General features: G+C 39.6%; 2 protein-coding genes across 4 annotated transcripts; both read left to right on the top strand.

Annotated features, from left to right (window-relative positions):
- Positions 1 to 32,084: 32,084 nt before the first annotated feature.
- LOC110734513 (probable plastid-lipid-associated protein 13, chloroplastic) lies at positions 32,085 to 50,307 on the top strand. 3 transcript variants are annotated; one of them, XM_021914678.1, is made up of 8 exons: positions 32,085 to 32,574; positions 36,365 to 36,486; positions 36,567 to 36,644; positions 36,762 to 36,858; positions 40,946 to 41,162; positions 42,113 to 42,165; positions 43,457 to 43,565; positions 50,061 to 50,307. In XM_021914678.1, the coding sequence occupies exons 1-7, from the start codon at positions 32,296 to 32,298 to the stop codon at positions 43,550 to 43,552; spliced, it is 942 nt and encodes a 313-aa protein (XP_021770370.1). In that variant the 5' UTR covers positions 32,085 to 32,295; the 3' UTR covers positions 43,553 to 43,565; positions 50,061 to 50,307. The 3 variants fall into 3 exon arrangements, with proteins under 3 accessions (XP_021770370.1, XP_021770369.1, XP_021770371.1); XM_021914677.1 differs by lacking the exon at positions 50,061 to 50,307 and having other exon boundaries at positions 43,457 to 43,867; XM_021914679.1 differs by lacking the exons at positions 43,457 to 43,565; positions 50,061 to 50,307 and adding an exon at positions 42,403 to 42,706.
- Positions 50,308 to 51,786: 1,479 nt separating this feature from the next.
- Positions 51,787 to 52,839, top strand: LOC110734167 (RNA polymerase II C-terminal domain phosphatase-like 4). Its single transcript, XM_021914211.1, has one exon. The coding sequence runs from the start codon at positions 51,787 to 51,789 to the stop codon at positions 52,837 to 52,839; it is 1,053 nt and encodes a 350-aa protein (XP_021769903.1).
- The last annotated feature ends 19,250 nt before the right edge of the window (positions 52,840 to 72,089 follow it).

The following is a 72,089-nucleotide window of genomic DNA, read 5'->3' as shown; positions in this document are numbered from 1 at the left end:
TGGTACCCGATTGGTGATAACTCAACTAGGAAAGTATGTTCTTGAAGCTAAAATAATTTCAAGTCATAGTAACATCATTGGGCACAAAGTATTCATTCCTAGAATGGTCTTAAGTCCATTGGATACTACCACTTTGCCAATCAAGCTTCAACACAGGCAATTTGCATTGGTAGTTTGTTTTGCTATGACAGTAAATAATAGCCAAGGTCAATCACTCTCACATGTTGGTTTATATACTCCAAGACCGGTTTTTAGTCATGGTCAACTTTATGTTGCAATATTCGATCCAGAGTTACAAACAAGAAAGGTTTGAAAGTTTTAATATGCGACAAGGACAAAAATATTGTTAATACTACAAAAAAATGTAGTATACAAAGAAGTACTTCCTCCGTTTTTTATTATCTGCAACAAAGTACAAGTTCACGCATACCTAGGAAAAACTTTTAAGAGTTGTTTAGGTGAATAAAAGTAGGAAGTGGGGTATGTAATTAAAGAGTTAAAAAAGGAGGGAAAAAATCTGATTTTTTTAATGAAAGACAAAGTGGTCCAACACTACTAGAAAAAAGCTGATTTACGAGGGAAATATTCCGTCGGTAACCCTTAAAAATCCGTCGAAACACGCTGTCGGAGACCCTTTTGTAGGATATTTGGGTTATACCGAAAGATTTTCCATCGGAAACATACTTACCGACGGAATTTCCGACGGATTTAAGTTTATCGGAACCTTAGTTTGACCAGAATTGGAGGTCCGTCGCAACCTTCCGACGGAATAAAATCCCTCGGAATATTCCCCTGTTCCGACGGAAATTTCCGTCGGAAGGCCCCACCTTTCCGAGGGAATTTTCCATCGGAAGTGGGGAACGTTACGAGGGATTTTATTCCGTCGGAAGGTTCCCTTTTCCGAGGGATTATAATTCCGTCGGAAGTTCCCCTTTTCCGAGGGATTGTAATTCCGTCGGAAGGTCTCCTATTCCGAGGGATTATAATTCCGTTTTCTTCTTTGCGACAAAATAAATTTCTATTTTGGCTATATATTTTCCTCCGGGACAAACCTGTAATTCCTGCTTCTTATATTATATTACTCACTGAACAAATTTGTGCAAATATATATATATATATATATATATATATATATATATATATATATACTAATTCCAATGTTTAAAATAAACACTAAGTTAATATAAAATTACAACTAACAAATACTAAGTTCATCAATGCTATACAACAGCGTGAGAGCCTTGGCCAGCTCCACCAAAACCCGGGTCGTCGTCCCTGGGATCTCGAAATGGAGGTCGCACGTTGGAACATGGGTCATTGGCGTAACGACCCATCATCCTTTCTTCCAGCCTCTTCTCCATTTCTTCCATTTGGGCTTGTAGTTGGGCTTGAACTTGGGCTTGAACTCGTGCTTCCATGTCGGCTTCCATTTGTTCCCGAATAGCCTGGACCCTGGATTCCATCTGATCCTGCATCTGAGAAACAAAGGAGGGTGTGTACTGCATTGAATAGGTGGAAAGTCGGCGACCTATCTGGCTTCCATAGTACACGTCAGCACTTTCGCCTAGTCCCTTCATACGTCCTTTTTTTGTTCCGACCACCCACTGTCTACAAGTACAGCTCATTCGGACTCTTCTGAGTCCTTTGAGTGCTAGCCGCCTCAACCCTCTTTTGGTAGGCCTCCTACAAGATAAACATATAAAAGGGAACAAACGAGGTAGTAAGTTATACAAATAAGCTAAACCAAATTGAGCCAACTATGGCCTATATGACTTATTCTTTGCCCATTTTCTATGTTTTTTACCAAATGAACTATTTCTTTCTCTAAACATGCATATTTTAGGTATTTTAAGGGGTACAGGCCTTGAAATCACAAAAAAATACAACTCCCTAAGGTTTGGGACGCATTTTTGAGCCAAATTGAGCCAACTATGGCCTATATGACCTATTCGTTGCCCATTTTCTATGTTTTTGACAAAATGAACTATTTTTTTCTCTAAACATCTCTATTACAGGTAGTCTAAGGGTTACATGCCTTGAAATTCCAAAAAAATTCAACTCCCTAAGGTTTGGGACGCATTTTGGAGCCAAATTGAGCCAACTATGGCCTATATGACCTATTCGTTGCCCATTTTCTATGTTTTTGACCAAATGAATTTTTTTTTTCTCTAAAAATCTCTATTACAGGTATTATAAGGGGTAAATGCCTTGAAATGCCAAAAAATACAACTCCCTAAGGTTTGGGACGCATTTTGGAGCCAAATTGAGCCAACTATGGCCTATATTACCTATTCGTTGCCCATTTTCTATGTTTTTGACCAAATGAACTATTTTTTTTCTCTAAAAATCTCTATTAAAGGTAGTATAAGGGGTAAATGCCTTGAAATGCCAAAAAAATACAACTCCCTAAGGTTTGGGACGCATTTTTGAGCCAAATTGAGCCAACTATGGCCTATATGACCTATTCTTTGCCCATTTTCTATGTTTTTGACCAAATGAACTATTTTTTTTCTCTAAACATCTCTATTAAAGGTATTATAAGGGGTACATGCCTTGAAATTCCAAAAAAATACAACTCCCTAAGGTTTGGGACGCATTTTGGAGCCAAATTGAGCCAACTATGGCCTATATGACCTATTCTTTGCCCATTTTCTATGTTTTTGACCAAATGAACTATTTTTTTCTCTAAAAATCTCTATTACAGGTAGTCTAAGGGGTTAATGACTTGAAATTCCAAAAAAATACAACTCCTTAAGATTTGGGACGCACTTTGGAGCCAAATCGAGCCAACTATGGCCTATATGACCTATTATTTGCCCATTTTCTATGTTTTTGACCAAATGAACTATTTTTTTTCTCTAAACATCTCTATTTAAGGTATTATAAGGGTTACATGCCTTGAAATTCCAAAAAAATACAACTCCCTAAGGTTTGGGACGCATTTTGGAGCCAAATTGAGCCAACTATGGCCTATATGACCTATTCTTTGCCCATTTTCTATGTTTTTGACCAAATGAACTATTTTTTTCTCTAAAAATCTCTATTATAGGTAGTCTAAGGGGTTAATGACTTGAAATTCCAAAAAAATACAACTCCTTAAGATTTGGGACGCACTTTGGAGCCAAATCGAGCCAACTATGGCCTATATGACCTATTATTTGCCCATTTTCTATGTTTTTGACCAAATGAACTATTTTTTTCTCTAAATATCTCTATTAAAAGTATTATAAGGGGTTCATGACTTGAAATGCCAAAAAAATACAACTCCCTAAGGTTTGGGACGCACTTTGGAGCCAAATCGAGCCAACTATGGCCTATATGACCTATTATTTGCCCATTTTCTATGTTTTTGACCAAATGAACTATTTTTTTCTCTAAACATCTATATTACAGGTAGTATAAGGGGTTCATGACTTGAAATCACAAATAACTACAACTCTCTAAGGTTTGGGACGCATTTGGAGCCAAATTGACCCAACTATGGCCTATATGACCTATTCCTTGCCCATTTACTATGTTTTCGACCAAATGACCTATTTCTTTCTCATAACATGTCTATTATAGGTATTCTAAGGGGTTCATGACTTGAAATCACAAAAAACTACAATTCCCTACGTTTTGGGATGCATTTGGAGCCAAATTGAACCAACTATGAAGTATATGACTTATAATTTACCCATTTACTACGTTTTCGACCAAATGACCTATTTCTTTCTCTAAACATGCATATTTTAGGTATTGTAAGGGGTTCATGACTTGAAATCACAAATAACTACAACTCTCTAAGGTTTGGGACGCATTTGGAGCCAAATTGAACCAACTATGGCCTATATGACCTATTCCTTTCCCATTTACTACTTCTTCGACCAAATGAACTATTTCTTTATCTACACCTATTCATTAATAATGAACCAAGGAAAAAAGTTTAGGGAATTTGTTACCGCAATTTGCTGAGCTGTCGGGTTTACTGGCACTGTGCCTTTCCCAGGCAGCTCCTTGAAGTGTGTCTTCAGAAACAGCTCAGGAGCTGTTGGTAGCTGGCCCTTGTTCTTCACCGCCTTTGATACAAAAAAATAGGAATAATCGTTAACCATGTCAAACCCTTGTTACATTGAAATACACAAATATGTCTTGTAATATAAGATATTTTTAAATAAACTTACCATCCTTTTTGCATGTTGGGTAGCTGCCAACGAACCCTGAAAGTGGGTCCCTCGGACGGGATTTTCCATAGAACCGCACCTTCTGTTCTTCTGGTTCTGCGCCGACCTCTCCTTGTAAGTTGGATTGTTAGCAACAATGTCCATCATCTGCTTGTGGAGCTCCGCACTCAACCAACTTGGCCTGGCGCCTTTCATCTTGTGCGTGATGGTGTGGAACATGTCACGCAGGCGTGTGGCTACCCTCCTCCGAAATGTGATCTTCACTAGCTCGTCCATCTGAGGTGCCCATCTGTATTGTGCCTACAAATGATAAAATACAAAAGTTATACACAAAACTAAATCAACACAATAGCTAAAACATGTATTAACCAAGACCCAAAAATATCATACGCTGAACAAGTTCCACCAGTGTTCCTTCGTAGCTGGAGGCACTTCAGAGAAGTTCCTCCAAGGGGCTCGGTAGTATACAGTAATCGTACCGGATACTGCACTCCGAACCTTAGGATCATCAAACCTATAACAAACGGGAAACAACAATGTTAAACAAGTTCGAAATATGTAATATAAGCCTTGATCATCCATATCATGATATTTACTTACCACAGCGTAGTAGGGTCCAAAAACGGGAGCTGTGACTCATCCTGTGGCTCGTCCTCGGACTCATCCCGTGGCCCATCTTCTACAGGAGTGGATGGGCACTTCTGATCCTCACCCAAATCGGCTGCCTCCGCATCGAACATCTCCTCATCCTGGTCATCGGTGAACAGGGCGCGAGCGGTCTCTTTCTCTTTCCCCTTTGCTTTCTTCAACGACTGCCCACTTTTTCCACCCGCCATGACTACCTAAATCAGATGTTAGTAAAATGACAAGATATTATAAATAAGGAGTGCAGTGCAACGTAATATGGCTTTTATACAAACACTAAAAAGTTTTACATAAGCCTCATTAATATTTTGATTTTACAATAAGAAGCATACGTTTAAAGGAGATAAACATTTTCTCCTATTCAGTACTCTCATCACTACTTTCACTACTAGAGTCATCACTACTATCATCTAAAACTACATCGATGTCATCATCATCGTCACTATCACTAAAGCCGATACTAGATTCATCATCTTCATCGCTTGAGATCACAAAGCCATCGACATCGTCTTCATCATCATCATCCATAGTATAGTCTGGAATGTCACTCGGCGGGCAAAACGTTGCATGTAATGTTGGGGATGGTGATTGCAGAAACTCTAAGTCCACCGGAGCATCAACCACTGACCTTGCATGTGTTTTAAACACAGACCACCATTGAACTCGGTCCCGTTTCAGGCTATTGTATGATGCGTAGTACACTTGAGTCACTTGGTAAGATAAAACAAATGGATCATATTTGGGGTATTTCTTAGTATGATTTACTTCGATTAGCTTGTATTGTTCGTGTATGTTCATTCCCCTACCACAGTCCATCCAATTGCAGTTAAACAAATTGTCTTGTACTGTCTCTTGGGTCCCGTGTAGACAAGTTCAATTATGTCGTCTACGATGCCGAAGTACTCTCCGCCATCTTCACTTGATACACACACCCCATAATTCATGGTGGATTTGTGCTTGCCATGGGCATGTGTATGGAAATTAAATCCACCTACAAAAATCTGGCCCCAAGTACGAACTCACCTGAAGGGATGCATGCACAACGCTCGCAGGACATCCGAATTTGGCTTCTCTTCGACCACCTATAAAGTGGTTGAATATCAGCATCAAGGTTCTTGAATTCAAAGAATTGAAATGTAACATGTAAAATTCATTATTATTTCACGGTTACACCGCGTATATCACCTTGTGATGAAACCAATCAGAAAATTCAGTTTCAAAATTCTCCATGACATCTTCTCTACGCAGGAAAGGTCGAGTACTAAGAATGTAGTCCTCAAACTTCCTACGAGGCCAAACACACAATGTAAATCTACAAAGTCATCATTGTAAATGATCGTAAATACGAATACATTGAATACCTGGGCCTAATATACCTTTCGTATTCACCAAGAATGCCGGTGTTTCGTAACACGAACAAATGTGCACACTCGAGTTCTTTGTCATCTAAGAACCAAGTTCTACCCTCATTTGACACACGACCACTGTCCTCCTTGAACAACTCTGGTATTTTAGCGTCGTCCGATGTGGACTCAACGTCAGCATTCATATTTCGACCAAGATCTCGAGTTTTAGTGTCAACTGTCTACTGAAAGTAATTGGAGCAGAAGTTTGCTATCTCTTCAGTGAGATAAGCATTGCATATGGACCCTTCAACTCGAGCCTTGTTCCCAATTTTTCGTTTCAAATGATTGAGGAACCTGCAATTACAATTGTTATGTAACTTTATGAACAATTGATTAGGATGTAAAATAAAGGATGTGAAATAAGGGTATTTGATTTACCTTTCGAAGGGATACATCAACCTGTATTGTACAGGACCACATAACTTCCCCTCGTACGGCAAATGTGTAGGCAAATGCTGCATGGAGTTAAAGAATGTAGGAGGGAAGATCTTCTCAAGCTTGCAGAGGATCTCAGGTATGTTTTTCTCCAATCGCTCCATGTCACTAACTGATGTTGTATAGCAACACAAGTCGCGGAAGAATTGGCTGATCTCTGTAAGTGCATTCCAAATATGGCCAGGGAGCAATTCCCTCAAAGCTGTGGGCAACATCCTCTCCATGAACACGTGACAGTCATGGATTTTCATTCCATAGAGCTTACACGCTTACAAATCTACGCATCTGCTCAAATTGGAGGCGTAACCATCAGGGAACCGCAGCTGTTTAACCCACTCACACAAAACTTTTCTCGGAGCCTTGTCAAGAGCGAATGGAGCCTTTGGCATTACCTCTTTTCCTCTATCATCCTCTTGAAGATGAAGCTGGGGACGTTTACAATATTTAGCAATGTCATTCCGAGCTGAAGGGGTGTCACACGTAAGCTTTTTCACATCCATTACAGTGTGAATTAACTGATCAAAGAAGTTCTTCTCGATGTGCATGACATCTAAGTTGTGACGAATGAGGAGATGCTTCCAATATGGGAGCTCCCACAAGGTGCTTTGCTTGAACCACCCCTTCTTTTCATTTTTCAGCCTTTTAATTGAATCGGGTCCATCTGTAGCCTTCGGAAGGTCCTTAACACATTCCCACAGCTCCTCTCTTGACATGATGTGTGGAGGGGCTCCTTTCTCTACTTTGTTTCTACAGAATGTTGTTTTACTGTTCCGAAAAGGGTGATCTGTCGGCAGGAATTGTCGGTGGCAATCAAACCAAGAAACTTTACCACCATGTTCAATCCAAAATGCTTTGGTCTTATCCATGCAATGTGGACAAGCTTTCTTACCAGCCGTGGCCCAACCAGACAACATGCCATAAGCCGGAAAGTCACTAACGGTCCATAGGATGGCTGCTCGAAGATTGAAATTCTGTTTCTTCGAAATATCATAAGTAGCCACGCCGACTTCCCACAATAGTTTCAACTCCTCTATCAACGGTTGCATGTAAACATCCAAGTTTCCCTTAGGGTTTTTAGGACCAGGAACGAGCAACGAAAGGAACATGAATTGTCTTTTCATGCACATTGAGGGAGGCAAGTTATAAGGGGTCAAAATGACAGGCCAACGAGAATATTGACCCCTAAACTTACCATGAGGAGCAAAACCATCTGTACACAAGCCAAGTCTCACATTACAAGGCTCAGAAGAAAACTCGGGAAACCGACAATCGAGGTCCTTCCAAGCTGCGCTGTCACTAGGGTGTGCCATTGTGCCTTGAACTCTGGGATTTTTTGAATGCCATGTCATTTCCTCCGAAATGTTCTTTGTTGCAAACAGTCTTTGCAACCTGGGTGTGATCGGGAAATAAAATAGAACATTCAAAGGCACTAGGCTACCTTTGGAAGTCTGCTTGTATCGGTCGCTGCCACACACCCTGCATTCAGACAACTGAGCATCATCCTTCCAAAACAACATACACCCTTTCGGGCACGCATGAATCTTTTGATGGGACAGTTCCAACCCCTTCACAATCTTCTTCACCTCGTAGAAAGTGTCGGCCATATAATTGTTGTTCGGAATTGCCTCACTTAGCAAAGAAGAAAACCCATTAACACATCTGTGAGGCAAATTATACTCACATTTGAGACTAGTGATTCTAGCGGCCATCTCTAACACAGACAAAGAACTCCCTTCGTATAATGGCCTTTCAGAAGCCTTCAACACATCCAGAAAATGCTTAGCAGTTGCATTAGGCTCCTCCTCTGATGAAACACTAGCCTCCTCGGAATGCCCCTAATATTAACTATGACCAAAAGCATCCAAAACCATGTCATGATATTCATTGGACCGCCGTTCGAGAACTCCCGTATACCCCTCCCCTTGACACATCCACACGTAGTAGTTAGGTACGAAACCCTTGTCATACAGATGAATTTTAACCGTATCCGCATTCCAAAGGCGTTTGTTCTTACATTTAACACATGGACACCTAACCTCATCCGGATTACTACTCTCGGGATGATCTCTGACGTTCTGAATGAATTCATCAACTCCTTTCACGAAATCTAGATTAATACTTTGCCCAATTGTCCTTTTATACATCCAGCTACGTTCTCTTCGTTTCATGATTACAACTTCTACACAGCTCACGCATATGTACAATCACATTAGTCATGAACGGTATTTCGCAGTCATTATCCACCACAGCGTTATGGAAATGAAAATGAGATTTGAAATGCTTCCAAAGGGTCCTTATCACTCCAACCTAACCCATCCTTTTACGTTTATTCTCACTAGTGAATGTAACCCAGGTTTTCAATTCTATGGAAAATCCGCTAGCATTTCCCTACAGTTCTCCAAGTACACGATGTAGGCGATTATACACACCTACATATGTACCTAGAGAACACGGTAGAGAAGTGCATGAAAAGGTAGGATTTTCCCTAGAATAAAAAACAAGGCTTAGATTCACCACCTAAGTGAGAATAAGCGTACAAGGACAGTCCCAACCGGGGACTATTCAAGACATACTTCTAATGTGTATGCCTTGAATGGGTATCTAGGCATATGATTATGCAAATGATTCATTTATTATAATATATATATATATATATATATATATATATATATATATATATATATATATATATATATATATATATATATAAACTAACTTGCATTAAATTAAACCAACAAATATATCATAATTTATCTAAAGATAACTAACATATCATAATATCATAATATTCAAATAAACCAATCAAACAAAACCAAGCTACACTAAAATTTCATTATATTAAACCAAAATAGGATACATTATATAAATTAAACTAAACTAAGCTACAATATATTAAACTAAAGTAATGTAACATACATCATATTAAACTAAACCAAACCAACCTACATTATAACAAATTAAACAAAACTAAACAACATTATATTAAAATAAAGTAAGCTAACATACATCATATTAAGCTAAACTAAACTAAACCAACATACATTATTATATTTAACTAAACCAAACTAAACTAACCTATTATAATACAACTACACTAAACTAACATATTACCCTAAACTATACTTAAATTAACTACACTAATCTAACATATTATAACACAAACACATTCATTTAAAAAATTTCAACAAATTGAAATATAAATATAACAAATTGTAAATACAATAACTAAAAACAATAATAACCTACCACATATCTACACACCATTAGGATTTAACATGCCAAGTATGTACTAAATTTATAAATTTAGCTTTAAAATAATGTCTAACCTGTAGATCTGAGTTTGTAATTGCCAAAAAAACAATTCAACACACAAAACCTACAAATATTCAAATTTAACAAAAATAATTAACACCAAACAAAAGCATGAACTACATTTATGATTTAAGCTTGAATGATTAACTAAAAAAAAACAGAAAAGCAAAGAAAAAAGCAAACAACCTGCTGGTGGCGGCGGCGGCGGCGGTGGCTAGTCGTGGTTGACTCGCCGGCAACTTCACCACTAGGTGAACACTCCCGTACACCCTAGTTCAAAGGTGGTGGTTAGGGTTTGAAGGAAAAAAATTATAAACAATATAAAACAAACCCTTACCGGCGGCGGGGCGGCAGCGGAGGGGGCCTGCGGCGGCGGCGACGGCTGCTTTCTCACTCTTCCTCGTTCTCCTTCTTCCTTTCTCTTTCTCTTTCTCTTCCTCCTCCCTTTCTCTCTCTTCCGCTTCCTCTCTCTTCCCCTTTCTCCCTCTTCCTCTTTCTCCCTCTTCCTCCTTCTCCCTCTTCCTCTTTCTCTCTCTTCTTCTTCCTCTTCCTGTCGCCTTCTCTCTCTTCTTTCGTTTTTTTTATTTCGCTTCTGTGCAGACTGCAGAACGTTACTTCTTTTTTTAATTAATCGCAGCTTCCGAGGGAAATATTTCCGCCGGAAGATGCTCCGAGGGAATATTCCGTCGAAACATCAATATTCCGAGGGAATTCAAATCCGTCGCAACAATTTCGACGGAATATTCCGTCAGAAGGGAACAGTTCCGACGAATTATTCCTACAAAGTCAATTTCCCTCGGAATTTTTGAATTTTCCGAGGGAATTAAAGTCCGTCGGAAGCTTTCCCTCGGAAATAAGCCTATTTCTAGTAGTGCAACTTTTTAAAAAAGGTGGACCCTTTATCAATTTTTGGAACCACTTATTTTCCCTCTAAAATTTTTTCACCCAAATTTTGAAAAAAAATCAGCCAACCTTTTAAAACAACCCACCCATTTCCCACGAAATATTTCCCTCCCTTTTCCAAAAGAAAGCATTTCATCCAAATTTTCCCCCCCTTTGAAATTTTCATTTAAGGGGGGTATATAAATAACCTGCCCAACAGTGTATCAACATAAAAACAGAGTTTCCAAAAGATTACAGAAAATACTTGTTCCTTCCAAAAGATTACATCATTAGTAATGACTAAAACCTAAATTAGTCCTAAGTTAGTTGCAGCATCAGCTCCATAATTCTGGTTCAGCAACAGCACAGCAATAAAAAAACAGCCCCCCCCCCACTTCATTACCAGGCCTGAAATCTGGGGAACTCAACATCATCAGCATAAATATCATGGCAGCCAGTGAAGATGATGATTTTTTCAGCATTGAACAAATGCTTAATGATGAAAACAGAATGGGACACAGTGAAGCAAACAATATGCAAGGGACTGCAGAAAATCAGATTGATGGTGGCATGCAGCAACAGACAAGCAGAAAACAACTCATTATTGCCCAGAAAAGGGAACTAGTGGATGGTTATTTGTTGAAGCTAGGGGGGACCTCTGCCAAGAGGATATATAACACAGCAAGCCAACAAATTTAATGTTCATAGATCCACAATTCAGAGACTCTTTGAGGACATTAAATCCCAGATGGCAAAGGGGAATTTGATAGATGTCAGAAGTAAGAAGCTGGGGAAAACAGGACCAAAACCAAAGGTCTACACAGATGAGTTCCTGCAATCAGTCCCCCTGTATAAAAGGACAACTGAGAGAAGCTATGCAACAGCTCTCAAAGTACCACATGTCACAATCCACAAACTGAAGAAGCAAGGCAGACTCAAAACACATACAGCCACAAACCATCCATATCTGATAGACAATCACAAGGTAGCAAGATTGAAATGGGTGCTAAGTCATCTAATGCCTGCTGAAGTAAATGGGGACCCAAAGTTTATGGACATGCAACAAGTTGTCCATATTGATGAAAAATGGTTCTACTTGAACCCAGAAACCAGGAGGTTCTACCTCCTACCAAATGAAGCAAACCCATACATGTGCCAACAGTCCAAAAGGTTTAAAGTGAAGGGCATGTTCATGGCAGCCATTGAAAAGCCTATTTTTTACCAACAAGGAGCAGTCATTTATGATGGAAAGTATGGTATTTATCCATTTGTGTATGAAAGCACAGCAAAGAAAAAAAGCAAAAACAGGGAAGCTGGTGTGGTGGAAATCAAAGCAACACAGAATGTCAACAAAGAAGCCATAAGGGCAATGCTATTGAATCATGTAATTCCAGGCATCAAAGCTAAATGGCCTTCCAATCTACCCAAGGACATATGGATACTATGGGATAATGCCAGACCTCATTAAGTTCCAAGGGATGAGGAATTTGAGGCAGCCTGTCAGTCAAATGGATTCAACATTCAATTCATATACCAGCCCCCTCAGTCCCCAGATTTAAATGTGCTAGATCTAGGGTTGTTCAGTGTGATACAATCACTACAATACCAATCATTCCCAAAGAATTTAGTGGAACTCATAGATAGGGTTAAAGAAGCATATGAGTTATTCAACCCAGTGTTGAACAAATATTGTTGGATAACCCTACAATGCTGCATGGAAGAAATACTCAATCACCTAGGAGGGAATAACTCCACCCCACCACACAAAGGGAAGAAGAGGCTAGAAAGGATTGGGATGCTACCAGAAATTTTACAGGTGGACAGCAGGGTGGTTCAACAAGCTGTTGACTACCTCAACACCATTTTCATATCAACTGATCAAGGAAATGAAGAAGATGAAGGGATGCAAGTTGATGCAGACTAAACATAGCAACTGACACGTGTAGAAGTTTTAGTAAGACTGCCACACATAACCAATGGAAGTAAATGAAGCAGCAAGAATCATTGTATATAATGGATTCTGATTTTTTTTCTTGTTCATTACTGTAAGTTAATCATTGGTTATGTGTATTTTGTTGTAAGTCAGGCCCATGAATATTGTATGGCAGTCTAAGCTAGCTTCTTTTGGAGATTGTAAAATTTTTTGGTTTATTAATGATTAACATTGTGGAAGGTTTATGACCAACTAGGGACACAAACTAAGCATAAAAAATGCAAAACAGGGAAGCAAATAAATCCATCAGAGGGTTTTTAATTTTTTCACAAAAATTACATAATTGGTTCCCTCAACAACAACTGTTATATCAAGTTGTTGGAGCTAATCCAAGTTATGAATTGGTTGTATCAAATGAGTCCCTTCATCATATGGATTTCCCAACCACACAAAAAAAAAGCAAGGGACTCTAAACTGGCTAAGGGACAGATTGCTGTTTAGGGGACTCAAAAAGGTTAATCATCATTCACCAAATCAATACTAAATCAACTCAGGCAACCAACAACTTTGAACTCCAATGGCATAGGAACTCCTTATTAGTCCTACCTCCAAGTTATACTAAATGAACTCAGGAAAATAATTCAACACAGAGCATGATTATCTAAACCAACTTATCAACCCTCCAACAGGCTACAATAATTGTGAAGCACTGTAAACACAGCAAGCACAACATAAGTAGGGCAACCATCATGCAACTGAGGCTACTAATCACAGGACATTTGAGCCTTCCAAACATACACAACACAGCATAATAATTAGGCAACTATGAATTTGCACATCTATTAACAAACCCATCGCAACATAACTCAAACTAATAATCACAGAAAATGACATCAAAAGATGTTTAAACCCAACAATTGCAACAATTAGAACCAGCAACTGCCAATACACCAGACAAACCCAAGTAAGGCCAACAACAATCACAATAAGGCAACACAACACAAATCAGTACAACCACTCCACATTATTAGCCAATTACAGTCCACAATCACATGCACCAAATATGTATAGATCCAATCAAACCATTTCAACCATATAACCTCAACATAACTCACAGTCAGGAAAAAAAACCCTAAACCCTGGAAAAGATGAAAGAGTAAAAGAACAAGAAAACGATGAAACAATCAATTTGAGGGTAAGAAATGAGTTTCTGCTAGATTAGTAGGAGAATCAAGCTACGGTGCACAGCTTTCAGCGCTCTCAGCAGGAAGGGACTCAGATCTCTGCCTTTTTTTTGCCACAATCAACAGCCTTTGCCCTAGATATGACATCAGCTCAATAAATAGTCACCCCCTCTTCAACGGCTTTAGGAGGCGAAACGGCATGAACAGGGGGTTCATCATCATCGCTGTCCAGAATGATGACTTCTGGAAGAGTTTTGGTACAACCCTCACCAGCCTTACCCAGATCTGGGTTCTTAACAACACAAGGCTCATCATCGGACTCATATGGGGTCAGTTTCGCACCCCCCTGTCCTACGCTTCATATCCAAGTACATCACAGTACGGGTTCCAATCAAACGCATCTTCCTAGTGCGAGGTTCACACTTATAGGTAGCAATGACGCCGGAATCTGGGTTTTTTTTGTCTGAGGAACTCATTTTTCTGGGTTTCAAGTTGAAGAGGGAGAATCGCAAAGATTAGGGTTTCAAGTTGAACAGAGAGAAACAGGAAAAGGCAGAAACTTCGAAAATGAAAAAACGAAACATAATAAACGTTGGAAGATGTAACAGAAGAGGGATGAACACAGGCTTCATTAGTGGAGGTGGTTGGGAGCTGCATTGATGATGGTAGGTGAGGAGGTGAATAAGTTAGGTTCCTGAATTGTTGATGGAAAAAGGGGGAGGGGATTCTGATTTTTGGTGGGAATGATTAGATCAAGTTAGATTATAGGGTTTATTAATCATAGTTAGATTTTAGGTTAGTATGTAATCACTTTTTTTAAGGGTAATTTTGTAATTTTACATTGCCTAAACTTACTATAAAAGGAAAAAAAAACTTGTTGCAAATAATATGAAGCGCCCACTTTTAGTAATTGTTGCAGATAATAAAAAACGGAGGAAATATTTCAAAATTTACCATGAAAATAAAGATATTACTCAACACTAATTAATAAATTAATATTCAGCATTTGCTAAAGTCGTTTACAATCTATATTGTTAAACTCTCTAACTTTTTTTGTAATCAATTTTTACCTTGCAGTGTTATAATTCATGAACTTTATTCAACTACTACTAAAACTATCTAAAGATTCGAAAATTCGATGATCTGATCCGCATCCGATCCGAAAATTATAGATATCCGATCTTAATTTGATTTTGGATTGAATATCAGATATCCAAATTTTGGAAAATAAAAAACATTAAAAAGGAATCGGAATAGTAAACTTGATACTAGGCCCAAGCCCAACCGATCTCTTTTGAAAGCCCATAAATCCCAAACCTTAATAGGGTTTCACTATACATTATCACAAAACCCTCGTCACTTTCTTTTCCTACTGTATCTTCATTCTCTCTCATCAGCTGCTACATCCGTCGATTAGGGTTTAGAGGTTGCCGACTTTCTTCATCCTCTCACCATGAGGGCCAAGGTACTTAGAATTCTATCCTTGATTTCGTCGAATAACATACTTCTCCTCCTTAATTTCATTGAATTATCTATCACAAAATTTTGGGAAAATTGGGGGAAACTGAAAAATTTGGTTAAAGGAGGGTGGAAATACCCCAAGCTACGTCAGGATTCCATTGATTCGCTGGTTGATGCGGAAGAAGAAGAGGCGGCACCGATCAGCCGGTGGCCTGGTTGCTTAAAAATCTTACCTCAGCTTTAATGGAGGGGACAAAGGTTGGAGGAAAGCTAGCAATGGAGTGGCAAGAGAGATGGGAAAGCTGAGAAATCAGAACCAAATGAGTGAAAGAGACTGAAAACGGGAAAGATGAGCATCACCTTAGCTTGCTGACTCAACAAATGGAAACTAAATGAAACCAGAGAAATTTACATTGCATGCTAAAGCTTCTGAACAGTAGAAGAGGGGAAGCTTATGAACAAGGAATTATAGCCTATACTTCCCTACATTCTTTGATTTGATTAAAATATTTGTCCACTTGACACAATATGGGTATCAATGTCCAACAAATGGGCGGAGTAGGTAGGAATTGAAGTACTTCTATTAGATTTTTATGGTTAGAGTAGAATAATTAAACTTATATTCAAACATCTTGGGTGGAGCTGTCAAAAGCTGACCTGACTCGAAAAAATTACCCGAATTCGATTATTAAGCGACCCATTTAAATTCGGAAAAATGGTGACCCGAACCTGATATGATCCGATCTGAAACTAACTCTAGACCCGAGTTAACCCGAGTATTTGAGACTCGAACCCGAACATGAACCGTCCTGGAGATGACTCGACCTGAATATAACCCATAAATTATTGATCTAAATCGAACCCGACCTGAACCGAGATTGACCCAAACCTGTTTTAACCCGTTAAAACCCGAATTTAACCCACCTGAATTCAACCCGACTCGAATTTAACCTGACCTATTACTATCCCGACTCGAAATCCAACCCGATCCGTTACTAACCTGACCCAAAATCAACTCGACTTGTTATTTTATACATCTTTTATTATTATAGATATTGACTAGCTAAATAAAGATATATGCTATATATATTATAAGCTACTCGTAAAGTCGTAAGGCTAAAACTACTATATATTAATATTGATTAAAGTATTTTGTCTTGAATGCAGGGAGACCAAGTTGATCCAGCAAAAGAAAGAAGCATGATCCCCAAATTTAAGTATTAAATATAGTATATATTTGTTGTATGGTCAAAGACTGAAGATAATTAGCTAAACACATTTGTTCTTTGGGCATAAGTTTACTTTAACTCCACCTCTTGCTCTAAAATGCCTTAGTGTGATGAGAGTGGTGTGTAAAATTATTTGAACTTATTAGCTCGAATTTGAATTTATCTAAAATTATTTATCTTACAATAAATGAAGAAATTGATAATGATTAAAGGTGAACGTCATAACATGAACCGTTAACAAACCGACCCAAAAAAATGTACCCGAACCCGATATGACCCGACCTGAAATCAACCCGAAACCCAGATTAACCCAATATTTGAGACCCAACCCCGAACATGACCCGACTTGGAAATGACCCAACCTGATTATAACCCGCAAATTATTGACTTGAACCAAACTCGACTCAAACCCGAGAATGACCCGACCTAATTATAACTTGCAAATTATTGACTTGAACCGAACCCCGACTCGAACCCAAGAATGACCCTAACTCGTATTAACCCGTGAAAAATCGAATTAAACCCGACTTATTATTCATCCAACCCGAATGTAACCCGACCTGTTATTGACCCGACCTAAACCCGACCCAAACCCGATAAGATATACGGCCCGACGTGACCTGACTCAAGCATGACCCAACCCGAACCCGACCCGCATTGGTTACGACATTAACTCGAATTGACCCGACCTGAGTTAACTCAACCCACACTAACCTGACTCAAACCCGACCTATTCACCCGAATTAACAACTCTAATTGTATATGTTGGAGCTTAATAAGTTGATTGGTTTGTGTTATTTTTTTTCACAGTATAAGACAATTATTTATTGGATGATTACTTTTATGATTAGGGACCAAGAAGTTTTAATAGAGACATTTCTACTATTACATATCATTCACACAATATAGTTGTTGATAGTTTTGTTTCATATTTTTATTACTCATAAATTGGATTAATTTCGCATATTGCATATTTATCGTACTACCTCCGATTTTTATTAGTTGCAACTTTGGGGTATTATTTGTGAGTTATAAAATATTCTAAAGTTGCAACTAATAAAAATCGGAGGTAGTATTTATTATTATAAGCCATGCATCCTACGGGTATTATATTATACTAGTTAATGTTTATTCAAGCAGGGTTTATTGAAGAATTTTACAAACAAAAAAGACATTAGTGGGTTCTTTTAGGAAGGAGAGAGAAACTGAAAAATACTTCAATTTAATAAAAAAAAAAAAATTAAGTTTAGCAAAAATAATTTCAATTCAGTAAAAATAATTCCAGCTCAACAAATATAAGGTAAGTGAAACTTTTTTTTTCTTATCCTTTTACTGATAAAGTGTCATTTAAAGAAACTTTTAGGTACATATGTATATTTGTTTCTCTTTTTATATTAATCTTTATAAAAATATTTTACAAAATATATGTATATTCAATATTTTCAGGTTTTTTTGGCAATTCTTCAACTACATAATGTTATTTCCAAAATTATACTGCGCAATAATTGTAGATATTATACTACCTCCGTTTTTCTAAGTGTTAGCCCCTGTTCACTTCACCTTAAAAAAAAAAATTAAGCAAACTTAATTTCAGTTCAACAAAAATATGTTCAGTTCAGTAAAAATCAGTAGCTTTAAAGAAGGAATACAATAGAGAAACAACAAAAATAAATTCAGTTCAGCAAAAATGATTTAGTTGAGTAAAATTAATGTCACTTCAGTATTTAAGTTCAGCAAAATTAATTTCAGTTCAACAAAATTAATTTCAGTTCACAAAAAATAAGGTAAAGTGAACGAGGCCTTACTAAGTTATTGTAGTTGCGTACATTAAGAAAAAGTAGAAAAATGGATCATGCATGTGGGTACTTTTGTTTTAAAGAGGAGAGAAATAGAGAGTATGAGTTTTATACTTTTATTATATATATAATTGGGCTCCACAAAGTGGGGTTGTATATGATAAAAAACAAATAAAAGGTTGTCATAATAGAAATAAAGTAAAAGTGAGTAGAATTGTAAAAAATAAATGAAACGGAAAATGAGTAACACTTAGGAAAATGGATGAAGTATAATAAAAGTACGCCCTTAACTACTTTTTTTTTTTTTTTTCAAAAATTGTCAAAATCATCAATATATCTTCTATTATTATGCAAGTATTAAATTATTATACAAGTGTTAAATTAAATTTAAAACTTATGGCAATAAAAAAATCCAAAATTTTCCAACAAAATCTATTAACCATTACTAAAACAAAACATTGCTGACATTATCACTGTCTACATATCACTCACATAATAAAAATTTTCCCGCCTAAATGCAAGGATGATGTCACCTTTTTTTTTGGGAGCTACCATATTTAACAATTTTGAAATTTGAATATTAGAAGGTTCTACATTAAAACTACAACTGATTAGGGGATTTTGCTCCCACCAATTGGAATGCGCCACGTGGGCCAATCAGGTCCTGCCAAGTGTCCCCCAGTTGGAACTGTCAGGGCTTGCCACGTGGCACGCGCTTATTCGTCCACCTTGGACCTATTATGTCATGACACGTGGCATACTCCATGCCTAATGGAGAAACCGGCCACCTAGGCCCAACTTCCGAGGGAAGCCCAATCAGCCCTAGGTTAACCTAAACCTAGGATTGGCACGTTTCCCAAGGTTATAAATACCTCCCTTAATCCTCATTAAGGGGGGATTACGGAGAGATAACAGGCTGATCACGCTAACAAAGCAGATTACCTACATTAAACACTCTCACCTAGAGAGACCCAATCACTTTAATTTCCGCATTAATTACTCCTTAATCAAGTACTAACTTGACCGTTGGAGGCGGAGCTCCCACCACCAGGAGTCTCCGTTGTTTTGCAGGTACAGGCGTCCGGTTCCAGTCTCGGAATTGTAACTCTCCCGCAGGACATCAGAAAACCCCGAAACATTTGGCGCCGTCTGTGGGGAGAGTACTTCTGAGATGGCATCCAAGTCTGTACCGACTCCTGAAGAGAGGCGTCCCCTAGACGACCCTCAAGTTCAGTCGGACCACGATACTGAGAGTGAATTTGAAGTTGAAGCTCACACAGCTTCAGACGGGACCCTAAGGGCCCGGCGTACCCGTCATGCCGAAAGGAGGGAACGGGAACATCTTCAAACTGGAAGTGAGCCAGCAGGCGCACCGCCTGTTCGGCAGCAGCCGACTGATGGGTCTGCTCCCATCACAAGGAACGAACTCATGACCTTCATGAGGGACTTCAAGGGAGAGATTCAAGAGTTGATCAACAAGAAGCCGCCTGCTCTGGACAAGGAGCAGTCGGCTAAGAAACCTTCCACTTCACTGAAGAGGAAGCCAGTTCAAGGGCGAGAGGCGACTCCTCATCCTAAATCTAGGAAGAGGGAGCCGACTGCCCTTGATTTCACAAAATACCGTTTTCCTACTCCAGGAAATAGGAAACCTGTTCGTCATATTCAGGCGGACGGGTCGAGGAAATCATACACAGACGCTCGGCTACTGCTAGAGCAGAAGAAGAGTGACCGATTGTCAGAGTCGGCCTCTACTTCAAACTTCCAAGACAGTCTGCGAAATACCTCAATGAGGCATACGCAGTCGTATCATGAGAGTCATTCAGGCGGCACCTCCCGTCAGTCCGGCTTTCATAGCGACCAGGCGGTACCAAACTTACCGTTTGTGCCGCAACAACAGTATTTTTTACAGCCACCCCCATTTGGTGGACATGCAGCAAAAAACGTCCAACCTATGGACTGGCAGCTACGGTTGCTTAGACTTGGTGAACAGCCGTCGACCTTCTCCAAGGAAATTACTAAAGCCGCTCAGTCGGCCAAAGTGAAAAATGTATTAGTAGGCGCCTATGACGGCACTACTAACCCAGAAGACCATCTGATGGCATTCACCAAATTGATGTACCTTCAAGGGTTGGATGATCCCACTTGGTGCAAGTGTTTCCCATCGACTCTCAAAGGAATCGCACAACAATGGTTCGGCAACCTGCCGACTGGTTGTGTAAATAGCTTCAGGACGCTTGCTTACTTATTCACCTCCAACTTCGCCATGAACATCCCTGCGAAGAAGACGACCCATGATTTAGGAACAATTCAGCAGGGCGAGAAGGAGGGGCTTCGTTCTTACATCAGGCGGTTTAACCTGATGAGAATACAGATTCAAGGGTTACCGGATGAAGTAGCCTATACTGACTTTTTCAGAGGTCTCAAGGACGGGTCGACCTTCAAATTTGATTTGGTCCGAAAGAGGGTGGCGACTCTTCAAGAGGCCTTGATTGAAGCGGAAGCCTATATACAGGCGAATGATCTTTGTACGGTAAAACAGTCGGACGGGAAAAGGTCCGACAAAAGAGAAGGACGACAGAAACAGTCGTCAAACAAAGATGAGAAGAGAAAAGAGGTCTGGGCGGCTGATTCCTCTAAACAGCCGGCCCAGAAAAAGAAAAAAGAATTCAAACCATACTCCCCAAAGTATGCGTTTAACAAGGATAACTAGTTTATCCTAAAAGAAATCAAGGGACGGATCTCAATTGAGAAGCCGGTCCCCATGAAGGGTTCTGCAAACAACCGGAACCAAGAAAAATTTTGTGCTTATCATGAAGATGTTGGTCATCACACCAATGACTGCATCAGTCTCATGCGGTATCTGGACCGCCTGGCTGAGCAAGGTGATCTTGACACTTATGTCAAGAAATCTACGGGGAACACTTCCTCAAAAAAGCAGTCGGCCAAAAAGAATCAACAGGCCGACAGCTCCGATACAGATGATGCAGTCGTCTACACCATTGCAGGCGGCTTCTCAGGAGGCGGCCCCACTATTAGGGGCAACAAAGACAATATCATGCGGTTAGATGTAAATTCCGTTCACCAAGAACGACCCTCCAAATATTCATTTCCTGAGATTGTCATCACTGAAGAAGATCTAGGAGGGGTAAGAGGGCCGCATGACGACCCTATCGTTATTGAATGTAAAGTGGCCAACCAGAGAGTTGGCCGAATCCTCATAGATACCGGAAGCTCCTCAGATCTCATCAGTAGCAAATGTCTGTCGAAACTAAAATATCAGACTGATTGCATACATCCGGCCTCCCACCCTTTAGTAGGGTTTGGAGGAGGAGTCGTCCACCCAGTGGGACGAGTGGATTTACCCATCCGCCTGGGCGAAAAAGGGGAAGGACGACACATGGTAGTCCGGTTCCTGGTAGTAGAAGAACTCTCGGCCTACAACATGATTCTGGGACGACCAACCCTGAATAATTCCAAGGCTGTTATAATCCCATCTCTTATGTTGCTCAAGTTTGAGAGGGATAATGGGACAGTCGGGTCCCTAAGGGGAGATCAGAGGATGGCCCGAGAGTGCTATCTCTCGGATGTCAAGCCCACTGTTAAAGCCACTGGGTCGAGTGGTGGAAAAATAAACCTTGACAATGTCAAGGAGAGTGCGCCTGATCAAAAAGCAGGCGGCAAGAAGAGAAAGGCATCCCAGACAGGGGCCGCAAGAAAAGACAGAAAATAGCAATCATTGGCAGAGGAGCGGTCGGATGAATTCCGCCCTCAGCCGGCTGGTGAGCATACGGACCTGATCCTAGACGACTCACGTCCTGACCGAACAGTCAAAGTTGGGACGACTGCTCTGAGAGTCCTAGGTGACGACTTTCACAAACTATTGAAAGAATACAAAGACATCTTTGCATTCGAAGTCCATGAAATGCCAGGCATTAGTCCTGATCTGGCGGTACATAAACTGGCCGTGGATCCGAAAAAGAAGCCGGTACGGCAGAAGAAGCGGAACCATGGCGAAGAAAGAAGTCAGGCGGCAGCCGCCGAAGTTAAAAAATTACTTGACGCAGGGTTCATTCGGCAATGTTACTTCCCAGACTGGGTTGCAAATGTGGTGCTTGTTAAAAAGCCGAATGGCACCTGGCGAATGTGTGTAGACTACACAGACTTAAACAAGGCGTGCCCCAAAGACAGTTACCCTCTGCCTAAAATTGATAACCTGGTCGACTCAACAGCCGGCCATGCTTTGATGAGCTTTATGGACGCCTACTCTGTTTTCCATCAAATTCCTTTATGGAAGAAAGATCAAGAGAAGACGGCCTTCGTCACTGATCAGGGATTATACTATTACACGGTCATGCCGTTTGGTCTTAAGAATGCCCCGGCTACCTTCCAGCGAATGATAAACACTGTGTTCTTTGATCAGATTGGGAGAAACGTCGAGGCATACATTGATGATATGATTGTCAAGACTAAACTTCAAAAATATCATCTGTCGGACCTCCGAGAAACTTTCGCCACACTCAGGCGGCACCATGTCATGCTAAATCCCAAGAAATGTGTCTTTGGAGTTGAGTCTGGGAAATTTCTCGGATTCCTTATCAATCAGAGAGGAATAGAGGCGAACCCTGAGAAGGTGCAGGCGGTCATTGACATGCAGTCACCTCGTACCATCCGAGAGGTTCAGAAGTTAACGGGTTGTCTGGCGGCCTTGGGAAGATTTCTAAGCCGATCAGGCGACAAATGCTTATACTTTTTCCAGGCAATTAAGAAAAAGGCAAGGTTTGAATGGGGGCCGGATGCTGAGGCCGCCTTCCAGAAATTGAAAGTTCACTTGCATTCCTTGCCGAGGCTGGTCAGCCCTTTGCCCAAAGAAGTACTCTACATGTACCTGGCCGTCTCTGATCATGCGTTAAGCGCTGTTCTCCTTGCTGAAAGAGACGGCTGTCAGCTCCCGGTCTACTTTGTCAGTCACGTACTGAAAAATGCCGAGTTGAGGTATCCCTTAGTGGAGAAATTTGGTCTTGCACTCTTCATGGCTGTTAAAAAATTGAAGCCCTACTTTTTGGCACATGCAGTCGTCGTGTATACAGACCAACCTATCAAGCGGACACTGACCATCATGGAGTCGAGCCTAGAAAAGCAGTGAAGGGGCAAGCCTTTGCTGACTTTATTGTTGAGATGACTCGTCCTCCTGACTCTCAAGTTCCAGACCAAGTCTGGAAGGTATATGTGGACGGAAGCTCTACTTCAAATGGTTGTGGAGCAGGCGTCATATGTCAGTCACCAGAGGGCGACAGGTACGAGTATGCTTTACGCTTCAGTTTTCAGGCCTCAAACAATGAGGCAGAATATGAAGCTTTACTAGCCGGAATCCGCATGTGCAAGGCGGCAGGGGCAAGAAAAATAGATGCCTGTTCCGATTCACAATTGATAGTGAGTCAGTACAATGGCGAATACGAAGCAACCCATCCGGCCATGATCAAGTATTTACGGGCGGTCCGACAAGCAGTCGGCTCCCTTGAGGATTTCCATCTGATCCAAGTGCCGAGATCAGAAAACAACCAAGCGGATGCACTGTCAAAATTAGCTTCATCCGCCTCCTCTGATACTCCTCGAACTATTTTTTGGGAAGTAATGGAGAAGAGAAGCATCGAGGAAGACCCTATTGGAATCCTAGACAGAAGCTCAACCTGGATGGATCCAATCAGGGCATATCTGACAGACGGTACCCTGCCGGATGATCATCACCAGACGGAAGCGCTGAAAAAACGGGCAGCCAGTTTTGAAATGATAAAGGGAGAACTTCACAAAAGGGGGTACCTTCAACCCTACTTAAAGTGTGTTACTCCAGAAAAGGGACAAGAGATACTAGACGATCTTCAGTCTGGTTACTGCGCTTCCCATATAGGCGGTAGGTCGCTTGCTCAACGAACAAGGCGGCAAGGCTACTTTTGGCCTACTTTAGAAGTAGATGCAATGGAGATGGTGAAAAAATGTGACAAGTGCCAAAGGTTTGGCAAACTAATTCACCGTCCGGCTACTGACCTTACTACCATTCATAGCCCACTACCGTTTGCTAAGTGGGGCATGGATATTCTGGGTCCCTATACGCCTGCTACAGGCAGAAGGAGGTACATACTTGTTGCAGTCGACTACTTCACTAAATGGGTGGAGGCGGAGGCTGTAAAGGGAATCAAGACGAAGGATGTAATCTCATTCATTTGGAAAAATGTCATCACTCGGTTCGGGGTTCCCATGTCTATGGTTTTTGATAATGGTCCCCAATTTGAGACGCTTGTTCTCAAAAACAGGTTGGGTGACCAAGGAATTGCACACAACTTTGCATCTGTCGGCCGTCCACAAGCAAACGGCCAGGTAGAAGCCTTTAATAAAATCATCTCAGACGGTCTCAAGAAAAAGATTGAACGAGCAGGCGCCCTATGGGCGGATGAATTACCACATGTTCTCTGGGCCATTAGGACGACTGAAAAAGGGGCGACTGAAGAAACTCCATTCCTCCTAACTTATGGTGCAGAAGCTGTTCTTCCAATAGAACACTACGAGCCGACTCTTCGAGTAATGCTATATGACGAAGAGGCAAACTGGGAAGCCATGCGCCTGGCATTAGACTCACTTCCTGAAAGGAGGGGCAATGCTATCTTGCGCCATGAAATTTACCGCCTGAGAATGACTAGATCATACAACAAAAAAGTACACAGGCGTCCACTCAAAGTGGGGGACTTTGTACTTAGAAAAATGGAAGCAGTTGGTAGGGCTAATGAGTCTGGCAAACTAACTCCCAACTGGGAAGGACTCTACCGAATCTGTGAAGAGGTCAGGGACGGTACCTACCGGCTGGAAACACCAGACGGACAACCGTTGCCTCGAACTTGGAATGTAGATAATCTTAAGAAATATTTCTTTTGAATGATGTAAATAATCAAGGGCTACTTAATAAAAGTTTGCACTTAATATTCAATTTTGTACTAAGAGGGGCACGCCTACTAACAAATAGTCGGCTACTCTCCATGTTTAAATTCTTACTTAAGAGGGGCATGCCGTCTGTACCTTTACAGTCGGCTACTCTCCATTGAGTATTTTACTCTATCTTCAGAGGGGCATGCCGTCTGTACCTTTACAGCCGGCTACTCTCCATTGAGTATTTTACTCTATCTTCAGAGGGGCATGCCGTCTGTACCTTTACAGCCGGCTACTCTCCATTGAGTATTTTACTCTATCTTCAGAGGGACATGCCGTCTGTACCTTTACAGCCGGCTACTCTCCATTGAGTATTTTACTCTTAAGAGGGGCATGCCGTCTGTACCTCTACAGTCGGCTACTCTTCATTGAGTATTTTACTCTATCTTCAGAGGGGCATGCCGTCTGTACCTTTACAGTCGGCTACTCTCCATTGAGTATTTTACTCTATCTTCAGAGGGGCATGCCGTCTGTACCTCTACAGTCGGCTACTCTCCATTGGGTATTTTACTCTATCTTCAGAGGGGCATGCCGCCTGTACCTTACAGTCGGCTACTCTCCATTGAGTATTTCACTCTATCTTCAGAGGGGCATGCCGCCTGTACCTTTACAGTCGGCTACTCTCCATTGAGTATTTCTCTATCACCATAGGGGCATGCCGTCTGGACATATAGTCGGCTACTCTCCATAGAAGAGGGCCGACCCTGTGCCTAACAGGCGGCTACCCTCCTTTTACTTAGCACCTACATTCACCAAGAACTAACCAAGGCCACAGGCCGAATGATCAGACCAGGCGCCAAGCCAACTGATCAAATCTTCAAAACTAATACGACCTGCCCCAACATCATAGCAGGCGTCCGGCGGCATCCCTTCGGATGAAATTCGTCGCAGAGAGCAGCTCCCTTTTGGGTGGAACATTGCTCTATAAACTAATTATACGGCACCTATACGACTGTCCCCAAGGGCAACCACGTAGCCGTTTTTGAGACAAGGATAACTGTATCACTAACCAAACCAGTGGTAGCAGTTGACATCTGAGTCAGATGACCGCCTGTATTACTTGGGATAAATGCAGGGGGTACCTCTTGAGTTAATAGCCAACAAACATTGGCGAATCAAGGGGTCTAGTCGGCCTCCGCCGCCTGGTACCTCTACTTCTCAAGCTAGAGTGACGGCGACTGAGTAACACCAACGTTAACTCATAGTCACTCCCTCAAACTTGGTATGGAACCTAAAAGGTTTGAGTAGACCGCCTGTTTTTTGGAAAACAGGGGCACTCAAACCCCTATTCCTACTAGGTAACCTCTTGAGTTAATAGCCAACAAACATTGGCGAATCAAAAGGTTCAGCCGGCCTCCGCCGCCTGGTACCTTTACTACTCAAGCAAAAGTGACGGCGACTGAGTAACTCCAAAGTTAACTCATAGTCACTCTCTCAAACTTAGTATGGAGCCTAAAAGGTATGAGTCGTCCGCCTGTTTTTAGCAAACAGGGGCTCTCAACCACTACTCCTGCTAGGTTAACAACTTATGAGTTAAAAGCCAACAAACATTGGCGAATAAAGGGGAACAACCGGCACCCACCGCTTGATACCTCTACTACTCAGTTACTTGGCAACTAGGCAACAATCATGTTTACTTGGTCAGACCACTTTCCTACTTGGTTAATTTTACAAATGACAGGACCGCCTGCCTAAAGGGGATCCAGTTTAAAATGGTTCGAATACCGATTGGATAAATGGCCGACTGATCGTCTATCCTGGAAACAGACAACCAGTCGTCCAGGGGCATAGGCGGCGTGACTAACTATCCGTACCTGTCTGCAACTATCGGCCATGTAAAACAGTCGGTATAGTGTACAATTGGATATCAGAATATTCAATACTTGAACAAATTTGAAGCAAAACAAAAAATTCATTAAAAAGAAGCCGGTCATCAAAGACCGGCAAAATATTCAGAGCCCCGGCCCCCTGGCCGGGTAAATACAAAACAAACGGCACGCAGGCCGTGGAAAGAATACATAAAGCTTAAGAAGGGGGCAGATCTTCAATATTAGTAGTTGCCGCCTGGTCAGCACTCTTCTTGCTGGACTCGGCTTCAGCTGCATCCTTCTTTGATGCATTACCCCCAAGCGGCACAAGCGCCACTACCGGTTCCTCCTCCTCCAACGCTTCCTCCAACGCCTCTTCCTCAGCAGCCGCCAGGATCTCCTGATTATATGTGTTAGAACACTGGCGGTACGTTTTTTCCCATGAGGCAAAGTCGGCATTGGGGAAGAGGCGGCCCCAAGTCATGCGCTGGATTTGAGCAGAGTCTTCCATCATCTCCCGGACCAGCTCTTTCTTCTCTTGCTCGGCCTTTTCCGAGAGCTCCTGTGTAAGACTCTTCTCCTGGGTCACCAGGCGTTCCTTTACGTTGGCCAAGGATTTCTCCAAGGCTTCGTATGAGGACATCTTGTGGCGAAGAGGTCTCAGCTTGGCCTTGAGGTTGTTGATGGTCGCCTCCAGCTCGCCATTCCTCTTCTGGGCCGCCTCTAACTGAGCCCGGATAGCGGCGGTAGCCTGCGCCTGATAATAAAGAATATCAAAGGTCAGAACTTCATTTTGGGCAATTTGAAACATTGCCTTATCACAGTTAAAGGCGGCCATAGCTTTTGCAGCCTTTTACTCTTTGTTCTTCCGGTCAAGCGGCTTGCGAAGGCCGTTCACTCGGAGTAGGGCCTAAGTAAAAAGGAACAGGCGTCAGTTTCCAAACAAAAAGAAAACAGGCGTCCTGGAATTCAAATACTCAAAAATATGCTAAGTATACCTCAGCAAGGACCCCTGCAATCCCGTCTAGGTCAAGGGTGCCGACACCCCTGACCGCCTCCCTTTCAACTGGAGGAACGGCCTTGATCATAGACTTGGCAACCTCTACCAAGTCAGGCTCCTGAGGGCCGGCTGCATCAAGCATAAACAAACGGATTAGACCTAGTAAAAAAGGGAGCAAGTCTAAAAATTTACAAGGACAACTTCATACTTCTAGGCGGCCCAGCTGGAGTTTTAGAAGAAGTGGCCGGCTGTTTCTCAGCCGCCGCATGTTTCCTGGCAGAACTAGGAGAGCTCGCAACAGTCGTCCTCCGGGCCTTGGGGTCCGGCTGTTGGGAAGAAGAAGCTCTTGGAGCGCCCGTCTAAAAAAAGAAGAAGAAAGTCAGTATATGCATAAACACAACTCCAAAAAGAGGGTGAAAGGTTCGAAGCCCACCAAGGGTGCCCCCTTGTTGGGGGAGTCAGTTGAAGCTTGTTGCATGATGGAGGCCCGCAACATGGCCGCCGCAGCCTTGGAGGCGGTAATTTTGCTCATAGCGTCCGCTGCAAAAACAAACAACAAAGTTAATAAAAGTTATAACAAAAATGCACGGAACAACAGAGTATTCGACAGGCCGACTACCTCTTGAGGACCGACTGCTGAGGCCACAGGCGGCCAAAAAGTACTCGTCGTAGAGCCATTTGAAGCTCGGGACGCAGTGCAGGGGTACTTGCTCTCGTACCCCTGAAGTAGAGTCGACCCTCGACTCTACTTTAAAGAGTCCTTTATCCAGGATCTCTTTCTTAGCTTTGGGGGGAACATACGGCATGCTACGGCCGCCTGCAAGAAGGGGCGGATTCCTGTTCCACCTGTTGAGGCGCTTGTTCAGCTCTGTGTCTGAACTCTCAATGATGAAGAAGGTGCACCGCCAGTCCTTCCATTTGTTTGCTTTACCTCTCGTCATGAGGTAGCCCCTGTGGCTCGTCAATTGATACCAGCCAGTACCGCTTGCCTTAGGGGTCCGGCTGAGGTAGTTCATGTGGGCGAAAGCCTCGAAGCTCGGCTCCACCCCGTGCAGTTCGCACCCGGCCACATAGCCGAGTACGTTGACCCAGGAGTTCGGGGCTAACTGCCATAACCCCAACTCATACCCATCCAAGATCCGCTGAACAGCCGGATGTAATGGGAAGCGCAGCCCAGCCTTGATGGCCGCCTCGTAGCAGCCAAAGCAGGCGCTATCATAACTGGTACCAGCCGGCCAGACGACTGTGTCTTCTGGATCCGGCACGAACACTAAAAAGTCGGGGCCCATTGTGTGTTTGCGATAAAGCTCTCCACTTTCTCTTGCATGGCTGTGATCCGGCCCCGAGGTACCGTGCAGTAGTAGGGGGTATTTTGCTCTCGGTAAGAGGCGGATGGCTCCGCCCAATTGTCCCCCTTCTCAACTACGTGAGAAAGCCTCGCCTCTTGCAGGCGACTGTTTTTCTCTTCTGTGTCCAGAGAAGCATGGCCAGAAGAGCTAGACTCGGAATCGTCCTCTGACGAGTCCGAAGAGGACGACTCCTCCCCTCTCCCGGAGGGGCCCGCCTCCTCTCCTTTAAAAGGAGCAGGAGAGAATGAAGAATTGTCAACTGTGAAATGGGAAGGGGTCACTTTGATTCCTCCCTCAGAACAGCCGGCTTTCAAGCCGCTTTGTTTCACTTCCACATCTGGCGCCTGGTCAGATGTTTCACTAATCGGCACCCTGTGGGAGGAGCCGTCTGAATTTGAGATCCTGACAGTCTTTTTTGTTCTGGCCATCATGCTCTGCATAGACACAGATACAGTCGGACTTTGTATAAAGGGTAAAGATGGGTCCGGAAAAGGGCATGCGACACTCCTAGTCCTAGATTCAGCCGTCCCCGGTGACCGGCTGATCACTAACCTAGGTCGTGTCGTGTGCTTCCGTGGTGCCATTTCAAAAAAGAATAAAATAAAGAGAAAATTAAGAGTAAGAGAACCGACGGTTACCTGAACGAGTGACGGTTGATGAAGTTCTGAAAATCCTTTGCAGTCGACTTGTCAGAGCAGGCGGTAGGCAGAAAGAGTCCAAAATGTCAGAGCAAGTTCAGGGGTCCGAATGTTCTCTCACAAAGTTCTCAAGTGTGAAAATGACTGAAGTCAACACTCCTTTATATAGGCGAAGTGAGAAGGCGAAGGGTCACTTCCAGAATTCAAAATTTGGGCGGGAGAATCTCTCGGCCTTTCGCCGAGTGACACCTGTAGCAGGCCGTCGCCTGTTACAGTGCGGCACCTGTCACAGGTAACACGTGACCAGTCACGTGCCACCTGTGAGGGGCAAATGATTAGGGGATTTTGCTCCCACCAATTGGAATGCGCCACGTGGGCCAATCAGGTCCTGCCAAGTGTCCCCCAGTTGGAACTGTCAGGGCTTGCCACGTGGCACGCGCTTATTCGTCCACCTTGGACCTATTATGTCATGACACGTGGCATACTCCATGCCTAATGGAGAAACCGGCCACCTAGGCCCAACTTCCGAGGGAAGCCCAATCAGCCCTAGGTTAACCTAAACCTAGGATTGGCACGTTTCCCAAGGTTATAAATACCTCCCTTAATACTCATTAAGGGGGGATTACGGAGAGATAACATGCTGATCACGCTAACAAAGCAGATTACCTACATTAAACACTCTCACCTAGAGAGACCCAATCACTTTAATTTCCGCATTAATTACTCCTTAATCAAGTACTAACTTGACCGTTGGAGGCGGAGCTCCCACCACCAGGAGTCTCCGTTGTTTTGCAGGTACAGGCGTCTGGTTCCAGTCTCGGAATTGTAACTCTCCCGCAGGACATCAGAAAACCCCGAAACAACAACCTATCAATTTATCTTTAAAAAATAATTGTAGATAGCACACTAATAAATGGACTTCTACATTGAAATATATATTAGGCGATGTTGAACCAGTATTATTTCATAATTTTGATGAAAATCTAAAACTATAAAATTACAAATATTTTTATACAAGGTGCATAATTTTTATTTATATTTTTCCATTTTTTAATGTACAAATAATAGAAATAGATTTTATATAAAGCGTGCATCGTATGGGTTCTAACCTATTATGTTTATAATTTCATCGATTGTTAATAAGAAAATTACTTATCTTTATTTAATTATTTTTTTCAAAATTTATCAAAATCATCAATGTATCTTTTGTTATTTTAAATTAATTATTAAGTAAAAGGGGTTAAATGTGAAGTTCTTCTTTTTAATTATTGACATTCACCTTAAATGTGAAGTGGTCACACCATTTGAGGCAAGAATTTGTGAATATATCCCTATCTCTATTTTTTTTTTAAAGTTTGAGATAACTCTTGTAAGAAGTGTTTGGACTGTTATATCCCTTAAAATGTTCATTTACGTATTTGCCCTCAATAATGTTATTTTTTATTTTTAACTTTTAAAATTAGTCTGTGGACATTTATACCACTAAAAATATTTATTTACATATTTTTTTCATTAATGCTACCAACAACTAAATTTAAAACGAAAGAGTTCCCCTAACATGACTAGTTATGGCTTGCGCATGATGTGCGTTAGCTGCCCTAATATATCCAATTGTTGACACACGTGTCACATGCTTATTAGACAAGTTTATTTACTAATAATCCAACATTTAATAAGCCAGTTTGAGAAAATCACTCAACCTTAACCCTCTCAAGAGTATCCCAATTAATCAAAAAGCCAATTAGACTCGTACTAATCTGAATTCTGGTTGAGTCAAATTTAAAATCGAGACCTCAATTAAACTAGAACAACGCCAACAAATCCGATAATTGAACTATTGATTGATGGACAATGGTCTAAGAAGCGTCCAAGCCTCATCTTACACAAATTAAAGTGTGACAATCAATTTGACAGCAGCAAACAAACCAGAGGAGAAAAATCTCAAATTCTCTCAACAAAAAACTAACGGCTTCTTCTCTTCAATTCACCAAACTTCCCTCTTCTTCAATTACAACTAGTACTAATTTTTTGATATTCAATTCAACCACATTCTTCATTTCTCTTCCACAAAAAATTTCAATGGCTGCCTTTTCTTCTTCATTGCAAGCTTCGATTGTCACCTTCAATGGCTTCCGCCCTTGCGATGCTAGTTCATGTCGTCCTTACTGTCTGCTTTCTTTTTCGTCTTTTCGGGAAAATAGTGGGAGGAATTTCAATTGGAATCGTCTGAAGCAGAAGAAGGTTAAAAATGGTGGGAATGTTTGTCGGGCGATGGTTCAGCAGACTGTGCAAGGTCCTTCTGCTGCTTATGCTAGAGAAATGGAGCGCCTTTCTGCTAAGGAATCGCTCTTACTTGCTGTGAGTTTATCTTGTTTTTTCGTATTGTTTTCAAGATTAATTCAATTATTGACCTAATATTCAATTTGGATTCAATATATTGTTGTTGATTTTTTGAATTCCTTGCTAGAATTAGAAAATAATATATGTTGGTGTATGATTTTTATAAAATGTATTTAGGTTTCATAACATGTATTTGAGTTGGGAAGTTGAGTATGATGTTGTGAATCAAATCAAGGGTGTACTTTGTTTATCTATGTTGTAAGCTACTAGGTTGTAGTAGTAGTACACTAGTACTCCCATCTCCCAAGGGTCACTAAAGCTCTTCCCACTTCCTGTAACAACACTGACCAAGGAAATGAGGAATGAAAGAAAGTGCAAAAATGGGTTATTTAATAGAGTGTGAAAATAAGTGGGTCAAACAAGTGGGATAAGAGATGATAGAAAGGATGAATCATCCACTCCCTCCGTCCCTCTAATATGATAACTCTATTAAATTTTTGTTGGATGGAGCTGATGAGTTAGAAAATTAGTAGAATCGGAAGTAGTATATGTGAGAGTAGAGTTGTGGAGACAAATAAAAAAGAGAAAGGGGCAATATTAATGGGACAAAGGAAGTAACAAATAAGGATTAAATCAAAAGTGGGAGGAACTATAATGAACAGCCCAAAATGGAAAATGGAAGAACTTTGAGGAATGGAGAGGCTAGGGTCTTGAAAAATAGTTAGTTGAATACATTGGATTATTTTTGAGCAATGAATCAATGATAGAGTAAGAGTGCCCCAAATGTACTTGCTGCCGTGCTAGGTAATGACCTCAAATGAATAATGGAAACACCATTGTTCTTTTCTTTTGTGTGATTTCTCAACAGTCTAAATTATTCCTGGGAAGAATCAGGGGTAGAGGCTTACAATAATTGAATAACATGACTCTAGATATCCATGTATGGTAATTGGATGTGGGAATAATGCTCTCACTAGTAAAGTCAATATGTGTACCGTGTAGTCTTAGTTAAACATTCATAATCTTTGGATTAGGTGTCTCAGTAAGAGGGTAACCAGAATTTATTATTGTATTAGTTTTTCTCTTTTCATTTCAATTACTTGCACAACTTGGGTTCTCTTAGAGTGGCTTTAAGAACTTCATGTGCTCTAGCTTGCTTGCTCTACAGTTTGTTGCAGGATTTCATCCCTTTTATAAATAGAGCATTAAGACTCGTCTACATGCACTATGAAGTTTGATGTACTCGTATATGAGATCAATTTTCATACGCTTTTGATGTCTTGAGACATTTTCTCTTCGGGAAAGAGCACTGAACTATGAAATGGATCTTAAGGTATCACAGTGGCACATAAGAAATGTGCCTATACTAGATGGTAACCTAAATGTAGATCTAGTTGGGAGCCGGGGATCTTGGTAGTCCAGGTAGAAATGTGCTGCTTTGTCATTGCAACATTGGAAACGAGCAAACATAGGTTGTCAGGAACTCGGGTTGAAGGTTCTACTTAGAATGTGTAGGAATATAAAAGATTAGGCTGTGGTATTGAATTTAGGATTTTTATAAAAACCTAAAATTTATAATAATAGATGATCAGAATATAGTTATTGCAACAACGGAAGTGTGCACACAAATGCAAAAGCTATCAGCATTAAGATTCTACTTTAAATTTTTTGGAGGAGTATTGAGGATTAGCTGATTAGGTTATGGCAGTGAATTGAGGATTGTAAGACTATAAAAGCATTTCACAAGACAATCATAGTAAAGTTATGCTAGGATTTTTTAACATAATGTTCAAAAACTTGATTCCAAATGATCCCAAAGCTTGTATCGCGATGTATTGATTGAGTAGTATGCATGCCAATCAAACTTGAAATCCAAATATAAAAGGGATGCTTATGATTATAATGATCCTATGAATGATTTTACCTCCTTTCTATTTAGGATGATCTATTTGACTTCTAAACAATTCACATAATCTATTTTGACTATTTTTGATGATTTATCCATAAGAATAAATAGTCATGTGTAATCTTATTAGATTTGTCTCAATGTATTCTACTATTATCAACTTAATTTTTTTATTTTTTATTTTTTATTTTTTTTTATTGATAATTAAAGATATTAATGATTGAAGTAAAGTATTGAAATTTGAAAAGCGTGACTTAATGAAATAGGTCATCTAAAGAGAATTAGAGGAAGCCAAATTTGATCATTTTATTGTTTAGGATCATTGGACCCTCCTACTTTACTTTCAAATTTTGATAATAACTAATCTACTTTCTAGTTTAAGTAAAATTGTATTACTTTTAAATTTATATGTTAGTTGTGGCTAATATGAAAATGACTTACAGCTTAGGGTGCAAGGTCAACTGAGATTGGATATAGTGAAGTCTATTTTAGTGGAGTGTTTGATGTTGACGGCTTAAGGTAGATAACTTGAAATGCTAGGGTGACTATTTGTACAAAATTTTCATCTTATATGTTGGTAGGAATGTAAAGATTGTAAGGTTGTAGAACCATTTCAAAATCTTAATGCTCCATTTATAAATAGTTTGAGCATAATTAAAAGATCGTGTAGATGTTGAAATATTAAATAGGAATTGAGATTGATGGCTTCTATTTGGATCACATAACCATAAGATTCTAAGGTTTTTGTAGCTTTTGAAATACCCATGGTAGCAAATACCTACTACAACAACAACAACAGCAACAACAACAAAGAATAGTTAGATTGTGATACATCTTGCATTTTATTCTTAATCTAAGTACATTGGTGAGTGATACTGTTGGATCCAAGTTGTGATAGACTTCAATTTGTTACACTTTCGAGAAAATCAACACTGGTGTCATGGGTTAGATACAATGACTAAGATCTTTATATGGAGAAGTTCATTGATTTTTGAAAGAATGTGGTTATGGAGGTGCCCCCCCTTATTGGAAGAGGAAGAATATTTTGTGTGGGAAGGGATCCCATCACCAAGCTGCACTAAGAAAAAAAAACAAAAAGGATGAATAAGATTAATTTAGAATTTGGATGATTACTCAGCTTCCTTATGCCTTCCAGATTTATTATCCAGATTTATTATAATCTTTGCTAAGGTGAAGAAAAAAAGAGGTAGTTACTGTCATGTATAAAGTTTGCTATGGTAATTAAGAGGCAGAGTTTCATGATAATTATTTTTCATTCTATTCTACTTTGAATGTGTTAGTTTGAGCTTTGAGGTAAGAAGCTCTTTTAAACCTCAAAAAGTTTTCAAAGATAGAGTTTTAGAAGGCCTCAAGTATAATCAACAACGAAAAGCCTTTTGTTTGGACTACTAGATATTGCAATGCATGTAAATTACAACCTTGTTGCCAGTTTAATTTATTTTGCCCACTCATTTTACTGACAGTTTCCAACTTTGTGTAATAGCCTAACTTTAGGAGGGGCAATTTGGGAAGTCTAATATTATTAGGTTAGAGTCTTTAGCTTTAGTATAAATAGAGAGAGGAGGGAAAGGAAGAGGTAGGCAGAAATTTGTTAGGGAAACCTAAAGATAGTCATGGCCTAAAGCCATTTTGGAGAGTTGTGAGCTAAACTCACTGTTTGAGAGTAATAGCCTTAAGCTATTAACTCATCTTTTGTAACCCTTTTCACCATTATCAATCAATCTTAAAGCTTTCTTCTTTATTATTGCATTATTAAATCCGAAATATTAAGCCAGGAAATTTCAGTTCATCACACTTTGCCCCAATTGATCTCGTGTTGTCTGTTCATTTTAAATATGACATTTGTGTATTCTAATAGTTTGTCATATGATGTTTATGCAGCTTAAAGATGCAGGAGGTTTTGAGGCTTTATTCACAGGTAGGGTCACAGAGATGCAGCGAATTGATGTCATGGAGAGGGTAACTGCTCTTGAGCGTCTGAATCCAACACCTCGACCCACAACGTAGGTGGTAAATGTACTGGATTTACTTACCAATCTTTTATCAGGAACAGAAAATTTATTCGTCTTTTTCAGCTTTCCAGTTCTCCCTATTTGGAAGGAAGATGGAAGTTTGAGTGGCTTGGGTCTGGCACTCCAGCTGTTGCTCAATTCTTTTTGGAGTATGCATTTTCTGTTTTGCTCATCTTTCCTGTATTTCAGTTCTACCAATATGAAAACTGATTATGGTGATGCACAAGAAGTGGTTGCATGGACTAAAGACTAATTTATCTTCTCAGGAGATTTCCTACCACATTGGCAAACCTCTCTAAAATGGATGTATTGTTAAAGGATAGTTATTCAAAGGTCACGGCAAATTTGAGACTACTTAACTCGGTAATGCCTTAAGGATTTTTGCTCTATCTCTCAACGTTTCAATATGAAGATGCTACCTTTTGTTTCACAATCATTAACAATTTGAGGGAGGGAGAGAGAGAGAGAGAGAGAGAGGGAGGGAGAGGGAGGGAGGGAGGGAGGGAGGGAGGGAGGGAGAGAGAGAGAGAGAGAGGGAGGGAGGGAGGGAGGGAGGGAGGGAGAGAGAGAGAGAGAGAGAGAGAGAGAGAGAGAGAGAGAGAGAGAGAGAGAGAGAGAGAGATGTGGATAAAGTAAGGTAGCATGAGTGGAAAGGGAAAGGTTTAAGTGTGTGGGTGAGACAGTAAAAGGAGTGTGCCGAAAATAGAATAAAACATGTTAGAGAACATTTTGAAACAGACCAAAATGGAAAATGTTAAGATCATTATGAAATGAATGTAGTGTAATAGTGTTTGTAGTTTTGTACTTCTGTGTTAAATTGTTAATAGTATCATTTATACGTGCGCTGACCTTTGTTCTATCCCTTTGACTACTATAACCTCTCATTGTAGCTTCCTGTAAAATTTGAATTTTTTGAAAAAATTCTCCCTCATTCTAGATGTGAAGCTTGGAGCTGAATACTATTATTCTCACTTTATCTTTTTTATTTCATTAAACTAACATTTGAATTTCTTTATATAGCTACTGGAGTATTTTCATTTAGGAACATAATTATTCCCATGATGTTTCTGGATGCCCTCTACTTTGACTTTTTATCTTGTGGTGACACTAAGATTTGATGTCCTTACAAATAATGCTTTTTTTTTTTTTTTATTTATTTATTTTATTTTTTTTACCACCTTTAGCTGTACTATAATGCCATAGGATGATGTGGTAACTATCGTTTGTTTTATAAAAAAAACCCTATGCTTGTTCAATGAGTGACATGACAAAGCAACATATTGATTACATGTTTATCGGTTGGAAACTTTGAGATTTCTTGAAAGGTGCGGGCTTAATGTTTTGATGTTTTCATTGGGGGTAAGGGTGTTGCAGTAAAAGTATGGATTGACCTTAATCCATCAGCTTCAGCGGGTGGACTCTTTCACTCTAGAAACGCTACGTTTTTAGAAGTGTTAGCCACGGGATGATATACAAGTTTTCATTGGAAATGTGAGGTATAGCTATGTATAGCTTGTATTTGTGCTTCTGCTGCATTCGATATTTCCTCAAATCAGAAATCTTAAGTTATTTTGGGAACTTTTGACATGCTCATCGCCAGCTGTCCAAGTTATGGTGACACCTTTATTCAACACTTTACTCTTTGTAGTTGCAAGATCTCCAATAACTCAGGCCACTATCACCAATAAATTATGGGAATGGCTGGGACTCGAGTTTTCCCATTTTCCCTGGAAAAGTTTCCTATTTGGGTCTTAGGATATGGAGATTTTTCTTGCCACATGGGAATCTAGAAACTGCTTGTGAGTCACACACCTCAATTCCCAGCTTTTAAAACACCAAAAAAAGGAAGCTCTTGTTACAACTCAATTTCCAGCCTTTAAACAAAAAAAAAAAAAAAAAAAAGGAAGTTCTTGTTGATAATTTTCAACTAGCCTCTTTTCAGTCGCGATGCTGATGATGAATGATATCCTAGCTGTTTCCCTTAAACTACTCAAACTCTATCCAACTTCTCCCACTCTACCTTTCTCATCTCCCTACAAAGATTTTGTCGATACCATCTGTACAAATCTTTCCAGCTCTGCTGTGATTGTCGTGGGACTTCTAAGTTGGGTTGATTGGTGGGTTGCAGTGGTGTTCAAAATCTTCAGTCTCTCTCTTGAGTGGAGGTGATTGATTGATTAAGAAGTAGACCTAGATTCATTCATCTATCTTTTTTTTTTATTCCTATAAAAAAAACTAACTCTAGGTTCGCAAAAGTATAGTGGTCAAGTGGTGATAGCTGTAGGTTTGCTTAATAATTAGGGGCCGTTTGGTTCGCACAAGGTAAACGGAATGGAATGAACAAAGGGAATGAAAGAGAATGGAATGAAAAACCATTCCATGTAGTGTGTTGTTTGTTTTAAAAAATCAAAGGGAATTACCACCACCACAACACCATCACCAACACCACCACATAACCCTTTTTTCCTTCACTTTCCCACTTCTCAAGCCACCTTACCTCCTAGCCACCACCTCATCGGAATCCCCCGGAGCCTGTCGCACAAAATGTTCCCCTAATCCCTTTCACCCTTCCTTCTCCTCTAAACTAGCCATTCCAAGCTCATAAACCCTATACATCATCAATACCCTTCAAACCCCGGAAAACCCTAATCAAGAAATCCAACAAATTCTCGTTTTTCTTCAATTCGAACTTCGCTCAATCGAAACAGGGGCAACATTGGTCGACGAGAGGTCGAGGAAGGTTTTCAAGGGATGGGGGAGGTGCGACAATCTCCGGTAAGGGGTGGGGGAGATGCGAACATGGGCACAAGTTTCGACGAGGGGTCGGGGAAGATTTTCGAGGGAGATCCGATCTTACCGGAGGTCGGCGAGTGGCAGAGAAGGGAGGGAGGCAAGGTGGCTGACGGGGGGGGGGAGGGGTAGGGTAGAAGGGTGATTGCTGGTGTAGACATGGTGGTGTAATGGTGGCAAAGGAAAGGGAATGGAAAACGCTAGGGTGGGTGGGGAATCAATGTAGACTGATTTTGGGTAAACTTAAAAATTAAAATGGGTAAAGGGAATGATTAAAAGTGACAAACAAACACCAACTAAGGAATGAGGCCTGTTCATTCCCTTTCCCTTTGATTATTAACCCCAACCAAACGACCCCTTAAATCTTTGAGTTTAACTCACAAGACAAGCTACTAGGAAAAATAAATATGTTAAGTATTTTTGATATAAAGGCAATTTATATCCCAATTTAATTGTCACCAGATGGTTGGTCTGCATAGAGTTTTATGTGATAAATTGTTGAACAATCTATTTTGTTTTAATAGGAAAATAATGTGATGAGAGATTGAATGAGAAAGAGCTTGAGACTGTTATTGGGAAGAGGAGGTAAAATATTGGTGGTTCCATGACATAAAAGGAAGTATGACAATTTAGGACAAGCTTAATTGGAACGCTTGATAATCAAATTGGGACGGAGGGAGAAATATTTTCATATTATACTCTCTCCGATCTTTTTTCTACTTTCCATTTGAAATTTTACACTGTTCATAAATTGATAGAATCTTCTATATTACTTTCAATATATAGAACATAAAACATAGTCATGTTGAGTTTCTGATCCATCTTAATGAGTAGTTTAATATTTTAACTGTTATATAATATATTCAATACACATAATAATAATTTTTTTCTTTTTTTTTTTCCAAAACATTTCCCCGCCGCTTCCTTGTTTTCGAAATAGTTGCTTCAAACATTTCAGAAACCCTGGCTGTTTTCATGCTACCATGATGATCACTGTGCCAGCTTTTCGTGTATAATTTGTTGGAAAGGAAGAATTGGAGACTTGTTGAAGTCAATGATTTAGGGACCTCTTTTTATAATGATGATACTAGAATGTTTTTTTTTTTTTTTTTAAAATGGATATGTATAATGCACTTCCTACTGTAAAATGAAATTAATGACTTAGTGAGATCTCTCTCTCCTCTAAAAAAAGGATGAATCCCCAAGAAGGTATCTCTTGTCAACATGCAATGGTTTCTTGGCGCTAATAATCGTGAATGTATTTGAGTAGATTCAGGGACATATGGCACTGTTATTGTCAGTAGAAATTATTATGAAATCAAAGTTGCTTGTCAATTACTGGGGAAGGTATCCACTTTTGTAAATGGATCATTGTAGGCATTGGGCTCGTGTTATTACAGTGCATGGTTAACTTACATGTATTACATTCATAAAACTTGGACTACTGTAACAATGAATTATATGTGATTTTTCTCTTCTGGTTGTTTGGATACACGTATTAGATAAGCTCTACATTAGAGTAATACATATATTGCTTCAGATTGTATTGTTTAGGAGACACTTAGAAAAAAGGCATGTTTTTCAAAGCCAAGTTTATATAAACTGAGTTTTTCCTGCTTTGCCAAGTGTAGTATTTTATGTTAGTTCATCCTGGATGCAGGTAGAAAGCAAATTCACCTTATCCTCCAAATTATCTATCGAGGGGCCACTCAGAATGAAAGAAGAATATATTGAGGGCATCCTAGACTCTCCTACTGTTGTTGAAGAATCTGTCCCTGATCAGCTCAAAGGTCCATTTGGGCAAGCTGTTGGTGCTGTTCAACAACTTCCAGTTCTTGTTAGGGATGCCATTTCTAACGGCATCAGAATTCCATTAAGTAAGCTGATCAATTATCTTTTTTTCCTTCTGAAATCATGATGATATATTATACTACCATTTGCAAGTTATCTTAACATTATCTTGTTTGTGACCTTATGAGAACTGCGTTATGCAACGAGGATAGGTGGATGGAATTGTAATTATAATTCAGTTAGGAGTATCTTGACTTTTGAGCAATGGGAGGGAAATCTGTTAGTCTATAAATAGAGGATAGTTAATGGATGATATTATTGAGTGTTTCATTTAATTTTAGTTGTATTAATGAGAGAATCAAGCCTTTCGAAAGCTTTGATTACGATTACATCTTCTGTAATTCCCATATTATCAGTGAAAGCATTCTTCTTCTTCTTCTTCTTCCTTTCCTTTAATGTGTGCCCGATATTCCTGTTCATTACAAACTAATGCTTCATTGATGCTCTCCCTGTCCCCAAATAAAGAGCCACATCTAAGTACAAAGTCTAACTTATATAGTCTATAAATTGGATTTTTTTTTGGATGTACTGATTTACTGAAATAGTAATGTGGCTTATTAATTAGGGGAAAGGCAGAGGATGTTCCCACTTTCCAAAGTTGGAGACTTTTCAGTGTCCTCTATACTTGTCAGGTTTTATCTTTTGTACTGAACTTTTGAGAACCAAAGCTACCTTTTTTAGATATGAGTGAGGGATTGAGGAAAGTTGATCTAAAAACATTTTCTGCAAAATTTCACTATTTTGGAGAAAAGGAGCTGTAGTTTAATCTACTCTAGTTTGATCATTTCTTTTTGTATTTGTTATACTACATCCTAATTGATTAATTTCTAATGATTATTTTTCTGTCTGATGGAGGTCAATTTTTTCCAGTAAAAAAAATATTGTTTTAAGAATCATGAAGGAGATTATATTCATGCATAGAATTGATTATACCAATGAGGATTGTTTGTGGATTCTGATTTTGTAATTGGTTCAGGTGGAAGCCTCCAGAGAATGTTTATGATCTCATATCTAGATGAAGAGATACTGGTAAGCTCTAAGTTTATATTTCATATATATATACTATTTATGGTTTGGATTGTAATGTGATATACGGAGTACTTCTTCAATTCCTCTTTGAATAAAGAATTCTTATTGTTCACTTGATAATATGGTGATAAATATGCCAGGCTATTGATACTTCAGTAAATCATGTTTTACCCATCTGTTGAATTCAATTATTCTCCTTTTTGATGCCAAGTGAGGCTAAAAATTTCCATCTTGCAGACAGCCTGATCCACCATATTTTGAATTTCGATCGATACACGATGCATCAGATGATACATTTTGGCTTTGTGAACTTACCAAGCCAATATTTCCCAATCACCAAGTACTGTTGTACAAGAATAGCTGTAGGGAAAGAGTCAATACAGTTAATACCCACTAACATGGGCTGATAATTGGCTGATATAAATTATTATTGTATCAACCACGACCCTTTAAGTGACACTTTTATAATTTATACTTCACAATGTGGATGTACGGCCATTACTTCTATTGTTATTACAAAACCATGCTTAACTGTTTAGAATTAGTGCTTCCTAAAAAAGAGTTCGGTGGTAAAGGCTGCTATGCTTTTTGCTTGTCATAACTCATAAGTTCAAGTCTGAATAGATTTGGCTTTATCATTAGATAAAGTGGAAAAAACATTATTGATCATCTTGGGGCATTAAACTTAAAAAATGCTTAACAGTTGATGTGCAAATAAGCTGAAACATACCTCAAGAATAACTCCATATCCTGTTTTGCATGCAAATGGCTCCTGTAAAACTACTTACATGTTTTGTATGATTGCTTTATCGGTTTGTTGTTTGCGCCATCAAATCAGTAGAAATTTGTGTGACATAATGGGTTGTATTTCCTTAACCTGAAGAAAAAGAAAGATAAAGTGAAAACATGAGACATCACTGAATGTTGCTGTATATGTTATCAATAGTAAATAAGAATGTCAGATTTAACCAGGCTGCTAAAAAACCCCAATCCTTAAATTCTATTATAATTGGCATTTGGCAAAGGATATATCCCATGCAGTACAGCAGTAGGACTGGTACATTGTAGTTAATAAAAATAAAAATGCAACAGACGCTCACTGACTATTGAACAAATTTATTAATCTATTTATTTATCAAGTTGCTTTTTGAAGATATTAATAGCTTTGGTTTGGTTGTAGTATTCGTGAAAGTTTTACTGCATTTTTTATTAAATCAGTTTTAGCTTTATGCATTTGATGGTATATTATGATTGATGGGATCTTTTGTTCCATGATCTGTAATTGATGCAGATTATAAGGGATCCCTTTGGAGCACCTGAAGTTATGATAAGGCTGGACTCATCTTCTTATTCAGTGGATGAACCTGCATTGGAGTATGAAAGCTAAGCTAAGATTTCATGTATGTTATGCTGTCACATGCAGTCATTTATTTTGCAATATTTTAGCCTATTATTGCTACTCTCCGTTTCTTGCTCCCATGTCTTGGAAAAAAAGGTTTAGGTGTTTTAAAAATAATCATATCTGATTCATGAATATTAGAGGATTGCATGATCAAACTTCTCCCCTAAATAGTCGAATACAATCAAACAGAGTTTTGTATAGTGTATATATAATGGGGGATTATGCCAGCAGCAGTTGCATTTTAAGCATTAATGTAAATGAAAATTCAACAAGTTTCTTGGCAAGTCTGTATTGTGGTCTTATGCAGTCTCGGATATATGTGTCCAAGTGTCAGATTCAACTACGAAGTCTATTATGAACTGGATTTTGGTCTAAAGTTGAGTGCTACTCCGAATCTCCGATTATCAGAAAATTGACACTAGTATTTGAGCTGAAGTAAAGAAGAGTCACCAGTCACCACTGACCTTAAAGTGAAGAAGAGTTACCACTGACCTTGAATGATTGGTTTGATTTCCATCCAATTGAAAGAAATTAAAATGGAGGATTTAAAAAAAAGAAAAAAAAAATGCTGAAACACTGTAAATGGAGCCAAATCAGTGTTTAGTACGGAGTACTATTGTTTCAGAATAGCACCTTTGGTTGCCGTATTAAAAAAAAAAAAGGGAAATTTTACATGGTGGCCTTATGGTTTTGAGTTTTCTACGTGGAAGACAGATTTTTTTCAGCTCTCTTTAGTGGCACCAAGGTTTAGAAAAATTGACCATATTGGCTTTTTTTAGGTTTATGGATAACCTTTTTAGTTAAAATGGTTAGCCTTTGATTTTTTTATTAAAAAATTATTTAGATTATATTTTAAAATAATAAATCTTAAAAAAAAAACAAAAAATTCCCAAAAAATATCAGCCACCCTGCAAACCCTAACCTTGCCGAAATCCGGCTACCCCCGACCACCGAAACCACCTTCCACCCCAACCCCCGACCACCGAAACCACCAAAACTGGCCGGCCGGCCTTCCACAACCCCACTTGACCTAGCCTCGTCCCCCAAAACCGCCACCCCGATCCCCAAAACAACTACGAATTCCAACGAAACCACCGCCACCCCCATTGGAAACCCTAAATTCGACAAAAATTGGTCGGCCGCACCCCTTGACCGTCCCGTCGGCACTTCCCCTTCCCCCTTGAACCACCACCCTCGTGAACTCACCATCCCTGTATTCAAATTGAAGCATAATTCGAAGTTTAGGTTGGTGGTGATGGTGGTTGTTTGGTGATTGCGGGTGGCGAATTGATGATTAGGTGGAGATTGGTGCTCCAACTAACAGTTTAGGCTGGTTGTGATGGTGGTTGTTTGATGTTGTCGGTTGTGCGTGTGGTTGTTTCGAGCTTTGTTTCAGGCAGGTTGGGGAGGTTTAATGGGCTAGGTTTTAGGTAGGGAGGTTTTCGGGGGTTAGGGGATTCAACAGTGGGTAAGCGGGGTGGCTGGCGTGACGGGAAAGGGGAGGTGCGGTGTGGGTTGGCCGGTGGGCGGTGGGGATGGGGTGGTCAGGGAAGGAGGGTGGGGCTAGGATTTCTATTTTTTTTTTTATAATTATATTTTTTTAAAATTTTATTATTTTAGAATATAATTTAAATAATTTTTTAATAAAAAAAAATCAAAGGTTAATAAAAAGGTTAGCCATAAACCTAAAAAAGGTCACTATGGTCAATTTTTCTAAACCTTGGTGCCACTAAAGAGAGCTGAAAAAAACTTTGTCTTCTATGTAGAAAACTCAAAACCATGAGACCACCATGTAAAATTTCTCAAAAAAAAAAAAAAAAAAAAAAAGAATAGTACCTTTGGATAGGTGTAAAAGTTCGGTTTTGCAGTGTGGTTTATAGTCCAAATCGAAACCAAACTACATTAATTCGATTTTGGGATTTTTGAAACCACACCGCACCATATTACTATTGAAACCGAATCAAATCATGGTATAAAATTCGGTTTAAAAAAAATAAAATAAAAACCGAACCACACCACAATTATTTGGGTCTTGTGATTTGGGCCTTAATTTGCACCTCGACTCCCATTAGCACAATAGAACAACAATAGGTAGCAACACGGCAGGCAGTAGGCAGAAGCTTAGCAGAACAACAACATAATATCAAAAAAGCAGCAGCATAACATCAAAACAAGAATAAAACACCAAAACAGCAGCAGTAACTAGTGGTTATGTAGGGTTATACATTTTTTTTTGGCTTTATATATGTAGGGTAGAAATCAGATTTGGGCTAGGCTATGATTTGGATATGGACCATAATTCGGTTTGGATTTTGGTTTTTCGTTTTTACAAATCCTAAAACCAAAACCAAACCACAACCCGCAGTTTTTATTTTTCTCAAACCACACCGAACCGTATTAGAAAAAATAAAAAACCGCACCACATTTCTTATTCGATTCGGTTTTCGGTTTTAAACCGCATTAGTTTCACCCCTACTTTTGGAGCTAACTCTCATTATTGATTTTATTATTCTGGTACTATAGGGAATATTTCAACACTCAACTTTGAGCACTACTGTGATCATGCACTTGAGCATGGTGGCGTCCAAAGGGAAAGAAGCTAGAGCAAAAGAGTCGCCAACAAGTTTTAGGAACTTGTAAAACTGTTCACGGGTGTGAAGGTTACACCCCATTCACGATCACAACAATCGCTAATTCCATAGTGGTCCGGAACCATAACTGAATATAAGGGATGATGGTACGAATCCAACCTAAAAGAGATTGAACCTGCCCTAAATCGGCCTCTACTTAATTCTTCTCATATTCATGTGCACTTTCCCGATCAACATACAATCAACAAGTTAATCTTAAACCTGTTTAATCTATATTGGTTGCTTATTAATGCACAAATAAATCTATTATTAGCAATCACTTGAATTAAAATCATATTAAACCTAAACCAAATTATTAATTATCTTATTAGGCGTGAATTCAAGTACAAATTCCCTTTAAACCTGCAAGAAAGGGCGTGATCAAGCAATAACAATAAATCATAAATAATCAAACATAATATTGACACAACAATCATCATATTAATAATAAAGCAATATCTCCGAAATAATATTAGCAAGATCCTAGGCATGATACTAAACGGATTAATAACAAATCCTAACATGTCACTAAATAATAAAAAACAAAGCTTTAGCCTAAACATGATACTAGGAAGCAACATGATACTAGAAATATTAATTAATACCCAGAAATTTTGTCAACAACTACCAAATTAAGCCTCTGTTTTGAAAACAACTACCTTTTAAATTTTTTTTTTTTTAAAACAACTAGCACAAACTTGTAAAAAGTTAGAGTAGCATTACCACTCTTAAATTTCCGGCTAGAATCTCCGGTGAGGGGGGTCCCACTTTATACCTTTCCCTCCAATGTTTGTTTCTCTCTCTACTTTATATAACTGCTATTGTTCGTTTTACAACAGGGCCCCCTCACAAAAAAATATCGTGCAAATTTCTTCCTTTTTTCACCAATTGAGCAAGAGGAATAATTTCTGGAACATTAAATCAGGTAATTTGAGAATTTTATATGCTAATTAGGGTTCTTAATGACTCGAAATTGGGGAAATTGGGAAAATTAGGGTTTCACAATTTTTTGCTTTTTGGGTAAATTGAATGGATTTATCGACATTAGGATTTCAGATGGTCATATTGGAGGGAAAGGTATAAAGTGAGACCCCCTCATCGGAGATTCTAGCCGGAAATTTAAGAGTGGTAGTGCTACTCTAACTTTTTAGAAGTTTGTGGTAGTTGTTTTAAATTTTTTTTTTAAAGGTAGTTGTTGACAAAATTTCCTTAATACCCTAAATATGATACTAGTAATCATAAAAGCTTCCTAACATGATACTAGGAATCATAAAGACATCCTAAGATGAAATTAGGAATAATATTGTAAGCATGAATTCTATATCAAAGGAAAGAATAAAGATATGGGAATCAAATTATTCACTTTAATGCCTCGTACCTCTTTCTATATATTAAAACAATACACACGTTAGTAACTTTAAGAAAGATAAAATCAAATAAGAATTGAAATAAGGATTAGGGACCAAACCATCAGAAATATCAATCTTTCACATCGAGGGCGAAGGCAATTTCGAGTTTGGCTAGGTGTGGTCTCGCAAAGGACGTATGGTGTGTGTTTATAAAAAGGGTTTAGAAAGAGGTTTGGAAAATCAAGAGAGAAAGAATAAGCTTTAGCTTAGAGAGAGATGTTGATTGTTGGTGAATGAAAACGGAGGAAATGGGTCCTTTTTATAGAGAAAAACGATCGAAAAGATCAGAAAACGAGTTAGAATTCTATCCAGAATAAAACAGGTTTCATCGCTGCGCGATGATTTTCAAAAGATAAGATTCGTACGAAATCCGACTTCTAATAAAATTAGGTTAGTCGAATATCCGTACTTATCCTTATTAAATCAGAATTAAATCTATTAGAAACACTTGTTTTTATCCGAAATAAAAATTATTAATCATTATCTTTTCAAAATAGGATAAATTAGAACCTTCTAGAACAAATTACGTAAAACTTATTCATCAATTAACAAATTACTTAAAACTTATTCGTGAATTAACAAATTACGTAAAATTTATATATATATTGAAATATATATATAACAACTTAAGATAAATCCTAATAGTTTTAAAAATATAATTAATATTAATGGACCCTTCATATGATCATTGGGTCCGCATATAACGCTCATTTTAGGCCCAATTTAGTATTTTGGCCATAACTTCCTCGTTATAATTCGGAATTGGGCTTATAATATATCGTTGGAAAACTCTTTTTAAAACCCATCCAACTACACAATTATTGGACCCAAATTATGGACCAAAATAAACTAGTTTGGACGTTTTTAATAAACAGGACACAAAATAAATGATTTTAAGGACACGAAATGAATTATTTTGAATTAAAACATTTTAGAAAAAAGGGAAATTTACGAGACTCTTCAACATTTCACCTTACTCGATAATCAATGACGTGAAAAGTACTCATCACTAGGTTTGATTTTTGGGGAGACACAATCAGGTGTCTAGAGGTATCAAATACTGAAACACCTTCTTATGGAGTACTCGTATTTTATATAGGTTTAAATGTTTGATTAACTTATATAACCCTATTAATCTGATAAAATTACTTTTTTTTTTTGTATATATATATAGGAAGAGGATCATGTAAAAACAAGATTAAATCTAAAAACTGAAAACGGACAATCTCCATCGTCCATAAAAATCAACGGCTGAGATTAGAGGAAAAAAAGTTATGCTGACATTCTATCTCCTTCTTAGGTCCTTTTTCTCTCTCCTCTCTTTAAGTTCTTCTCATTCTCTTTCTAAAGAATTCACAATTTCTGGCTGATTTCCAATAGGTTCGAGCTCCGATCTTCGATCTTCCTCTGGTTTGATGTCATCTTCATCTTCTTACTCTATCAATTTTAAAATCAAAATTTTGTTGTTTCAATTCTAATATTGATTAGAATATAAATTTGGAAATTCTTGATCGAGTGAGCAGACGAGTCGAAATTCGAAGAATGCCAATGTTTATCGAGGCTTACTGAGCAATAATTCTCACATATTTCTCTCGCACTCGTTCTCGAAACGATCCTTGATGAGAGAAAATGCTGCTAAAGCCTTTGTTCGAGGTCAGTCTATCAATTGCCTGCTAAGTGTTTGTTAAAATGTTTGTTAAAATGTCAATGAGAATTTCTTGCGATTTTAGTTCAAGAAAAATTGGATTTCGTTGAATTTTTCTGCAATTATGAACATCTAAGTGTTAATTATACTGTTAATTGGGGATTTCGGTTGATATGATTACGTTATAGTTTTTCTGTAGATTCTAGGGTTTGTGCTGTGGAAATTTGGTAGAATTTTCAATTTCTGTTTTGAGTTATTGGTGATGGCGGATAAGGAATTAGGGTTTGTAAAGCCGAGTGCACCAAACTTAAAGGAACAACTTGCTAGGAAAACCTTAAAGAATGTTAGATTGCAGAGGCATACATTATTGATCTTAGAGAAGATGGGAAGCGATTTATATTTTTCTGTACCTTGTGTTTGGCGCCGTGTTATAGCGATTTATATTTTTCTGTACCTTGTGTTTGTCCACCTTTTATCGTTTGTCAATCTGTCATCATTTATCAGGTGTTGAGGTTATATAAAACAAAATGAATTTCGTTACTGATTGTATATTATACTTGGTGTTCTTTTATCTATAGTGTCAATATGCTGCAGTTGCATACTAACTTTTGGAGATAGAGTTGGGGTATTTTTTTTCTTGCGCGACTAATATCTAACAACTTTGAAAACACATTTCTGAGAGAGTTTTATGGCAGATCCTTCATCCATATTGACTGGGATAATTTGTTTGCTATTGGAATTGAGCATTTATTATTGAATTGTCTCTATTGCGAAGATTGTGTAACAATGTGAGATGGTTGTTGTTTCAGACAATTGAGAAATAGAGATGCCGCGATGAGATGAAGGGAAAGGAAGAAGATGTATGTCAAGGATTTGGAGATAAAGAGTCGGTATATGGAAGCGAAGTGTAGGAGATTGGGGAGTGACCTTTGTGTAAATGTGGTCAAAATTGATAGTTATCTTATTTTTGTAAATAGTGACTTCTTTATAAATGTGGTCAATGTTGTCAAAATTGATATAATTACCTTATTTTTTTATATAGTGACCTTCGTCATTTTAATATATAATGGCCTCTATATAAATGTGGTCAAAATTGATATAGTTACCTTATTTTTGTATATAGTGACCTTTATGTAAATGTGGTCAAAATTGATATAATTACCCTATTTTTGTATATAGTGACCTCTAAGTAAATATTGTAAAAATTGATATAGTTACCATATTTCTATATATAGTGACCTCGGTGCAAATGTCATCAAAATTAGTATAACTTGATATAATTACCTTATTTTTGTATATAGTGACCCCTGGGTTGTTTTACACCATCAGATTATCTAGTGAACATCCAATGGCTAAGATTGCTTGTTTTTAGTTTTCACCATAAGCTCTGTTTTTAGCGGAACCTCCCCGTATATATATATATATATATATATATATATATATATATATATATATATATATATATATATATATATATATATATATATATATATATATATATATAATAACTTCAAATATAAGTTACAAACATAATTATCAAAATTTTATTTCAATTTAATTATCTACACAACTTTTAAGGTCATGGTCATATCCTAAAATTGTTATGAATATCAGTGTTTACAATTTTCTTCTTTCCATATTTTCTTGAATTAGTTTTTCAATTATGGCTTTTTTTTTAGTTATTTCAATTTAGATTATAAATTTATTAAATTTTCTTTTAATATTGAGATTGAAAATCAAGCTTGATTGAAATCTTGCTAACTTATGTTAAATTACTGTTGTCAATATTTTTGTTTAGCTTCACTTTTTTTTTATTATTTTTATTTTTTAATGTGTTTTTTGGTTTTACTTTTTGATTCTTTATATATGGTCATATTTTAGGCATTTTAGATAAACATTGTTCTTTTAAAAGATAATAACAACCAACAAAACTTTCCATTAATTTCATCCTTATTGAGCAAGATATTGAAATTTTTATTTTTTTTAATATAAAATAATAAATAAAAAAATATTAATTAATTAGTTATACATATCTCTTTTTTTTTTATTTTTTTTTATTTAATAAATTAGTAATACATATATTTGTTTAATAAAGGAAATCAAATTATTTTGTACTTGCACTTAAATTCCTTCTTTTTGGCAGAAAAAAACGTGTTCGGTTGGAAGTCGGCTATTTTTTTCCCTATTAACCTAATTCTTTACTCCCCAACACTTTTATATAAAGAACACAAGTTTATTTGTATTGTACGTTTTTTTTTCTGGCGATTTTTCTTAAAATTAAAAAAATACTGTCACATAGTATTTCTTAAGCAAACAAATAAATCAACAATGACCACAAAATTTATGAATCATCCTGCCCTAATCTCCGATCATATTTTAAATTTTTCTGTTCCAATCTCTCATCAGGTTTTCGGTAATAATCAAGGTTTAAATTACTTTGCTCCTATTGTAGATCATGCTATCATTAATAATCGAGGCGAAAGGATCAAAAGACAAAAAATAAATCACATGTTGAATTCATGTCCGCATCTAAATATGACGAACAATTGTTGTTTATCTTGTGGTAAGACGTTGCTTGCGCCTTTTAATTACAACCCTATTGATTTTCGTGTTCACGATAATTCAAAAGTTGGCTCGCTGTTGAATCAAAAGAAATTATATCTAGTTCTTGATTTAGATCATACGTTGCTTAATTCAACTCGATTAGATAAGTTAGATTTGGAAGAGGAATACTTGAAGACTCGGACTACTCAAAATTCTTCAAATAATGACTTGTTTATACTAGATAAATTAGGGGTCATGACAAAGTTGAGGCCGTTTGTTCATAAATTTTTGCAAGAAGCAAATAAGATGTTTGAGATGTATATATACACCATGGGGGATCGTGCTTATGCCTTAGAGATGGCAAAGCTTCTTGATCCTGAAAATCAATACTTTCAAACAAGAATTATATCGCGAGATGACTGCCCTAACCAAGATCGAAAAGGACTAGATGTTTTACAAGTACCAGAGAAATTAGGCTTAGTACTTGATGATACAGAAGCTATTTGGCAGAGCAACAAAGATAATCTAATTGTAATGGACAGATATTTTTACTTTTCATCGGGTTGTCGTGAATTTGGTTACAAAAATTGCAAGTCTCTTGCTCAATTGAAGAGAGACGAGGATGAGTTTGATGGAGCACTTGCAACCATACTACGCGTTCTTACCAGAGTACATCATGACTTTTTCTACATTAACCCTCAATATGTCTCTGTTAGAGATGTTAGGCAAGTGCTTAAAACAAATAAAAGACAGGTCCTTAGAGATTGTAAGATAGTATTTAGTGCAGTTTTTCCTAGGAATTTCGTTGCTGCTAATCATCGTTTGTGGAAGATCGCAGAACAGCTAGGAGCTACATGTTCGACTGAGCTCGACTCCAGTGTCACACATGTTGTTTCAACAGTCGGTGGCACTGAGAAGTCCCTTTGGGCCGTCCAAGAGAGTAAGTTTTTGGTGAACCCTAAGTGGATTGAAGCAGCATTATATTTGTGGCGAAGACAACTAGAAGATAAGTTTCCGGTAGCAAAGTGTACTACGCGAGTATGACTTTAGTTTGCTCTTGGTAATGGTTTAAGTACAGCCTAGGATGGTTAAAACAACAGAAGTCCACAACTTTGAATTCACGACGAAACTAAACATGGTTTAAAATATGCCATAACTTTAGAGTTGCACGATTATGAATTGTCTATGTCAAATAATTAGGTAGAAATGTGTTATAATTTTAAAGAATGATATCACCGATCTTTAAAATTTAATTAGCATCATATGTTAAATTAAAATCTTCTAAATTTTTTGTAATTTTTGGTCCGAAATACTTTAAAACGGATGAGGTATAAATTAGTATCTCTTTACGATTAATTAATTTGTGGATTAGGCTAATTAATTAACTTATGAGTTGCTATTAATTAATTAGATTTATAATACTACCTCCGTTCCTGAAAGTTCGACTCATTTACTATTTATGTGGTCAAAATAAAATAACTTTGACCACATGTTATAATTTATATAATACAAATAAATTAGCATGAGTGATCTTATTAGATTCCCCTTATTATAAAGTTTTCAAATATCGACTTTTTATAATTTTCACTTATACATAGCCGAAGATATTCATGGTCAAAGATGTTCATTGAAAACCTCGCAAGTGCAAAGTGAGTTGAACTTTCAGAAACGGAGGGAGTATATCATATGACTTTATAATGTCAAAACTCGAAACCTAGGCTTAAGAATTTGGTAGTTATACTTATATTTTATTTCAATATTAATAACAATTAAAAATACATAATCAACAGGCTAAGGCATGATTCTTTGATCTTACGTTTAGATGCTTTAAACTAACTAATTATAACTAAATAGCAACAGGATTCAGAAAGTAGCAAGTTAAGCCAACATCCTTGTTCATTGTTTGTATTATATGCAACAATCCTCAAAATAACTAATTGCTCGGAAGTAATAGTCACATTTTATAACATGTTAATTATGCGAGTATCATAGCTCCTAATTTAATGGTGGTTTGTTTACTGACTGAATGAGTACGGTTCAACTAATATAAAGCGTTATAGATGTAAAATAAATTTAAATAATCATATCATATCACTAATAAATAAAGTCGCTCTCGCAGCCAGGTCACGAGACAGCGACACTTGACATTCCAGTTTTTCGCCAAGTGTCGAGCCACGTAGGCGAAAAATAGATATTATTGTGATTAGATTAGATGCCATGTTAAATTAGATTGGATAGATTTGTGTAGGATAAAAAAGTATACATAAAATAATTTATACTCTTTTGAAAAAAAAATTTATCTTTTTATTGACAATAAAATTTTACTTATAGCAACACACCACATATTATAATTAATATGAGTATCCAATTAACAATAGAATTTTACTCCTATAAGAATAACCACGTAATTATAATTATAAATATGGCTATGTATCATTAATTTTTTTTAGCCTACCACTGATTTACCATTAAAGCTTTTGAATCAGGTATTCTTCATATTCGGTTGTAATATTTTTGTGTATGTTTATGATTTTGTTAATGAAATCAAAGACTTAAAAAACTACTAAAATTAGGACACAACAGAAAATGTACAATACAAGAGAATCTTGAAATGAATTCAGATAAATGTTAGCAAGGTCTTAGAACTTTACAGGTTTTTCACTTAAAAAACGTTTCAATTTTTTTTTTCCAGCTTATTTTAAGAATAATGGAAGCAATAAACGGTAAAAGGTACCACTATTCTACATTATCAAAAGGGTTTATTTAACCATATATAATATTCAAACAAAAAAGTTTATCCTAAAATTTTATCAACAATTCAGACATCGTCCGGACACAAAATTAGTAACTAATATACCAAACTAAAATTTTAACCAGGTCACGAGACAGCGACATTTGGCGTTCCAACTTTTCTATAACACCCCAAATTTTCCTCCACGAAAATACTAGTATAATACGTATAATTATACTGTAGAGATAGACTTAGGCATATTAGTGTCGCGTGATTACGCAAGGCTACTCAAACTACTAACCAAAACCAATACTTTGCGGCGGAAATTCAAACTCTTTCTTTATTAACAATGACTATAAATAGAAACCATCGCCATAAGTACTCATAATTAAACCAAGACCAACAATCCTAATCTAGGTGAAGAACATTTCCGGGACTCCCATATGCTCAATTCTTGACTCCACCTGAAATTAGTCAACACTGCATACCATTGCGGTAAATAGGGCGAACTAAAACAAATAAGAAATACGGATTAGCAGAATATGCTAAGTACGATAAGTACATGATAAGTAAATTCAATTTATTTGCAAACATGCTTTTAAAAACCAATTCCAATGTTAATCCAATAATTCCAAAACTCACAGTTCAAAACTAATTCCAATAATATAATTCCAAAACTCATGATTCAAAACCAATTCCAATAACTCAATAATTTTATAAAACGATTTATAAAACCAATTCTTCTTTTGAAAACCAATTCCTCTTTTGAAAACCAATTCTCAAATACTCTCAAAACAATTCCAAAAACTCAATAATAATGATTAGTAAAATCAATTATTTTCGAAAACTCAATCTCTTCTCTAAGTGTGCACACCCCCTAAGCCAGTCTCCTACTATTTCAAGGCTATTCTTGAGGAAAGATTAGGTCATACAAATTCCATAGTTTTCAATGAATCCGCATAGTGGGATTAATATAATAATCATGCTTGTAAAGCTTTTTAATAAATACACTAGGCGAAAAATGTCATTTAGCACTGGTTCAAAACCCCCATTTAGCACCGGTTTTGAACCGGTCCAGATTTGAGGGATGCCAAAAACCAAAAGCATTCGCACAGGTTTAAAACCGATGCCAATTCTTAGATTTCACACCGGTTAACCGGTGCTAATAATAGGTACCCTTTTTTTAAAAAAATATAATACACTACTTTTGGCACCGGTTAATAGGTGCCAAAAATGCCCAAAAAAATTATTATTATTATTATTATTATTATTATTATTATTATTATTATTATTATTATTATTATTTTTGTTTGCCTTTTTCATCTGAAATTATCACCAGAATGTTATATATATACATAATATACTTGAAATTGATAATTTTCATTAATAACCAGTATTTTACACTTGAAAAAGAAAAAAATATAGCAGCAGCCCAATAGCAGAACAACAGCATCATAGTAGCTAAACAACAACAGTACTGAAGCAGCAACACTAAGGCTTGTGCACTATGAGCAGTATATGTTGCACCTGTCCAGCAGAAAAGCAGTGGTACAAGAACATGTAGGTGAAAGAAAAGCACTAAGGCTTGAGTACTATGACATTATATATTGACACCTTATAAAGAAGATTGCATGGTTTGCTTATTACGAATGATTTTTAACATTGGAAAGCTACAATATTAGGTAATATTAGTGGTGAATTAAGGTAACACACATAAGCTCGTAAAAATTAGATGTATCATGGAAGCAGACACATTGACACATGAAATTAAAATATTATGTGTTCAGTCATACCAATCAAAATTCAAATCAAAGATCTATTAATGCTAATTTGCGTCCAAAAAAAAAAAATACTGATTTTACACTATAAATAACCCTCTCTTACAGAATCCACCAAATCTACACCTTATACTTTTTAAGTAAATTACAAACAACGACAATCAATAAGCTTGGGACTTTAAATGACATTAGTAAAACAAAATGTTAATAACAAGATATTTTTTAATATGTTCAAGTTAAGAAAAGCATAATATCACGGACTATAAAAATTCACATCAGCAACAACAAAGTGGCAGCACCAAATAGCAATTTTACATCCCACACACAAGCTAAGAAAGAGGCCACGCACCACACAAAGAAGAAACATAAGCAGTAGCAGGAACAATTTACCCACAATAAAACGCAGCAACAAAGCAACAAGTAGCAAAATAAGCAACACGCAGCACCCAACACACACTAATACAATCATGCAACAAGCAGCAAATTAAGCTGAGGTTTAGTATGTGGAGCTTGTGATGAGAAAGTTCTAGAAGTCTGAATCAAGTCCTTCAAAGCAAATGGTGACCAATTTAGCAAGTAGCAACAACAAACATGTAAAAATCAAAGAAAGTGATTGGTGAGCCCCCCAAAAAAATTAGAGAAGTAAGTATCAAACTCACAAAGAAACAGGAGTTGACACATTCACTAGGTGATCAAGTGAGCAAATCTCCAATACAGTCCCTTCCTTGTTATTAAAGCTAGAAATATCAAATGAAACTCAGATTTCGGTCACAAACTAATACAATCATCGAATAACACATCACTGATTCAGTTACAATACAACAACCAATTTCATCCCTAGAAGAAAATATTTAAAAATATGTTATTAAATCTAACACAACCAAAATTAATAGAAATTGGGAATAAATTGAACTATTAAAAGCAAAAACTCAGCAAAATAAATATTAGGGAAGCTAATTCACTCATTGAATAATTTTTATCAATATTAGGGGAGCTAATTCACTCAATGTTGTAGGGAGCTATCAACTAAACTCTACAAGTACCACAAAGATCTACATCAATTTCATCAAAATAAAGCAAATAATTCATGAATCCATCAGGGGGTTTTTTTTTCATCCAAAAACTTCTCAAACTGTGTTACCTCAACGGACAAACCGAAGAAAATCACAGTGAGAAGTTGTACAATGAAAGTGAGTCCCTTCATCATATGGATTATCCTAGTGTAACTATTAACGGCCAAGGGACTCAACACATTATGATATCAATAGCACACGTCTTTAAAATTCATCAACCCCTAGGACTCAACACATATTTAAAATTCAAAGAATGTATGCATTTAAAGGGACAATTCATCAACCACATGGATCAAAATCAGAAGAATAATCCATAATTAAGGCCAAAACCGAAATAGCAGCAACACAAGCTCAGCATAGGCAAAGGCAGAGACTCAACATGTGCAACAACGCCAACACAAGCTCATCATAGGCAACAACAATAAAAGAGGCTGACCAAAGGAATCAACATCAACAATGGCTGACCACATGAAGCAATAATAACACAGGATACGCATAGGTAGCAACAACAACACAGGTTGAGGGACAACAACACAACCTAACCACAGGAATCAACTGCAACACAGGCTGACCATAGGAACCGACAACAACACTAGCTGAGCACAGGAAGCAATTTCTTAATATAGTTGCATTAACTACTGAAGAATATGTTTCTTCATAATCAATCCTTGGAATTTGAGTACAAGTCTTGCCTTGTATCTAAATATTTCAATTTTCTCATTATGTTTTCTCACAAATACCCATTTGTCCAACGGGTTTTATACCTGCTGGTGTAAGAGATATTTTTCTGAAAACTTCTCGTTTTTCAAGTGACTTTAACTCAATTTGCATTGCCTCCTTCCACTTTGGCCAATCACCCCTGTTTTGGGGTTTTTTGATTTCCTGTGGGAGAGTTACAATTCCGGGACTGGTCTCCTTGCGCTTGTACCTGCAAAACAACGGAGACTCCTTGTGGTGGGAGTTCCGCCTCCGACGGTTAAGTTAGTACTTGTTTGAGGAGTAATAAGTGCGGAAATGTAAAGGTTGGGAGATTTGGTTCCTCTAGGGGATAAGTGATCAGTGTGTTTAGGTTCTCTAGGTGAGAGTAATTAATTGCTCAAAAATCCCCCTTTAATGAGGATTAATGAAGGTATTTATATGCCTTGGGATGCATGCCGGTCCTAGGTTTAGGTCAACCTAGGGCTGATTGGGCTTCCACAAGACTTTGGGCCTAGGTGGCCGGTTTTCCCATTGGCATAGGGGAGGCCACGTGTCGTGACATAAGAGGTCCAAGGTGGACTGGTCATCACTTGACACGTGGCAGGCTCCAATTGGTCCATGTGGTGGACACTTGGCAGAGCCTGAATGGTCCACTTGTCAGATGATGATTGGTAGGGAAAAATCCCCTAATCATTTGCCCCTCACAGGTGGCACGTGACTGTTCACTTGTCACTTGTGACAGGTGTCAGCCTGTAACAGGCGACGACCTGCTACAGGTGTCGCCCTATGACGGGCCGAGCATTTTTCCCGCTCATTTTTTGAATTCAGAAGTGACCCTTCGCATTCTCATTTTACCCTATATAAGGGCATATTGACCAAGTCTTTTGTTCACATTTGCGAACTTTTTCAAGAGAACTCTCGGACCCCTGAACTTGAGCTCTGACTTTCTGCACGACTGCTTTTACCAGCTGCCTATTTTTTGTTGGACGCCTGTTCGATCAAGCTTCCTTTCAGAATTTAAGTTTCAGGTAACCGTCTGTTCCTTTATCCTTTTTCTGTTTTGCTTTTGCACTTTTTTCTTTCTTTTTTGAAAATGAGACCTCAAAAGCATCCGGCACGGCCTAGGTTAGCAATCAACCGGTCACCGGGGACGGTTGAGTCTAGGACTAGGGGTGCCGACTGCCCTGCGGTACTTCAAACTTTGCGCAAGTCCCGGATTCCAACTGTCTTTGTATCTATGCAGGACAATATGGCAAGAACAAAAAAGACAAAGAGGATTGAAAACTCTTATGGCTCCTCTTTCCGGGTTCAGATTAGTGAGCTTTCGGACCAGCCGCCTGATACTGTAGGGACCCAAGGTGGCCCTTTTGCCGAGAGCTCTGAGGAGGGAGCTAAGGTAGCCCCATCCCACTTCACTTTTGACTTGGCCAGTCAGCAGACGGCCCCTGAAGAAGAAGAGGGGTCGGCCCCCTCAGGGAGAGGGGAGGAGTCGGACTCTTCTGATAGCGAGTCTGACTCTAGCTCTTCAAGCCGCCTCTCTATAAACTAAGAGGAAAGGCATTCTCGTTTGCATGAGGTGAGACTGTCTCATGCGGCTGAAAAGGGGGACGACTGGTCGGAACCATCCGCCTCTCATAGGGAGTTGAATACTCCTTAGTACTGTCATGTCCCAAAGGGCCGAATCAAGGCCATGAAGGAGCGAATAGACTCTTTTCTATCGGACCATGTGATGGGTCCTAATTTTCAAGTTTTTGTGCCGGATGCTGAAGATGCCGTCACCTGGCCAGCTGGAGCCAGCTATGGGGACGCTTGCTTTGGATGTTATGAGGTGGCCATTAAGGCTGGTCTGCGATTTCCCTTGCATCCGGCCGTTCAAAAAATCCTCGATGGATACGAGGTGGGGCTATGGCAGTTAGCCCCGAATTCTTGGTTCAACATCCTTGGCTATGTAGCCGGGTGTGAAATGCATGGGGTGGAGCCGAATTTTGAGGCGTTCACCCATATGAATTACCTCAGCCGAACCCCCAAAGCAAGCGGCATCGGCTGGTATCAAATAACGAGCCACAAAGGCTATCTGATGACGAGGGGCAAAGAAAATAAATGGAAGGATTAAAGAAACACCTTCCTCATCATTGCCAGCCCTGACAAGCTGCTGAAAAAGCGCTACAATAGGTGGAACAAGGATCCGCCTCTTCTAGCAGGCGGTCGCAGTATGCCGCTTGTCCCCCTCAAGGCTAGGGAAGAGATCCTTGATCGAGGACTCTTCAAAGTAGAGATCAGGGCAAACTCTACTACTGGGGTACGAGAGCAAGTGCCCCTAAACTGCGTCCCAAAGTTTCAATGGCTCTATGACGAGTATTTTTTTGGCCTCCTGTGGCCTTAGCAGTCGGTTCTCCAGAGGTAGCCGGCCTCTTGAACATATGCACACATCTTTGGCCTTGCTTTCGAATTTTTTCTAACTGTTAGCGGTTTTATTTTCAACTGAAGCTATGAACCACATTTCTGCGTCAAAGAAGGCGGCCGCCTTGCTGCGAACCTCCATCATGCAACAGAAGCGGACCTCTTCTGATTCTCTTGCCAAGGAGACGCCCATAGTGAGTTTCTGATCTTTCAAACTGTGCCTTGAAAGTCTGCTATTAGTAATATTAACCATTTCGTATTTTTCGCAGGCGGGCACTTTCAAACCCTCTTCCTCCCAACAGCTGAACTCAAAAGTTCGGAAGACAACTGCTGGGAGTACGCCTGGATCTGCCAGGAAGCAGTCGGCTGACAAACAGCCGATCACCCCACAAAGTGGGGGTAAACCATCACAAGTCCTTAGGGACATTCGGCCGCCGAGAGGTATAATATAGCTTTGCTAGACTTAAAACTTTTTCTTCAATGTTTTCTTCATTATTTTGACCTTTCCCTTCTTTGGATGTAGAAGGCCCTCAAGAACCAGACTTGGTAAAGATGGCCAAGTCTATGATCAAGGCTATCCCTCTAGAGGAGAGGGATGCGGTCAAGGGAGTCAGCACCCTTGACTTAGACGGCATCATGGGTCTCCTATCTGAGGTAGACTTAGAATTTTATAATATCAACCTTGCCTGGCGCCTGTTATTTTCAAACCTGGCGCCTGTTTGGTTATTTTCAAATCTGACACCTGGTTTTCTCTTTTTCAGACCTTGCTGCGAGTACACGGCCTCCGTAGGCCGATAAGCGCCAAGAATAAAGAGGTAAAGGCTGCTAAAGCTATGGCCGCCTCTGAAGTTGATAAGGCAATGTTTCAAATTGCCCAAAATGAAATTTTGACAACTGATATTCTTTATTATTAGGTGCAGGCCACTTCCACTATCCGCGCTGAGTTGGAGGCGGCCAAGAAGAAGAACAACGAGCTGGAACAGGCGGTCAAGAGCCTCAAAGATGAGCTGCGGCCCCTTAAAAACATTGCCCATAAGGCTGAAGGTCTTCAGACGTCTCTTGACACACTCAAGGAGCGCCTGGAGAAGCAGGAGGCGGCCATCACCAAAGATCTTAATGCGAAGGCCGAGGCTGAAAAGATGGCTTTAGTTCAAGCCATGATGGAGGACTCGGCTCAGATTATGAAGATGACCTGGACAGCCCTTTTCCCAAAAGCTCACTATGCTGCGTGGGAGAAAAAGTTCAACACTTGTACTGAAACGTACAACCAACAGATCATGAGGCAGGCGGCTGAGGAAGACGAGGCGGTTGACTCCAGCTTAGAGGAGTAAGAGGAGGAGGTGGCCATGCAACCTATTGAGGTGGATGCGCATAAAGCTCCTGCCCCTGAAGGCGAGTCGTCAAAAGAGGGGGCTTTGAAGAATCAAGCACCCGATGCTAAGCTCGATCAGGCGGAAGTTGAAACTCAAGCTCCTCCCAATGTTTAAAGCTTTCATTTTGTCAAACTTTTCTCCGGCCTGCGTGCCGTTTGTTCTTGTATCACTTTACCCGGCTAGGGGGCCGGGGTTATTGAATATTTTGCTGGTCTTTATGGCCGGCTGTTTATATGAATTCGACGACCATCTTTCGGTCGTCTTTGATCACGGAATCTTGTTTCATGATTTATTTTTGCAAAGTATAGAGGATCCTACTATCCGCTTGTATGTCATACCGACTGCTTTGGCTAAAATTGCGAACAAGTACTAGGTACCGACTGCCTATGCCCCTTGACGACTGGTTTTCTTGGTTCCAAGTTAGGCGATCAGTCGGCCATTTCCCCAGTCGGACCCCCAACTTATTTTAGGAAATACGTTAGGTTTGTTTAACCTTTTCAAGTTAGAAAGGAACAGGCCGCTTATAACCAGCCCACCTGTTTGTTAAAATAGGAATAGTTCTTGAGTCCCTGTTTGCCAAAAAGCAGTCGACCTACGAACCAGATTTTCAAACATGTTTGGTTTTGAAAAGAAATCATCTTAGTAGGGGTCGTGGTACGAGAGCTCTGGCTCGCCTTTAGACAGGCGGACTCGTCATACCTTTTGAATCCTTACTAAGTATGAGAGTGACTTATGAGTAATCTTTGAGGTTACCCATTCGTCAGCTTTTATGCTTGAGTAGTAGAGGTACCAGGCGGCAGAAGCCGGCTGATCCCCTTGATTCGCCAATTTTTGTTGGCTATTTACTCAAGAGGTACCGGCTGTACTTATCCCAAGTAATACAGACGGCCATCCGATGCGGATGTTAACTACTAACGCTTGTTTTGTTTAGTGTTAGAGTTATCCTTGTCTCAAAAACGGCTACGTGATTCCCCTTGGGGACAGTCGTCTAGGTGCCGTGTAATTAGTTTATAGAGCAATGTTCCACCCAAAAGGGAGCTGCTTTCTGCGACGAATTTCATCTGGATGGATGCCGCCGGACGCCTGCTATGATGTTGGGACAGGTCGTATTAGTTTGAGGATTGGATCAGTTGGCTGGGCGCCTGGTCTGATCATTCGGCCATAGGCCTTAGGTAGTTCATGGCAAACTAAGTATAGGAGAGTAGCCGACTATATATAACTACAGGCGCGTACCCCTCGTAATTTGAATGCATATTTGAGTAAAATGGAGAGAAGCCGACTGTTTTACCAGTTGGCATGCCCCTCAATAGATGAAAAAAATGGGGAGTAGCCGGCTGCTCATGGAGCAGGCGGCTTACCTCTCTAAGTACAATACTAATGAAGCAAAATAGCAAACTTTATTAGTAGCTCTTGGCTATTTACATCATTAAAAAATAATACTTCTTTAGATTATCTACATTCCAGGTTCGAGGCAAGGGTTGGCTGTCTCGTGTTTCCAAGCGGTAGGTGTCGTCCCTGACCTCTTCATAAATTCGGTAAGGTCCTTCCCAATTGGGAGTTAATTTTCCTAACTTATTAGCCCTACCGACTGCTTCCATCTTTCTTAGTACAAAGTCCCCCACTTTGAGTGGACGCCTGTGCACCCTTTTGTTATATGACCTTGTCATTCTCAGGCGGTAGATTTCATGGCGCAGGGCTACATTGCCCCTTCGTTCTGGAAGTGAGTCCAATGCCAGGCTCATGGACTCCCAGTTTGCCTCTTCGTCATACAACATTATTCGAAGAGTTGGCTCGTAGTGTTCAATTGGAAGAACATCTTCTGCCCCATAAGTTAGGAGGAATGGAGTTTCTCCAGTCGACCCTTTTTCAGTCGTCCTAATGACCCAGAGAACATGTGGTAGTTCATCTTCCCATAGGCCGCCTGCTCGTTCAACCTTCTTCTTAAGACCGTCTGAGATGATCTTATTGAAAGCTTCTACTTGGCCGTTTTCTTGAGGAAGGCCGACTGATGCAAAGCAGTGTGAGATGCCTTGGTCTCCCAGCCAATTTTTGAGAACAGGTGTCTCAATTTGGGGACCATTATCAAAAACCATAGACATGGGCACCCCAAACCGAGTGATGACATTTTTCCAGATGAATGAGATCACATCCTTCGTCTTGATTCCCTAACAGCCTCAGCCTCAACCCATTTGGTGAAGTAGTCGACTGTAACAAGTATGTACTTCCTGCCGCCTGTAGCAGGCGTATAGGGACCTAGGATATCCATGCCCCACTTAGAAAACGGCAGTGGGCTATGGATAGCAGTGAGATCAGTAGCCGGACGATGGATTAACTTGCCAAACCTCTGGCACTTGTCACATTTTTTCACCATTTCCATGGTGTCTGCCTCTAAGGTAGGCCAAAAGTAACCTTGCCTCCTTGCTCGTTGAGCAAGCGACCTGCCGCCTACATGCGAAGCACAACACCCTGAATGCAGGTCTTCTAGGACCTCTCGTCCTCTTTCTGGGGTCACACACTTTAAGAGGGGCAGAAGATAACCCTTCTTAAAGAGCTCACCCTTGCACATTTCGAAGCTGGCCGCCCGTTTTTTCAGCAGGGCCGCCTGGGAGTGATCATTCGGCAAGGTGCCGGATGTTAAATATGCTCGGATGTCGTCCATCCAAGTTGAGCTTCTGTCAAGGATTCCAATAGGCTCTTCTTCGATACTTCTCTTCTCCATAACTTCCCAGCAGACGGTTCTTGGAGTATCACAGGAGGCCGAGGAGGCCAACTTTGAGAGAGCATCCGCCTGGTTATTTTCGGACCTTGGTACTTGAGTTAGATGAAACTCCTCAAGTGACCCGACCGCTTGTCGTACCGCCTGCAAATATTTAATCATGGCCGAATGGGTTGCTTCGTATTCGCCGTTATACTGACTTACTATCAACTGTGAGTCAGAGCAGGCGTCTATTTTTCTTGCCCCAGCCGCCTTGCACATGCGGATTCCAGCAAGTAAAGCTTCATATTCCGCCTCGTTGTTCGAGGCTTGAAAATTAAAATGTAGAGCATACTCATACCTGTCGCCTTCTAGCGACTAACATATGACGCCTGCTCCACAACCATTTGAGGTGGAGTTCCCGTCCACATAGACCTTCTAGACTTGGTCTGGAACCTGAGAATCCGAGGGCCGAGTCATCTCTACAATAAAATTAGCAAATGCTTGCCCCTTTACTGCTTTTCTTGGCTCAAATGAAATTTCAAGGCTCTGAATCTCTATCGCCCATTTGATCATTTGACCTAACGACTCCATAGTTGTCAATGGCCGCTTGATTGGCTGATCTATGTATACGACGACTGAATGTGCCAAGAAGTAATGCTTCAATTTTCTAACTGCCATAAAGAGAGAAAAACCAAATTTTTCCACTAGGGGGTACCTCAACTCAACATTTTTCAATACATGACTGACAAAGTAAACCGGGAGTTGGCAGCCGTTTCTTTCAGCAAGGAGGAGGGCACTTAGAGCATGGTCAGACACTGCGAGATACATGTAAAGCACTTCTTTGGGAAAGGGACTGACCAACCTTGGTAAGGAATGCAGATGGACTTTTAGTTTTTGGAAGGCCGCCTCAGCATCCGGCCCCCATTCAAACCTTACTTTCTTCTTTATTTCCTAAAAAAAGTAAAGGCACTTGTCGCCTGATCGGCTGAGAAATCTTCCTAGGGCCGCCAGACAACCTGTTAACTTCTGAACCTCTCGGACCGTGCGAGGCGACTACATGTCGATGACCGCCTGCACTTTCTCATGGTTCGCCTCTATACCTCTCTGATTAATGAGGAATCCAAGAAACTTCCCAGACTCAACCCCAAAAACACATTTCTTGAGATTGAGCATGACATGGTGCCGCTTGAGTGTGGTGAACGTTTCTCGGAGGTCAGCCAGATGGTCTGTCTGAAGCTTGGACTTTACAATCATATCATCTATGTATGCCTCGACACTCCTTCCAATTAGGTCAAAGAAGACCGTGTTTATCATTCTTTGGAAGGTGGCCGGGGCGTTCTTCAAACCAAACGGCATGACCATGTAGCAATACAGTCCTTGATTAGTGACGAAGGTCGTCTTCTCCTGATCTTTCTTCCACAAAGGAATTTGATGGAAGCCAGAGTAGGCGTCCATGTAGCTCATTAAAACGTGGCCGGTTGTTGAGTCGACTAAGCTGTCGATCTTAGGTAATGGATAACTATCCTTAGGGCACGCCTTGTTCAAATCAGTGTAGTCCATACACATTCGCCAGGTACCATTCGGCTTCTTTACTAACACAACGTTCGCAACCCAGTCTGGGAAATAACATTACCGAATGAACCTTGCATCAAGCAACTTTTTAACCTCTGCGGCGGCCGCCTGGCTTCTTTCTTCACCATGGTTCCGTTTCTTTTGCCGGACCGGCTTCTTTTTCGGATCCACGGCTAATTTATGCACTACCAAGTCTGGACTGATACCTGGCAGCTCATGTACCTCAAATGCAAAGATATCCTTGAATTCCTTCAAGAGTTGGTGAAGATCTTCACCCAGTACCGCAAGAGCAGTCGTCCCAACTTTGACTGCTTGGTCAGGACGTGAGTCGTCCAGGACAACATCCGTATGCTCACCAGCCGGCTGAGGGGAAATTCGTCTGATCGCTCCTCTGCCAGTGATTGCTATCTTTTTTCTTTTCTCTCAACCCCTGGTTGGGCAGCCTTTCTTTTCTTGCCGCCTGGTACTTTGGCAGGCGTATCTCCCTTGATTTACTCAAGGTCAGTTTTCTCTCCACTTGGGCCAGCAGTCGCCACAATGGGTTTGATATCCGAGAGATAACACTCTCGTGCCATTTTCTAGTCTCCCTTTAGGGAGCCGACTGTTCCATCATCCTTCTCAAACTTGAGCAGCATAATGGAAGGAATGATGACAGCTTTTGAATTGTTCAGGGTGGGTCGTCCCAGGATCATGTTGTAGGCCGAGAGTTCTTCAACAACTAAGAACCGAACCACCATGTAGCGGCCCTCCCCCTTCTCACCCAGACGGATAGGTAGATCCACCCGTCCCACTGGGTGTACAACACTTCCTCCAAACCCTAGTAAAGGGTGAGATACCGGGTGTATGCAATCAGATTTGTACTTGAGCTTTGCCAAGCACTTGTTGCTGATGAGATCAGAGGAACTTCCGGTATCTATGAGGATCCGGCCAACTCTTTGGTTGGCCACTTTACATTCAATGACAATGGGGTCGTCATGCGGCCCCCTAACACCTCCCAGATCCTCTTCTGTGATGACAATTTCTGGGAATGAACTCTTGGCGGTCCGTCCTTGGTGAACGGAATTAACATCTAACCGCCTGAAGTTGTCTTTGTTGCCCCTGATAGTGGGGCCGCTTCCTGAGAAGCCGCCTGCTATAGTGTAGACAGTAGCGTCGTCAGTATCTGAACTGTCGGCCGGTCGATGATTCTTCTTGGCCGACTGCTTTTGTTTTGGAGGAGCCTTCCCCTTGGACTTCTTGACATAGGAGTCAAGATCACCTTTTTCAGCCAGGCGGTCCAGGTAGCGCATGAGGCTAATACACTCATTGGTTTCATGACCAATGTCCTCATGAAAATTACAGAATTTCTTTTGGTTTCGATTACTCGTAGAACCTTTCATGGGGGCCGGCTTCTCAATGGTCATCCGACCTTGGATTTCGTTGAGGATAGCTTGGCTATCCTTATTGAACTCATACTTCGGGGAGTATGGTTTAAACTCTTTTTTCTTTTTCTGGGACGGCTGATCAGAGGAGTCGACCGCCCAGACTTCTTTTCTCTTCTTTTCATCTTTATTGGCCGACTTCTTTGGTCGGCTCTCTTTTTTGTCGAACTTTCTTCCATCCGACTGCTTCCATGTATTACACAGGTCAGTCGCCTGTATGTAGGCTTCCGCCTCAATTAATGCTTCTTGGAGAGTAGCGACTTTCTTTCGGACCAGGTTAAATTTGAAGGTCGACCCATCCCTTAGACCTCTGAAGAAGTCAGTGTAGGCTACTTCATCCGGCAACCCTTGTATCTGGATTCTCATCAGGTTAAACCGCCTAATGTAGGAACGAAGTCCCTCCTTTTCTCCCTGCTGTATAGTCCCTAGGTCAAGGGTCGTCTTCTTAGCAGGGATATTCATGGCGAAGTTGGAGGTGAACAAGTAGGAGAGGGTCTTGAAACTATTCACACAACAAGTCGGCAGGTTGCCGAACCACTATTGTGCAATGCCCTTCAAAGTACCTGGGAAGCACTTGCACCATGTGGAATCATCAAACCCTTGGAGGTACATAAGGTTGGTGAACGCCATCAGATGATCCTCTAGGTTAGTAGTGCCATCATAGGCGCCTACTAATACATTCTTCACTTTGGCCGGCTGGGCGGTCTCTATAATTTCCTTGGAGAAGGCAGACGGTTGTTCTCCAAGTCTTAGCAACCGTAGTTGCCAGTCCAAAGGTTGGAAGTTTCTTGCCGCCTGTCCTCCAAATAGAGGAGGCTGCAAGAAAAATTGTTGTTGCGACACATATGGCTGGCGTGGCTCATGCGGAGCCGACTGGTCTTTATGGGATCCGGACCGACGGGAGGTACCGCCTGTATGGCTCTCATAATTTGATTGTGAATACCTCATAGAGGTATTTTGAAAACTGTCTTGAAAATCCGAAGTAGAGGCCGACTCCGACAGTCGGTCGTTCTTCTTCTGCTCTAGCAACAATTGAGCATCTGAGTAAGTTTTCTTTGATCCATCCGCCTGAACATGACGGATGGGCTTTCTCTTTCCTGGTGAAGGAAAATGATACTTCGTTAGGTCGATCACAGGCGGCTCCCACTTCCTAGACTTAGGATAAGGAGTCGCCTCTCGACCTTGTACAGGTTTCTTCCTCCCAGAGTGAGAGGGTTTTCTAGCCGACTGCTCCTTGGACGGAGCAGGCGTCTTCTTATTGATGAGATCCTGAATCTCCCCTTTGAAGTTATTCATGAAAGTCATGAGTTCACTTCTAGTAATGGGAGAAGATCACGCGGCCGCCTATTGGTGATCAAGCGGCTGGCCGACAGGTTTACTAGAGCCAGCCTGGCAATCCTTTTGTTCCTTCTTTTCAGAGGAACGAGTTCGTCGGGCTCGTAAGGTCCCGTCTAGGGCCGTATGAGTCTCAACCTCGACCTCATTGTCAGTATCCTGGTCACTATAGACCTGAGGGTTGTCCATAGGACGCTTCTCGCTTTGATTCGGTACAGACTGTGATTCCATCTCGAAAGTACTCTCCCCACAGACGACGCCAAAATGTTTCGGGGTTTTTTGATGTCCTGCAGGAGAGTTACAATTCCGGGACTGGTCTCCTTGCGCCTGTACCTGAAAAACAACGGAGACTCCTTGTGGTGGGAGTTCCGCCTCCGACGGTCAAGTTAGTACTTGTTTGAGGAGTAATAAGTGCGGAAAAGTAAAGGTTGGGAGATATGGTTCCTCTAGGGGAGGAGTGATCAGTGTGTTTAGGTTCTCTAGATGAGAGTAATTAATTGCTCAAAAATCCCCCTTTTAATGAGGATTAATGAAGGTATTTATATGCCTTGGGATGCGTGTATGTCCTAGGTTTAGGTCAACCTAGGGCTGATTGGGCTTCCACAAGACTTTGGGCCTAGGTGGCCGGTTTTCCCATTTGGCATAGGGGAGGCCACGTGTCGTGGCATAAGAGGTCCAAGGTGGACTGTTCATCACTTGACACGTGGCAAGCTCCAATTGGTCCATGTGGCGGACACTTGGCAGAGCTTGAATGGTCCACTTGTCAGATGATGATTGGTAGGGAAAAATCCCCTAATCAACCCCCGTGTCGACATTCTTCCATTGTTCTTGGTTCAACATCATTTTCATTAGACACAATTTCAATTGCAATGGAATATGCAAATATTTCATTTACGATAACATCTTTTCTATTCCAATTAATCTTGGTAGAGACATAATTCATTAAAATTTCATTGTTATCAATGTCTTTCTCATCTTGTTATTCCCTGTAGGGTTGTCTTCTTGTTCATCCCTTTTTTATATTATTATCATTTTCTATACTTTCATCCACATTTGGTCTTTCTTGACCTTCTAACAGGGGAACATCATTAGTCTCATTTTCTATTCCATCCGATATTTTCAATTTCCTTGGCTCAGAATCTTTTGAACCAAGTGGTCTCCCACGCTTTTCGTGTGCTTGAGATTCATTTTCAATGGCCCTTATTACCAGTTGGAATTATTTCAATACGTGCAGAGGCATTTTCCGTTGGTATATGTGATTTTGTCACCTTCTTTGTATCTACAAATGCATTAGGCAATTAATTTCCAACACTTTGTAAATGAACAGTTTTCTTGACTTCTTGTTCACACGTATTAGTTCGTGGGTCTAACATTAACAGTTGTGTTGCATTCCAAACGAGTTCTATTTTTTTATCGCGTGGGTCCACTTTCTCTCCCCCTAAGGCTGGGAATACTGTTTCATTAAAGTGACAGTCGACAAATCTAGCCGTAAATAAGTCACCAGTCAATGGTTCAAGATATTTAATTATAGAGGGGGATTCAAACTCGATATAAATTCCCAGCCTTCTTTGTGGACCCATTTTTGTTCGTTGGGGTGGAGAAATAGGAACATACACAACATAACCAAAGACTTTTAGATGTGAGACACTTGATTCTCGACCAAAAACTAACTGTAGTGGCAAGAATTTATGATAAGCTGTAGGTCTCAATCTAACTAGTGATGCTGCATGTATTATAGCATGTCCCCAAGCAGATGATGATAATTTTGACCTCATTAATTATGGTCTTGCAATCAATTGTAGTCTTTTAATTAGTGATTCAGCTAGACCATTTTGTGTATGAACATGAGCTACTGGGTGTTCAACAACAATTCCAATTGACATACAATAATCATTAAATGTTTGGGATGTAAATTCCCCAGCATTGTCGAGTCTTATTTGCTTTATTGTATGATCTAGGAGTTGAGCTCTTGATTTGATAATTTAGGTAAGTAAAGGGAACATTTCTACTTGAAAGTAGACTAACATGTGACCATCGAGTAGAAGCATCAATTAAAACTAAGGGTGAGCATAACAGGGTACCCTGTAAAAATTCTTGGAACCGGAACCGAAACCTGTTGCAACAGGTTCCTAAAAATGGGAACTGGAACCGGAACCTATTGAATAGGTTCTTGGAAATTGGTAACCGAAACCGGTTCCGGTTCCGATTCAGGATACCCTGTGTAGGGAATATTTCAAACATCAACTTTGAGCCCCACTATTATCATGCATTTAAACATGGTGGCGTCCAAAGGGAAAGAATCTAGAGATAAAAGAGTCGCCAACAAGTTTTAGGAACTTGTAAACCGTTTACGGGTGTGAAGGTTACACCCCATTCACGATCACGGAGATCGCTAACTCCATAGTGGTCTGGAACCATGACTGGATATTCGGGGATGATGGTACCAATCCAACCTAAAAGAGATTGAACCCGCCCTAAATCGGCCTCTACTTAATTCTTATGATATTCATATGCGCTTTCTGATCAACATACATCCAACAAGTTAGCCCAGAACCTGTTTAATCTACGTTGGTTGATTATTAATGCACAAATAAATCTATTATTGGCGATCACTTGAATTTATATCATATTAAACCTAAAATCAAATTATTAATTATCTTATTAGGTGTGGTTTCAAGTGCAAATTTCCTTTAAACCTGCAAGAAGGGGCGTGATCAAGCAACATAATCAAGCAACATATAATTATTGACACAACAATCATCATCATAATCATCATAATTGATATAATCTCATCAAAACATGATTAATAGCAAGATCCTCGGCATGATACTAAACGGATTAATAACAAACCCTAGCATGTCACTAAACAATAAAAATCAAAGCTTTAGCCTAAACATGATACTAGAAATCAACATGATATCATAAATATTAATTAAGCATCCTAACATGATACTAGGAATTAAAATAATACTCTAAGCATGATTTCTATATCAAAAGCAAGGAATAAAGATAGTAGATTTACTCACTTTGATGCCTCGTATCTCTTTCTTTCAAAACAATAAACACGTTAGTAACTTCAAGAAAGATTAAATAAATAAACCAAATAAGAATTGAAATATAGATTGAGGACCAAACCCTCAGAATTATCAACCTTTAACGTCGAGGTCGAAGACAACTACGAGAAGGGCTTGGAGTATTCAAGTCTCGCAAAGGA

This window comes from Chenopodium quinoa, unplaced genomic scaffold (assembly GCF_001683475.1).
Source record: "Chenopodium quinoa cultivar QQ74 unplaced genomic scaffold, ASM168347v1, whole genome shotgun sequence".
Taxonomy (NCBI): Eukaryota; Viridiplantae; Streptophyta; class Magnoliopsida; order Caryophyllales; family Amaranthaceae; genus Chenopodium; species Chenopodium quinoa.
Note: the sequence above shows the minus strand (reverse complement) of the source record. Positions and strands in the feature narration are given on the sequence as shown.

Coding starts and splice junctions, on each gene's coding strand:
- LOC110734513 (XM_021914678.1), top strand. CDS start 32,296: ATGGCTGCCTTTTCTTCTTCATTGCAAGCTTCGATTGTCACCTTCAAT. Junction 32,575..36,364: donor AGGAATCGCTCTTACTTGCT/GTGAGTTTATCT, acceptor ATGTTTATGCAG/CTTAAAGATGCAGGAGGTTT. Junction 42,166..43,456: donor ATCTAGATGAAGAGATACTG/GTAAGCTCTAAG, acceptor TAATTGATGCAG/ATTATAAGGGATCCCTTTGG.
- LOC110734167 (XM_021914211.1), top strand. CDS start 51,787: ATGACGAACAATTGTTGTTTATCTTGTGGTAAGACGTTGCTTGCGCCT.